The 72,089-nt window shown below is 36.5% G+C and overlaps 4 protein-coding genes across 4 annotated transcripts; all 4 read left to right on the top strand.

Moving 5' to 3' along the window:
• The first annotated feature begins 30,998 nt into the window (after positions 1-30,998).
• On the top strand, positions 30,999-52,237 carry LOC124938703 (2'-deoxymugineic-acid 2'-dioxygenase-like). Its single transcript, XM_047479198.1, has 4 exons — positions 30,999-31,272; positions 50,012-50,259; positions 50,374-50,692; positions 51,836-52,237. Exons 1-4 carry the CDS (start codon positions 31,054-31,056, stop codon positions 52,076-52,078), a joined length of 1,029 nt encoding a protein of 342 aa, XP_047335154.1. The 5' UTR covers positions 30,999-31,053; the 3' UTR covers positions 52,079-52,237.
• A 2,137-nt stretch (positions 52,238-54,374) lies between these two features.
• LOC124939242 (protein root UVB sensitive 2, chloroplastic-like) lies at positions 54,375-56,138 on the top strand. Its single transcript, XM_047479734.1, has 7 exons — positions 54,375-54,425; positions 54,504-54,638; positions 54,721-54,809; positions 54,915-54,999; positions 55,156-55,215; positions 55,308-55,401; positions 55,984-56,138. Exons 1-7 carry the CDS (start codon positions 54,414-54,416, stop codon positions 56,136-56,138), a joined length of 630 nt encoding a protein of 209 aa, XP_047335690.1. The 5' UTR covers positions 54,375-54,413.
• A 2,380-nt stretch (positions 56,139-58,518) lies between these two features.
• Positions 58,519-63,023, top strand: LOC124938196 (protein root UVB sensitive 2, chloroplastic-like). Its single transcript, XM_047478592.1, has 10 exons — positions 58,519-58,609; positions 58,688-58,822; positions 58,905-58,993; positions 59,096-59,180; positions 59,335-59,394; positions 59,487-59,580; positions 60,164-60,261; positions 61,169-61,348; positions 62,134-62,256; positions 62,336-63,023. The coding sequence occupies exons 1-10, from the start codon at positions 58,598-58,600 to the stop codon at positions 62,762-62,764; spliced, it is 1,305 nt and encodes a 434-aa protein (XP_047334548.1). The 5' UTR covers positions 58,519-58,597; the 3' UTR covers positions 62,765-63,023.
• Positions 63,024-67,814: 4,791 nt separating this feature from the next.
• Positions 67,815-69,455, top strand: LOC124939240. The gene is made up of 2 exons (XM_047479733.1): positions 67,815-68,564; positions 68,784-69,455. Exons 1-2 carry the CDS (start codon positions 67,815-67,817, stop codon positions 69,453-69,455), a joined length of 1,422 nt encoding a protein of 473 aa, XP_047335689.1.
• The last annotated feature ends 2,634 nt before the right edge of the window (positions 69,456-72,089 follow it).

Here is a 72,089-nt window from a genome sequence, read left to right as displayed (position 1 = left end):
TCCAAAAGTTACTGCAGTAACTTTCGGCGGTAAATGCGGAGAAAACAATGGGCGGTAAATTTTGTGCGGTAAAACCGTGGGCGGTAAATTTTTCAAACTTTTTATTTTGCTTGAGATTCCGGTTTACTGGAAGCGTTGTTAACCGGAAGTTTCGTTTAACATGAAGTCTTATGTTTATTAAACTTGAAACCGGATAGAAAGATATTTGAATAACCGGAGACTTTAAAAATTAGAGAATTTTATAAATAAGTTCGAAAGAATACGTGAGGCGGTTTTTCGGTCGTACAACAAAATGACGAAAAACCGGAAAGAAAAACAACAAACTTAGACTAGATCGACCCAATCCCTTTCCACCATTCTGTCAAACCACTTGTCCACGGTGTTGTCGGGTGTCCGTTCCTTAATCCTCGATATCCATCCATGTAGCATGGATATTGTTATAGTGTTGGCTGGTCCGACGGGAACACCGGGTTCAAGGTTGCGGCGTTAAGCCTCCAGAAACCGAGAGATTTGTGGAGCGAAACTGACCCTTCCTCTTGAAGCGGTCATGAGCTGCTTCAGGTTTTTGAAGAGATAGGAGGACCAGTTGATTGCCGAGTTGCAGATGATGGCTATCATGATGTCGAATGCCTCCCGGCAGTAGTTTTAATTTGGCATTTTGCCCATGATGGACCGCTGAACCAAGTCATGAAAGACTTGGTAGTGAGGAGCGAGTTTTTCCTTCTTCCCGTGGTCTTCGACCGGTTCGATGGAAGAGGAGAAGATAAAGCCGAAGTCTTCCTTAGCCGGAAAGAATGGCGTTGGGAAGTTAGAAAATCCTTCGGTTGGAAGGTTGAATAAAGTAGCAAAGTGCTCTTCGGTAATCCAAACGAATCTTCCGTCAATGATGGTCCTTATACTACCATCATCGAGGATGTGCCCATTGTTGAAGAACTCGCACACTTCCTCTACGAGGATGGTGTCTGAGCCTTCAAGGAATTTTTGGAGTCCCGAATCTATGATCGGTTTGAAGGTGGTATCGTAAAACTGGCTATTTTGTACTTCTTCGAATTTGAGATGAGTGTGTTTCTTAGTTCAGCAAACATTTTTAAGGAAGAATGAGAATGAGAAGTCGAAAGGAGTTCTTTTGATCTTTCAAGCTTTAGAGAGAAGAGTGAAGAAGACGTGTTTTGAAGATGGAGGATTGAATCCTTTTTTATAGCTTGAATGGTTGGATGCATTAAATGAGGATATTTTTGAAAAATCTGACCGTTTATGTCTGGTCATTAATGTTTTGTAAGTTATCAAGAGAATAAAGGCATGTCTGGTCAAATCGGATCAGGCGTGCTTCTTGAAAAATGGAGATTTTTGTTTCCAAGAGTGATTTGATTTGGTTTGATACGGCGCATTGAATGTTGGTCATTTATGATTTTAGACTAAGATGGAAAGAAATGATCTTCATTAATTCATGGTACCAAACCGGTAGTACAACAAAATTACCGGTTTGGGAAAGAAAGAGAAAGATAGATAAGTTAAACATTTGATGACTCGGCCGCTTGATTCCTTTTTGCCTTAGCTGCTTCCCATCGATCGATCAGCTCTTGTACTCTCTCCTTAGTGAGCACATGCTTTGGATGGAGAGTTACGAAGGGTCCAGAGTGGATGTCCAGACTGGCACAAAAACCGCTTAGTTGAGGAGCGTAGCCGGTTTGTTTGAAAGGAGCATCTTCTTCAGGTTGCTGAAGATGATCCAGGGCCAATTAACCGGTGTCCCATCCGTAACGGCGATCATCATCTCGAAAAGCCTTTGGGTGTAGTAATAGCTTTTCTCTCTGCCGAAGATGGACTTTCCTAGAATCTCACAAAGAAGCTGGTACTTGTGAGAGAGTTGGCTTTTAGCACCCCAGGGTCTAACCGGGATGTCAGAGTTGGAGAACCGATGACACATTTCTTCCATGGTCACCGGAGAGTAGGTTAAATCGGTTACCTCTTTAGTGGGCAAATTGCAGTATTCAGTGAAATCCGTCTCGCTGAATAGAAATGACTGACCGTAAACTTGTGCAACGATTATGTCTCGATACACCTCCTTAGCGGTCTGGAAGAGTTCTTCGACTACTAGGTAGTCGAGAATGAATCTGTTTTCGAGGAATCCTCTTAGCCCGCTTTTTTCAACGGCTAAGAACATTTCTCTAACCTCATGATCTTCGTATTGGTAGATTGAGTTGAAATCAGCCAATATAATTTTCTTTGCTAGAGAGTTGGAGTTCATGTTCTTGAGAGAATTTTGAACTTTAAGACAGTTTTTGTGAATAGTGATTTTTGTGAAGAGTTGTGAGGACTTAAGGGTGGTTTATATAGCCAGAGGTTCGGCTAGATTAGTAGGTTAAGCATGCTCGATGATGTCATCAATTAGTTAATAGGCTTTAACTTGTTGAAGTGTATAATGTTTATTTCCAAAGCAAAACTAATTATTACTAAGATATTCATGATGACAAAAATCTATTGACAAGATGTGAGTCTCCCTCTCTTGATGATGGACACATGTCGTCATCTCGATTGCGGTAGACTGTTTTTATTTATTACAGGCTTCATTTTTCAAGATATGCATGAAAACTCAGTTAGTTATCCCAGATTAACCGGAAAAGTTCATTCCATCAAAACCAGAGTGCATTTGTACTGAGCGGTTTTCCATGACCAGTTTTAGTTGGATATTTTGTTCCGATTGTGAAGAAATGTTGAGTCACGTCAACATTTGTTCGACTTTGGATTGAGTATATCCACTTCTACCAGGTCATTTCAACCGTATAGTAAGTATACACGTGATTTGACATTATGAAGTGATTAGGCATAACCGGAGACTTCCTCCCGGTTAGCATTCTTGAATTGTCAATGGCCTATTTGAATATGGTTTGAGAAGCGAGAGCTTCTCCCTGAACACATATCCAGGTTTATCAGTGTTACGTATGTAAGCAATATGCATACATGATCATGATATAAGTTGCTTAACATCAGTAATTCCCAGAATATTCCTGAAATGAGAAAACTTAGCTTCCTGTAGCAGTTTTGTGAAAATGTCCGCTACTTGTTGCTCAGTCGAGACGTATTCCAACCGGATGTGTTTCTCCTGAACATGCTCTCGGATGAAATGGTGTCTTATATCAATGTGCTTTGTTCTTGAGTGCAACACCGGATTGTATGTAATCGCTATAGCGCTGGTGTTGTCACAGAATATTGGAGATTCCTTGGCTTCTACACCGAAGTCCCTTAGTTGTTGTTGGATCCAAAGGAGTTGTGCACAGCAGCTTCTGGCTTCTATATACTCTGCCTCTGCGGTTGATGTTGCAACTGAGGTCTGTTTTTGCTGCTCCAGGTAACTAACCGGTCACCTAGGAACTGGCAGGTTCCACTTGTACTCTTTCTATCGATCTTGCACCCTGCGTAATCAGCGTCTGAGTAGCTTATGAGGTTAAAACTTGAATCTTTTGGATACCAAAGTCCCACTTCTTGAGTTCCCTTCAAATATTTTAAAATTCTTTTGGCAACAGTATAATGTGATTGCTTTGGATTGGCTTGGAATCTTCCGCATACCCCGACCGCAAACAAAATGTCAGGTCGGCTGACTGTTAGATAAAGTAATGATCCAATTATTCCTCGATATGCTGTGATGTCAACGGCTTGACCATCCTCATCTTTGTCTAGTTTTACGGAAGGACTCATTGGCGTAGTCGCTTCAGCGCATGTATCCATTCCAAATTTCTTCAATAGTTCGACTGTATACTTCGGTTGGCTTATGAAGGTTCCGTCTTCAATCTGCTTAACCTGAAGTCCTAGGAAGAAACTCAGTTCTCCCATCATACTCATTTGAAATCTGTCAGTCATCATCTTTGAAAAACTTATCACATAACTTTGGATCGGTTGATCCGAAAATAATATCATCGACATAAATTTGAACGAGTAATATTTGTTCCTTTCTTTCAAATTTGAAAAGTGTTTTGTCAACTAAACCTATTGTGAATTTGTGATCAAATAAGAATTCTGTTAATGTATCGTACCAAGCTCTTGGAGCTTGTTTCAAACCGTAAAGGGCTTTGTTCAGCCGGTAAACATGATTTTCGTGTTCTGGATTTTTGAAACCTGGAGGTTGATTAACATATACCTCTTCATTTACTTTACCGTTTAGAAAAGCGCTTTTAACATCCATTTGAAAGACTTTGAAGTTTTTGAAAGCTGCACATGCTAAAAATATTCTAATGGCCTCAAGTCTAGCTACAGGGGCAAATGATTCTTCAAAATCAACGCCTTCTTCCTGTTTATAGCCTTGAGCCACTAACCGGGCTTTGTTCCTCGTAACTAAACCGTCTTCATTGAGTTTATTTTTTAATACCCATCGTGTTCCTATAATCGGTTTATTTTTCGGTTTAGGGACTAGGTACCAGACTTTATTTCTCTCAAACTCGTTTAATTCCTCTTGCATTGCTAGTATCCAATCGGGATCTGACAATGCTTCATCCACCTTTTTCGGCTCAATTTGTGATATGAAAGCTGAGTTTTCATAGTGTTCCAAATTTTGTTACCTAGTTCGGACGGGTGAGGATATGTTACCTATTACTAGTTCAAGAGGATGATTTTTGTTCCTTGTGAGGTTTATCCGAGACGTGTCTATCAAGCTTTCGGTTGGCTGATCAAGGTTAGACTGATCGGTAGGTTGAACAGAGTCAGACCGACCGATTTCTTCAGTAGAAACTGAAGAGTCAACTTTTTGCGGTAAAGCAGCTTGAGCAAGCTGAGGTTCAGCATCAACCGCTTGTTCATTGACAAATCGTCTAAAAACCGGAACCTCGTCTTCATCATCAGAATAGATATTGAAGTTTTTCATTCTGTTGTGAAGGTCGAAGGGTAATGCAGTGTTTCGTTCAACCGATTCATCGAAAACAACGTGGGCGGTTTCTTCAACTGTTAAAGTCCTAGTATTGTACACCATATATGCTTTACTTACAGCTGAATATCCCAACATTATTCCCTCAGCGGATTTAGTATCAAAAGCGGTCAAGTAATTCTTGCCGTTGTTGTGAACAAAACATTTGCTACCAAAAATTCGAAAATACCGTATGCTTGGAATTTGATCATAGTATATTTCAAAAGGAGTTTTGGAAAAGCGTTTAGTTACTAAAGATCGGTTTTGTGTGTAGCATTCGGTGTTGATAGCTTCAGCCCAAAACTTTTGAGCAATACCCGAATCAGCTATCATTGACCTTGCGGCTTCCTTGAGAGTTCAGTTTCTTCTCTCAGCCAGGCCATTTTGTTGAGGAGTTCTGGCACTAGACAACTCGTGTCTAATACCGGAATCATCAAGAAAAGTTGTTAAATTGCTATTTATGAACTCAGTTCCTCTATCACTTCTGATTTTGTTTACTCTAATAGATTTTTCATTTTGTATTCTTAAAATCAATTTGATCAGGTTTGGAGTTGCTTGATTTTTAGAAGCTATAAATGTTACCCAAGTAAATTTAGAATAGTCATCAATAACTACCATAGTATAATGCATGCCTCCTAAACTGGTTACTTTAACCGAACCAAACAAATCCATATGCAAAAGTTCTAAACATCGTTCGGATTGATAGTTTCCTTTACTTTTAAAAGATGACTTTATTTGTTTGCCCATTTGACATGCAGCACATACTTTGTCTTTGAAAACTTAACATTTGGAAAACCGTGAACTAGTTCTTTGGAACATATGAAGTTAATTGTTTTGAAATTCAGATGGTTTAGCCGTTTATGCCAAAGCCAGTTTGGATCATTTCCGGCTATCATGCACACGGGTTTTTCAAAATCAGTTTTCCAATTAACTTTGAAAATATTTCCCATTCGGTTACCGGTTAAAAGGATATCATTTTGCTGATTCTTAACTAAACGTGCGTTTTTATGAAATTCAACTTTATAGCCCACATCACACATTTGACTTAAACTCAATAGATTAAAACGCAGTTCTTCTACCAGCAATACATTATTTATGAATAGGTTACCATGGACAATCTTACCCTTGCCTACCGTTTTACCTTTCGAGTTGTCATCGAAAGTTATGATTGCTCCGGTTTCATACTTGATGTCGGTTAGTAGCTCATTGTTGCCGGTCATATGTCTTGAACATCCGCTGTCCAGATACCATTCCGAGTTCTTTAGCCGGTTGCTTCTCCTAACCTGCAAAAGAAAATTATTTACACCTTTTTGGTGCCCACATTCAGTTGGGTCCATAGTTGATTAGTCCCTTTGGGATCCAGATTTGAATAAGTCAGATCACTTTCCCGGTATCTGTTCTTATAATGTTTGGCTTAACTTCTTGACTGTTGCTTAAGAATGCCTTATGTTGTGATGAGTTTCTTTGAGACCGAGATCTGTTTGTTTTGTTTTGTTTCCGGTTGGCTTTCCTTCTCTCAGGATGAAGCCAGTTTTCCGATTCAGTCGGACTTACATATTTAAGTTCTTCTTCCGGTTTTAAGTCATTTTCGGTTGTTGAACTCTTGACAAATCTTATGAATGGAAGATTGTCTTTCGTGAGTTTCATCCCGTTAGGTTGTTTTGAATCGTTTTGTTTATTTGGTTCGTAACCGATACCAAATCTACACTTAGGATGTCTTTTATAATTACACATCTGTTTTACGGCTTGACGAGATCTCTCCCATGCAGCCGTAACATATAGTGCTCGTTCATCGGTTTCAGTTTCCGCCTGAACTGTCTTCTCATTATTTGAGAATAGTTCATCCGGTTCATACATTGCGGTTTCACATGTTTTAACAGTGGTACTATTTGACTCTACGGTTTTAGATTCCACCGGAGTCGGTATGTATGCCGATATGTTTCTGAACTCAGCAACCATTTCGTTGAGTGCAGAAATCAAATCTTCTTTAGTAAACTCATCAAAAGAGAAATCAAATACCTCTTCGTCGTTTGCCATGAAACAGGTTACCCTTTCTTCATTGTCTTCGTTGTCGGAGTACGCCCACTCGCTTCCACCGTCAGATGCGATGAGTGCTTTCTGAATCTCCTTCCCTTCGTCGGCATGCTGGTCATCGTTTCTCCGGTAGTCGTTCCGTTGGTTATCATTTCTCCGATAGTTGTTCCCTTAGTAGTTGTTACCCTGGTACCGGTTGCCTTGATAGTTGTTGCTTTGATAGTTTCCTTCCGGTTTTCTGTCGTCTCTCCTTGGTTTTCTGCATTCTGACCTGAAATGTCCAAAACCGTCACAGTTATAGCATCTTTTATTTGATTTATCTACATAATTATAATTATAATCGTTGTTAGATGGTGGCTGTCTCTTCTTCATGAATCTCCCAAATTTCTGAGCTAACATCGCCATCACATCTTCACTGATCTGATCAGCGCTTTTGACTGGAGCCGGAGCGGTTGATACTTGGACCGCCGGTTCCACCGATGTAACCAAATCTCTGGTTGCAGTTGATGTGGATGCTTCATCTTCGATCCGAGACTTAATCTCGAACTCGTAGGCTTTTAGATCCTCAAACACATCATGCAACTTCATCTGCCCGAGGGTGCTTGATTCCCTCATCACCATGGTCTTGATATCCCAAGTGCTCGGCAGTGATCTAAAGGCTTTGATGATTACTTCTCGGTTGTCATACTTTTTTCCGAGTGTTTGAAGCTCGTTGACCACACTAGTGAACCGGTTACTGAATTCTTTCATGTTTTCTCCCGGTTTCATCCTGATGTTTTCATATTTCTGTGTAGCCACCAAGATTTTGTTCTCCTTTGTTCTTTCGTTTCCCTCATGGATCTGAATGATCGTTTCCCAGGCTTCCTTTGCATTATCGCAGTCTGAGATCTTGTTCAAGGTGTTATCATCTATAGCCTTATAGATGTGCCTCATGCAACGGTTATCCAGGTTACTCCGTCTACGATCTTCATTTGTCCATTGGTCTGACTCCTTGTTGATCTTGATCGGTCCCTCTTTCAGGACTCGACTCATCTCATCATCTAACGTGATTAGATGTAAATACATCTGTTTCTCCAACTACTAAACGCTTCACTGTTTAGCATTGGCGGCTTGTCGATGTGGGTCATGCTTCCCATCTTCTTTGGTTGCTTGAGTGCTAAAAACCTCGCTCTGATACCACTTGTTAGGATCGGGGACGCCCTTGGAGGACCGGGGTGTTTCCGGTTTCAGGAAGGGTGTCCTCTTACAACACACACAACACTTTGGTGATAGTCAAGTTAGAGACTATAACCGTTCTCAGCACTTCGCAAACTATCACAGACTTTTGAACCGGGTTCAAGGGCGGAAATGTCTGTTTCAGTCTGAAGCAACGTATGCGACTTAGATTATGTTTTAGAAGGAGTAGGTTTTAGAGATATGAGTGGACCGGTTTACGGAGTAAGATTGATTTTGGTTAGGTTAAGTGAGTAAGCAGTAAAATGAAGGAAATGACACGAGACAAGATTTTTTATGGATGTTCGGAGCAAACTCTCCTACGTCACCCCTTCTTCTCAGGTTATGAGAATGATCTCCACTAACTTTCAAAGTTACAACAATTACAATGCCGGTCGAGCCCAACTCGCTACTCGCCGGTTACACCAACTCACTCTTGATGTAATACACAACACAGTACAAACACACACAGACAAAGCTTCCGGTTAATAACACACCGGTTTTGGATCGTAAGATTTTATCTCTCTAAGATTTTTGTAACTTATCGCTTGCTTTCGTATATGTTCGTTGTTGTTAATGAGGTCGCTTGATCTTCCTTTTATAGCAAGGATTTTCCCAACGGTCACATTCTTCTCTCACCGTGGGATTGGTTGATCCAGCATCACGCCGGTGCAGGAAGGTTACTTTCACATTTCACCTTCCTCAACACTTGGCAAGCATGCAGGGATTCCTTAAGTAAATATGACGTTGCCGGTTTGCAGATTCGGACACGTGTCAGGCATGCACCTTCCGGTTGTCAACATCGGATCAGTAAATCATCATTGCTTTCCTCGCATGCTTCCGATCGGATCTTATCTTCTTTTATCTCTTCGAGGCACGTCTATTTCGTCACACTACGTCACTTCTGCAGATTGAAATGGCCGGTTTGTTTCGTACATAGTATAGTCCGGCTGGAATGTGAACTTTGTCTTTGTTGGCCGGTCTCTTGAGAGAGTAAAACCTGGTTCCTCTGATCTTGACTTGATCACTTGGAACTGATTTTCTTTGAAGTGTTTCAACACCCGGTTCATGAGGCTCTAGCCGGTTTATACGATTTGATCTGTTCCTGCACATAGAAGTTAACAATTGTTTAGTTTTTCTATCCGGTTCCAAAAATTAACTTTACTTAATTTTTCTTATCAATTTCTCCCTTTTTGATTATTTAGAATAAATATTCAAAACTTGTAATATATGGCCGGTTTGAAAATTAACTTACTTAATTTTTCTTATCACTCTTGTTTTCAGCTGAAATAGTTTGAATCTGTTCTTTGAGCATCTCATTCTCAGATGAGATCTCTACAACTTTCTTTTCAAAAACATTTGAATCAAGAGTTTTAAGTAAAACTGGTTGAAATGCTTCAGGTGAAGATTTAGTTTCATTTAGGGATTCTGCTAGCTTTCTGTACTCAATGACCATGTCATTTAGTGCAGCTACCAGTTGTTCCCTTGAAAATCTTTCAAAAGAGAAGTCAAATACCTTAGTTTTCTAAGTATGTTCTTCATCTTATCTTTCCATGAAGCAAGCCACTTCTTCGTCATCACTATCACTAGATGAGAAGTAAGACTCTCGGATGCTTCTTCGATTCTTCTTGTCACCTGCAATAAGAGCCTTCAGCTCTTTTCCATCATCCTTCGTATCTTCACGTTTTGGCTTCCGGCATTCCGATTGATAATGACCTAGAATACCATAATTAAAACACTTAACGTTAGCTTTGGATTTCATATTATAATTGAAATTTGAAGAGCTTGAGTTAGGGTTACTCTTCTTCATGAAGTCACCAAACTTCTTCACGAAGAGTGACATGGCGTCGATGCTCAGTTGTTGTGTCGCCATCTTTACATCAGTAGCTACAGGTGGCTCTTCAGCAGTCACCAGATATTTGGCAATGATAATGGATGTGGATTGATCTTCCAATCCTACAGTTCAGCTCGAACACATAGGCCTTAAGATCATCAAACTGGTCGAAGAGAGAGATCTTGTTGAGATCTTTGGATTCCCTCATAGCCATCGTCTTTATATCTCATTCCCTTGGAAGAGCACGCATGACCTTGATAGCCAGCTCTCTGTTGCTATAGGTCTTGCCAAGGATAGATAGGGAGGAAACAATCTTGCTGAATCTGGTGTCGAACTCGTTCATTGTTTCAACAGGATACATCTTGAAACTGTCAAACTGTTGAGTGGCAACCATGATCTTGTTTTCTTTGGTTTTCTCTTTGCCCTCACACAGTTGGGTGAGTCTATCCTAGACCTCTTTAGCAGTATCGCACTCGATAATGTAGTTGAACATGCTGTCGTCGAGAGATCTGTATAAAACATCAAGAGCCATGTTGTTGAGGTTGTTCTGCCTCTTTTCTTCACTGGTCCAGTCGGCTTTCTCCTTATCGATCTTGACAGGACCCTCTGTGATAACACTCCACATATTGTCGTGAAAAGAAGAGAGATGAGCATGAACTTTTTTCTTCCATACGATATAGTTTTCTCGAGAGAAGGTTGGAATGGCAGTTGCACTGGCATCTTTGGTTATGGTCGACATTTTTTAGAAAAAGATTGAGAATAGAAACAGAGCTCTGATACCAATTGATAGGATCGGCTTTATCAATAGAGATGGGGTCTGGCGATTGATGAAGGCTTATGAAAAACGATTTGAAAAAAATCCTGTTAGGGATTTGATTCACTTTCTATTCTACGCAAACTCTTGTAAACACTTGAAACAGAATCAAGTGCGAAATTGTTTACTTAGGTTTGAAGCTTATGATCAAGATTGAGAAGATGACAGAAATGAACAACACAGCAGTTTGTTTATGGATGTTCGGAGCAAACTCTCCTACGTCACCCCTTCTTCCAACCACCGGAAGGATTCACTATAATATACTTTGAATCAAATACAGTTTGCACGAATAGCTCACTGTTGAACAGAACAGACTCTGTTCAACTTACAAGATGAAGAATATCACTCAGTTAAAGGATGCTTTTGATTCTAACTCTCTCTTGATTAACACACAGTACAATCAGGAAAGTAGCTAACAGCTTAAATATTCAAAGGCTTGATTACACAGTAATTTTTCTCAAAATGCGAATGATAGATTGAATGCTCGAAAGATTGTCCGTTGTCCTTCAGATTCTTTAAATAAGACACAGATACCAACGGTCGAATCTTCATAATGATACGTGGCACTCTTTTATTGGAATGCCTCCATAGTACATAGTAGACTCTGAATACAAGGATCGTGGCCGTACACAACAGGTAGTGCGCCGAATATTCTTTAGAGATTTACCTGCAAAATAAGTAGTGGGAAGGATATTCGCTTACTTGTCATTGGTTGATTGGTTGCATCTGGCTGTCATACTGATCTTCACTAGAAAGTGGAGCAGGAGTAGCGTACAGCTATAGCACGTGGGTAGGCGGGTGCTAGCTTCAAGCAACTGCTTAAGCAAGTCATTAGACGTATTTCAATTAGACGACATCGTCTAATGAAATCAAACGTCCCCGTCTAATAACAGAATCCATTAGACCACCTGGTCTAATGGGATAGACTTAAGTCTAATTACAATCACTTCAGACTAATCTGAAGGAGTTAGACTACACGTCTAACTTTCTCTTTCCATTAGACTCCACGTCTAACTCCACGAGTTAGACTGCACATCTAATTACGGTTCTACTTCAGACTTGTCTGAAGGAGTTAGACTGCACGTATAACTTTCTCTTTCCATTAGACTACACGTCTAACTCTACGAGTTAGATTGCACGTCTAATTACGGTTCTATTAGACTGCACGTCTAACTCCACAAGTTAGATTGCACGTCTAATTACGAGTCTATTAGACTGCACGTCTAACTCAACAAGTTAGACTGCATGTCTAATTACGAGTCTATTAGATTGCACGTCTAACTCCACGAGTTAGACTGCACGTCTAATTACTCTAGTTAGACTTCACGTCTAACATAGCTTAGTTAGACTACACGTCTAACTTCGCTAGTAAGACTGCACGTCTAACACCATGCATCTAATACCAAATCGGTCTAATAAACCTCATTAGAACTAAGTCTAAGGAAATCTGATTTCGATACACCTGCATCAAAAACAATTAGACGCATATATAATCCATTCATCATTTCATCATCAAAATTTCAATAGTCAAACTATTTCAACACATGGTCAGAATAATTTGACCCAACAAGTTTCCTCCCTCCTCTCCTGAAATCCGGTCGGAGATGATGAATGTCTTCTTAGATGCGACCCTTCTAGTGAAGAATCACAGGAAGAGTAGCTTCTTGAAAGTTGAGTTTGCATTACTCAGCGACATCATCTCCAAATCCCTCCCTTCAAAGGATTCCTCCTACACATACTGCTCAAAAGTCTTTGAGATAATGGTGGCCATCACAAGGGGTGTTTCCATCAACTGGAAGAGGGTCCTCTTCGGGAACTTGGTCAGAATGCTCTGTGCCAAGAAGACGATCTTCGGTTTTGATGGTCCTCTTGGCGCATTTCTTTGTTGTCTTCTCGATGAATCAAGTCATGGATATTATTAATCCTCCAAAAACTTGAACATCCAGAAGGTTGTTAATTATGTCCTTAGGGTGAAAAGGCTTAAATCAAAGAAAAGGGACAGAGGTGTCTACAACTCCGCTCTAACCGCAGTCTTAGACTTCTTAGGTTGTAGATTCGTCTTTCCTGATGATGTTAAAAAGGGGGAAGGGAGAAAGAGAGAAAGGAGGAGGATATGAATTATTTTTTGTTTTTGTTTTTGAAAAGATGTTTTGTATTCCTCTTGAAAAACATTCCATGTTTTTATCTGACATGTTTATCTGTTAATGGTATTACTTATGAACTTGTCTCTGAATATTGGTGGATTTAAAAAGTTTTTATATGATGAATGTATAATTTGTTATCTATTCAAAGGTTTTAACATCATCCTCAAAAAGGGGGAAATTGTTGGGTTAAATTATTTTGACTAAGTGTCAAAGTTGTTTGACTATTGGAATTTTGATGATGAATGTATATAAAACTCAATCTATGCCAACTAATTGTTTTTGGTGCAGGTGTATCGAAAACAAGTTACATTAGACATATTCTTAATGAGGTTCATTAGACTGATTTGGCATTAGATGCATTGAGTTAGACGTGTAGTTTAACTAGCGGAGTTAGCCGTGTAGTCTAACTAGCGGAGTTAGACGTGCGGTTTAGATAGCGGAGTTAGACATGCGGTCTAACTAGCGGAGTTAGACGTGCAGTATAACTAGCGGAGTTAGACGTGCTGTCTAACTAGCGGAGTTAAACGTGTAGTCTAACACACGGAGTTAGACGTGCATTCTAACAGACGTAGTTAGACGTGTAGTCTAACACACGGAGTTAGACGTGCAGTCTAACAGACGTAGTTAGACGTGCAATCTAATAGATGAGAGTTAGACGTGCATACTAACTCCTTCAGATTAGTCTGAAGGAATGTATAGTTAGACGTGCATTCTAACTAATGGAAGTTAGACGTGCGGTCTAACTCTTTCAGATTAGTCTGAAGGGATGTGGTATTAGATGTATTGTCTAATCCCATTAGACTAGGTGGTCTAATGGATCCTGATATTAGACAGGGGCGTCTAATTTCATTAGACGAGGTCGTCTAAGTGAAATACGTCTAATGCTAGGCTTAAGCAGTTTCTTGAAGCTAGCACTTGTCTACCCACGATCAACTAACTATACGCTACTCCTGCTCCACTTTTCTGTGAAGATTAGTACGACAGCCAGTTACAACCAATTGATTAATGCCACGTAAGCAAATATTCTTCCCACTACTTGTTTTTGTAGGAATATCCTTGAAGAATATTTGGCGCACTACTAGATTGGTACGGCCACGATCTTAGTGCTCAAAGTCTGTTGTGTACTATGGAGGCGTTCCAATGGAAGTCAGCCACGTGTCATTATGAAGATTTCAACTGTTGGTACCTGCTCCTTATTTAAAGAATCTCAAGGATAACGGACGAGCTTCCAGACAATTTGCTGAACATTGTGAAATACGAAAACTTACTGTTAGTTGCTTTCTTGCTTTTACCGTGTGCTAATCAAGAGAGAGTTAGAATCAAAGCATTGTCTTAGCTGAGTGATATTCTTCATATTTTAACTTGAACAGAGTCTGTTCTGTTCAACAGTGAGCTAGTCGTGCAATTGTATTTGATTCGTTGAAAGTTTAATTAATCCTTCTGGTGGTTGGAAGAAGGGGTGACGTAAGAGAGTTAACTTCGAACATCAATAAACAAACTGCTGTGTTGTTTCTTTTTGTCATCTTTTCATTCTTGGTTCTTAGCTTCAAACCTAAGCAAACATTTCCGCACTTGAATCGATCAAGAGTTTGGAAGAGTTTGTGCAGAATAAAAAGTGATCTAAATCCTTAACAGGATTTCTATCAAATCGTTTTTCCTAAGTTGTTATCAATCGCCAGACCCCCGTCTCTATTGATTACACCGATCCTATCAAAAACATCTTACGTATCGGTCGCCATGACAAGACCAAAGTTGGTCGAAGCGAACGCCAAGTTGAGGGTGCTATCCTCGGCCATTGACAACATACATCGAAGATACCTTGTTATAGGCAATGTAACCGGCGTGGATAAGGTCGTGCTGGACACTTTGAAAATGGTTGAAGTAGAACTTTAAGCCGAAATCTCAAAGTATGAAGATGCAACTGCAAGGAATGCTGAACTGTTTACTCCCTCTTCGGCTGAAAAAGAAGATGTTGACCGGAATGTAAAACAGCCTGAAAAGTCTAACGTTGAGCTCGGTCAATCATCCAAAACGACAGGAGTTCAATCTGAAATTAGTCAATCGGAACCTCCCTCTACAGAAGATAAAGAAAAAAGAGATGAAATTCCGGCTTCTCCTTCAACCGATTCATCAATCAAAACTCCATCAGCTAAGGATTCCGACCGAAGCAAATCCAAAGAGAACAGTTCTCTGAAACCGGTCGGAACAAAAGTATCATTTTTGGTTCACTCTCAGCCTCCGGTGCAACATCAGTTAGTTGAACTGGTGGTTCCACTTTCGGATGAAATGAATATTTTCATTAAGGAAAAGATTCAAGAGTTCATGACCTCATGGTAGGCATCCATGGAGGTCAAGGTAGATGATTTAAGAGATCGGGCTACTTCCACTGACCTCAAGTTGGCACATGTTGATGAGGTAACCTCCCAGACCCTTGAATCGGTGCAGGCTATCTCTGTACAATTATATGAGTTGGCAAAGATCAAAGAGGTTGCCGACGAAGAAAGATTAAGAAAATATGAAGAGGTTGCTCGGCAGCTTCAAGCCAATGAAGACGAAAGGATTCTTCAAGACAAAGCGGCTGAGCATAATGATGAAGAGCTCGCCCTTAAGATTCAATCTGATGATCTTGCAAAAGCCAAAGAAATTGAACGTGCTGACGCGGATGCGGCTCGGAAACTTTAGCAAGAGCTAATCTAAGAGGAGATCGATGAAAGAAGAGAGAAACCTTTTTCTCCAATCGTTAAGAAGACAAGGGCGCAAATTAATAAAAGAAAATGGGCTCAAGAAGTTGCAGCAATAGCTCGCACCGAACCGGAAACTGTTCCACCGATTGTTAATCCTATCGGCGCCTCAGAAAACTTAAACCTTGAAGAAGAAGAAGAAGAAGAAGAAGAAGATGGTGAACGGTTGAACCCAAGAAAACGCCGATCCAGAATGTCTCCTCGACCGATCCGAGCAGAACCTCTTCAATATTCGTTTGAGTGCCAGATCAGACCGAGGAACTCATGAGGACTCGGTTGAAAATTGCGTTCAAAGTCAAAGAACTCCTTCTTTTCATGTTCCTGTCAAACCAAAAAGACCCCCACGGTAGAGCGGATTCTCCAGTCAACCGGCAAGCGGCTCTCGAACAAATATTGATCTTACTGCACCGGGAAATGGCTTCGCAATACGCTACTTCACCAAGCCGAATGAAATAGGCCACTAAACCTCTATCTTTATGCTTTCACTTATATTTATTATGACTTATGAATATTTTTGAACTTATGAAATATTTTGGAAATTCAAATTATTCGTTCTCAGTTTCAAATTACTAGTTTTGATACTTTTAATTAGAATATCAAAAAGGGAGAAATTGATAAAAATACAAAAAATTCCGTACAAAAATTTTCTCAAAATCTTATCTTCAAATCAAACAGTTTTCTGTTAACCGGCCAATTAATATAAGTATTTTAAAACAGACCAACGATTACATGGTTTTGAATATTTAACTTAAATAATCAAAAAGAGATAAATTGTTAGATAAATTAGATAGTTAATTAATAAGTAATTAACTATCTAAAGAACATAATCAAATTCAAACCTTTTGTGCAGGAAAAACAAGGAGCGGTCATACTTTCAATTGGCTGGTCAAACCGTTGACTGATCTCCTCAGAAGACCGGTTTGTCTCAACTTTAGGATCGGTGAATCTTTTCCTTTGATCGGTCGCTACTCTTCGATAGAACCGGTCAACTGATGATGTTCGGTTGGTTCAACTTCTTGAAAATCCTAAGCCAACGTACATTTTCAACGGATAGATTATTCAAAGACAAAATCAAAGATATGGAAATGTTGTCAGTTGACATTTTGGTGCAAACAGATCTCTTTGGGAATGTGCAGAAAGAAGATCTCAAAGGTTCAGACTATGTCATTGCCATTTTGATACAAGTCTGTTGAACAGACTCTAGGCAGCAGAAGACTGTCAAGTGTGTAGTTACCCATTTTGGTATAAGTCCAAAAGCAACTTCCTAGGAGCAGGTAACTGTCAAAACCTCTAGAATGATAAAGTCAAGTAAAGACAAAACTGGTCGGCTGTCTCATGCATTAGGAAGCATCAACCGCATTTAATGCAATGCTTTACCTTTTGACCAACAAATCAGAGAGAGAAATATGACTGTTGTCATATTTACACTATAAAAGGAGAAGCTGAAGAAAGCAGCAACATCGATTTTTCAAATCCAGTTACAGAGATATCAAGTGAGAAACCAATTGATTCATTCTTTCAGAAGTGTTAAGTGTGCTTTGTATTTACATATTGTTCAGTATATTGCAATTCTTATTATGGATGAAGAGTTGTAAGTCAATATCAAGCAGTAAATAAGCATTGATCATTTGACAGATTGTATTGTGTGTTTGAATATTCCTAGTGAATATCCTTCTCGTTGTTTGAGAAGAAGGGGTGACGTAGGATTTTTATCTCCGAACATCCATAAAATCCTTGTCCAGTGTTCATTCGTCTTCTGTTCATTTTACTATCCGAACCGACCTTTCACTATTCCAATCGATCCTTCTCCATTCTTACTTCTATCCGACTTGTGTGTGTTTCTTTAGGCTGAAACAAACATTTCCGCACTTGAACCCGTTTCAAGAGTTTGTGACAGTCTATGTAGTGTTGAAACCTGTGTTATTCTTAACCGGAATAGTATCAACTGTTGTGTGTGTAAGCATCTCCTTTAGCCGGACTCCGGTCCCCTATAGGCGATCCCGATCCTAACACGAACTAAAATAAACTAAGGAAATAAGTTTATTCAATGATAACATTATTTTGATGATTTATATTAAACTTAGTTATGATCAAGATAAGATGTCTATTTGTTTTCTGCAGGCACAAATCTAAAAGACTTTGCTACTTCAGACACGGTTAGAAGCAGGTTGTCTTAGACGTCAAACGTAGTTAGATGAGGTAGTCTAACTCCTTTAGACGCGGTCTAAAGGGAAACGTAGTTAGACGAGGTAGTCTAACTCCTTTAGACGTGGTCTAAAGGGAAACGTAGTTAGACGAGGTAGTCTAACTCCTTTAGACGCGGTCTAAAGGGAAACCTAGTTAGACGAGGTTGTCTAACTCCTTTAGACGCTGTCTAAGGGGAAGCATAGTTAGACGAGGTCGTCTAACTCCTTTAGACAAAGTCATCTAACTCCTTTAGACGATGTCTAAAGGGAAGCATAGTTAAACGAGGTCGTCTAAATCCTTTAGACACTTTTAAGGAAAGCGTAGTTAGACGAGGTAGTCTAACTCCTTTAGACGCAGTCTAAAGGGAAGCGAAGTTAGACAAGGATGTCTAACTCCTTTAGACGATGTCTAAAGGGAAGCGTTGTTATACGATATCGGCTAACTCCTTTAGACGCGGTCTAAAGGGAAGTGTAGTTAGACGAGGTCGTCTAACTCCTTTAGACGCGGTTTAAAGGGAAACGTAGTTAGACGAAGTCTAAAGGGAAGCATAGTTAGACGAGTTCATCTAACTCCTTTAGACGTTGTCTAAAGGAAAGCGCAGTTAGACAAGGACGTCTAACTCCTTTAGATGCAGTCTAAAGAAGAACGTAGGTTGCCTCGCTTTAGAAAATATCTTAAGGACGCATCCGTCTAACCACGATCTCTCATCTGTCTGCTCCACTTTTTTCAGTAGTCTGATAAGCCAACTAATTCCATCAAATGAATGAATGCCACGTATGTTGAGATCTCTCAAATATATATTTTTTTAGTACAAGACAAGATCAAAGGATATTTGGCGCACTACCTGTTCGGTACGGCCACGATCCAAATACTTAGAGTCAGTTGTACTCTCGTACTATAGGAGGCCGTCCAACAAACACATGTCGCGTGTCCACAAAGAACATTCGACTGTTGGTGTACTTCAACCATAAATAGAAGCTAAAGGAAAATGGTCGAAACTCTAGAACTGATCAAAATTCACATCAACAAACAAACGAACAACTTCTTAACACTCACGAAAATCTCTTACTGTCTAGTTGTGATTATATTATAATTGTATATTTTATTCTCTGTGAGAAATCTCAGTTTTGTAAGTTGAACAGAGGTTGTTCTGTTCAACAGAGAGTTAGCTAGCTCAGTGAGTTGTATCTAATTCAAAGTCTTTAGTGGATATTCTTCTGAATGTATAAGAAGGGGTGACGTAGGAGTTTTATCTCCAAAGATCCATAAAACTCCTTGTGTTCTTTACTTTCTACCATTTGCATTCGGTTGTCTAAATATTCAAATCCAACAAACAGTTCCGCACTTGAATTCGTTTCAAGAGTTTGTGAAGATTTGAGAAGAATAGAAATAGATATTAATCCATCACAAGATTACTATTGAATTGTAAGTTGTTCAAATAGAAAGACCCTAGTCTCTATTATTAACACTGATCCCAACAAGTGGTATCAGATCCTCATTTTCATTCTCAAGCACCAACAAGAATCTGAATCATATCTATGGCTTCCACAACCAAGGTTCCCATGTTCTCAAAGGAAAACTATGTCGTGTGGAAGGCGAGAGTCCACGCTCATCTAGCTTCCATAGATGATGACATGTGGTTTGTCATCACCGAAGGCCCGATAAAGATTAAGAAGGATAGATCTGAATGGTCCAGTGAAGACAAGAGGAAGAACAACCTCGACAACTTGCCAAAGATATTCTCTACAAAACCTTGGATGATTACATGTTTAACTACATCATATCATGCAACTCTACAAAAGAAACTTGAGAGAGGTTGACTCAACTCTGTGAAGGCAACGAGCAAACCAAAGAGAACAAACTCATGGTTGCCAAAGAACAGTTTGATAAAATTAAGATGCGTCCTAAAGAGACAATGTCTGAATTTGATGGGAGATTCAGCAAGATTATCACCACTCTTTCCACCTTGGGAAAGACTTACAGCAATAGAGAGGTTGCAATAAAATTTATGTGTGCTCTGCCCAGGGAATGAGATATCAAGACGATGGTGATGAGGGAGTCTAAAGATCTCAACAAGATGGAGCTCTTTTACTTGCTAGCCGATCTGAAGGCATATGAGTTTGAGATAAACTCTAGGAATAAAGAGGAGCTTTCCACATCAGTTATTGCAACCAAGGCGTTGGTGACTGCTGAGGAGCCACCAGCTTCCACTAGTGTGAAGACGGTTGCAGAGCAGATCAGCAAGGACGCCATGGCTCTCTTCGTGAAGAAATTCGGAAAATTCATGAAGAAGAGCAATTCTAACTCAAGCTCTTCAAATAATAATAATAATGATAAGAATTACTAAAAAGCTAACTTGAAATGTTTTAACTGTGATAAACTAGGACACTTTAAATCGGAGTGTAGGAAGCCAAAGCGAGATGATAAAAATAAAGACAACAAGAAAGAGTCGAAGGCTCTAATGACGGTTGATAGCAAAGCCAAGAGGGACCAAAGCGACTCAGATGATTCATCATTCAGCGATAGTAATGATGAAGAGGTCACATGCTTCATGGAAGAAGAAGAAAAAGAATCTGAGGTATTTGACTTCTCTTCTGAAGAATTTACAAGAGATGAATTAATTTTTGCACTTAATGACATGGTCATTGAGTATAAAAAGTTGTCAGACTCTTCTAATGAAATAAGATTGAAAATGAAACTGATAACTCTCCTTCATCTTAAAATTCTTAACCAAAAGTTTTTGAAAACAAAATGGTTGAGCTCTCATCTAAGAATGAGAAGCTCAAAGAAAAGGTTTAAACACTATTTTCTGAAAACCAACGGTTGACATATGTGGTCAGTTTCTGGACAAAGTCTGAAGATGTAGTCAGACATCAAATAAGTGTGTTGTGGCCTGTCGGATGCAAATCCAGTTTAGGATTTTACAATGATATCCCAGACCAGTCATCTAAGAAGTTAAACCCAGTGGGAGACAAGCTTAAGACTATAAGCTTTGTTAGGGATAGTCTAGCTAATAAAGGAATTGATCTAAGCTATGAGGACTTAACCTTAAAGGATGAGATTATTATGTCAAGCCAATTACAAGTTGGATGAAACCTAGGAAGGAAGCAGACAGTGAGTATGGAAAAACAAAACCTGACAAGAAGTCAAGAAGTTTTAACCAAAAACCATCCTTTAAGGTTAACAGTTCAGCTGCTAACAGAAAAAAGTTTGTTAAGCCTAAGTCATATGTATTAATCACAACACAAAATGGGAAATCCATATAGATAACTCAAATATGGATTCCTAAGGGACTGATTGACGAGGACCCAGGTGAATGTGGGTACCCAAAAGTTGTAAATATGTATTTATGTAGGTACAACAGATAAGCTTCTTGGAGGAATCAGTATGGTATCTGGACAGTGGATGTTTTAGACACATGACTGGAGACAGGCGACTTTTAACCGAAGTTACAAATTATTCAGGGCCTAAGATCGCGTTTGGTGACAACAACAAGGGTAAGACCATGGGTAAGGGTAAGATTATCCATGGTAATCTAATCATAAACAACGTGCTACTTCTTGAAAACATGTGTTACAACCTGATTAGTATAAACAAATTATGTGATAATGGATTTACTGTTAATTTTCAAACACATGCATGTCTGGTTAAGGATCAGCAGGGTAACACTCTGCTGACTGGAAATAGAGAAGGAAATTCTTACAAAATGAGCTAGAAAAATAAGATATTTAATCCCGTATGTATGATAGCCCAAAATGATCAGAACTGGCTATGACATAAGAGATTAAATTATTTTAATTTTAAAACCAGTTTAACATCTGTTCGCATGATTTAGTTTTTGGCTTACTTAATTTGAAGTTTTCAAAGGACAAGGTCTGTCCTGCTTTCCAGTTAGGCAAGCAAAGCAAATCAACGTTCAAAAGTAAAGGGAAATCTCAGTCCAACCGATGCTTGGAACTTCTACACATGGACCTTTTCGGTCCAATTTCTATAAAATGCCTAGGAGGAATGAGATTTACCCTAGTCATTATTGATGATTTTTCACGATTTACATGAGTTATTTTCTTACAATCTAAGGATCATACAGATGAGAATTTGATTAAGATCCTTAGAAGACTTGAAAACGAAAAATATTTAAACATTATCAAGATTAAAAGTGATCGGGGAACCGAATTCACCAACAGACACCTAACTTCTTATCTTGAAGAGTTTGGTATTAGACACGAATTGTCTAATGCCAGAACTCCGCGACAAAATAGTATTGCTGAGAGAAGAGTTAGAACACTAAAGGAAGCAGCGAGATCTATGCTTGTCGACTCAGGTGTTCCTTAGATGTTTTGGGCAGAAGCCATAAACACAGCATGATATACACAAAACCGGTCAATAATTAATAAACACTTTGATAAAACACCCTATGAAATCTTTTATGGAAGAATTCCTACAGTTTCATACTTTCAAATTTTCGGGTGTAAGTGTTTTATTCGTAACAATGGGAAAAATTATTTGACCGCTTTTGATGCTAAAGCAGATACTAAAATCATGTTAGGATACTCTTCAATTAGTAAAGCCCTTAGAGTATATAATAATCGAACACGAACTATTAAGGAATCCTATCATGTTGTTTGTGATGAATCTGTTGAAATAGTTCTAACAAAATCATTGAAATTGCTAACAGATTAGAAGCGACAAGTCTTGAATCTGATAGTGATGATGAAGCTTCGGTCAATAGGATTCACTCGTCTGATCAGATGGTTGATCCGGTTGAGAGTCAACCAGACGTCCTAACTTCAAGTTAGTAGTGTTGACAGTTCGGACGTCGCGGGGCCATCTAATCAGACGTCTAATCCTTTAGGATCAAACATCAGATAGAACATAAATCATCCACCTGAATTGATGATTGGCAACCTTAATGCTCCTCTTAGGACCAAACACCAATTATTGGATGAAATGGCAAACTTTGTTTTTATTTTTATAATTGAGCCAAAGAAGATTAATGAAGCATTGCTTGATCCAACAATATAAGAGGAGTTGAATCAATTTGAAAGAAATAAAGTGTGGAATATAAATCTAAGGCCGATTGATCAATCGGTCATCGGAACAAGATGGGTTTTTCGAAACAAACTTAGTGAAGATGGCTTAGTTGTGAGAAACAAAGTCAGATTGGTTGCTCAAGGATATAGACAGGAGGAAGGAATTGACTTTGAGGAGTCATTCGCACATGTGGCTAGATTTGAAGCAATCGGAATCTTCCTAGCTTGTGCATCTTTTAAAAAAAATAAAGTTTTTCAAATGGATGTGAAAAGTGTATTTTTAAATGGAACCCTAAATGAGAATGTATATGTTGAACAGCCACCTAGATTTATAGATCATTCATTGCCAAATCATGTTTTCAAACTTGACAAAGCCTTATATGATCTTAAACAAGCTCCCAAAGTTTGGTATGACACTTTAACTAAGTTCTTATTTGATCATGATTTTGTTATTGCCACCGTAGACAAAACTTTGTTCAAATTTGTTAAAGACACCCATATTTTTCTTGTTCAAGTCTATGTGGATGATATCATATTTGGGTCAACTAACCATAAACTATGTAAGAAATTGTCTAAGTTGATGTAGGACAAATTCGAGATGAGTATGATGGGAAAATTAACTTTCTTCCTTGGTCTTCAAGTTCGTCAAATTGAAGAAGGTACTTTCATCAACCAGGCCAAATATATCAGGGAGTTGCTAAAGAAGTTTTGAATGGAAATCTGCTCGGCTGCAGCCACTCCAATGAGCTCCACCAGTAAGCTCGACAAGGATGAAGATGGCCAAAATGTGGACATCACTTCCTATAGAGGGATTATCGGTTCTCTGCACTACCTTACTGCCAGTCGGCCATATATCATGTTTGTTGTCGGCGTCTGTGGAAGATTTTAGGCTAATCCTAAACAATCTCATTATATTACTGTTAAACGAATTTTGAAATATCTAAAGAGGACTCAAAATGTGGGACTGTGGTATCCGAATGATTCCAGTTTCAATCTAACTAGTTATTTAGACGCAGAATATGCAGGGTGCAAAATTGATAAGAAAAGCACCAGTGGAACTTTCCAATTCCTTGGTGACCGCCTGATCTCTTAGTTCAGAAAGAAGAAGACGTTTGTCACCACGTTTACAACTAAAGTCGTGTACCTTGCTATAGGAAGCAACTACTTTCAACTCTTGTGGGTTCAACAACAACTTAGGGACTACGGCATTGAGGCAGAAGAATCTCCGATTTTCTGCGACAACACTAGTGTTATTGCAATAACATACAACACGGTGATGCACAATCGGACCAAGCATATCGAAATCAGACATCATTTCATCCGGGAGAATGTTAGTCAGAAGCATATTCGTCTTGAATATGTCCCAACAGATCAACAAGTGATAGACGTGTTCACGAAGCCACTCCCCGAGACTAAGTTTTCTTACTTTATAAATATCTTAGGACTTGTTGATTTAAATTAAAATTGATATTCTTTTTAATATGCATGAATTGAGGTGGAATTCGTTGTCTTAGTGACTGGACAGACATGTATAGACGGAAGTCTTAATTTGTCTGATTAATCGTCTAAAGGAGTTATATACTTAGACAAATATTTTCTTAAGCAACTTGCAAATTAAGTCTGGTTAGACGTCTACTTATTAAATAGACGTCTAAAGTGCCATTAGACAAGCGTAGTTAGACATTGTCTGAACAGACGCATGTTTAGACGCCTATAGACGCGCGTAGTTAGACTCCATCTAAACTAGACGTTTACCCAACCTAGACGCAAGGTATGCGGATGGCATGTTAGACGTCTAACTACGGGTGCCTTTAGACGCTTTATCTTCAACCAAATAGGATAGTTGTCCATCATTTCATAGGCTGTCCATGTACGCTTCCCGCCTAGAAAGTGAAAAGTCATATCTTAAATAACTTGAAGACACGTGTCTTTCAATGTTAAAGATATGACTAATATATCTAAAGTCTCTTTTCACCTTCCAAAATTATGATAGATTTTATGATGGCTTTTATTTGATGTCTGTTAATCATGACTTTTATTGGGAACATGTTTATACATTAAATGACGGTTCACTTTTAATGATGAATTTATTAGTTCTATGTGAGTCATACTCTATAAAGAGTAATTAATTCATCCGAACAGACATACCATCTTCTTTGTGATTCTGAATACGTGCTTTCTCTTACTAAGAAAACACTTGTGACTCTTGGGTATCTAAATCCTTTAGCACTCCTTCTGACTCATTGTTTAGTCAAGAAATGGGCTCTCTTGCACCATCTACTCTTCAAGTGAACTTCGATTCCATGTCCACTTTGGTTATTCCAGAAATGGTCACGATGTTTGATACTCTTAAAGCTTTGGGCTTAGAGAAATACCTTGGGGCACCTGTCATCATTCATAAACTAGAAGATTGTGAATTGTTTAAGTTTGTGAGGATAGTCGATAATAGGCTTATCGTGGCAAAAACTATTGAAGAACATGCTTGCTTTGATGAAGAAACTTTTGCTCAATTCTTTAGGCTTCCATCGGAGGGGTTGTCTGAGTTTCCCACCTTTTCTAATGAGGTTTTATCTGAGATGAGGCTTGTCTTCTCAGATACATCTTTTGGAGGGCATCTTTTCCCTGTCGATACTCACGGACTGAAGTCTACTCTAAAAGTTGAGTTTTCCATCCTCAACGATATCATCTCCAAGTCCCTCCTAGCTAAGGCCGTCTCTAATTTCTACTCGAAAAAGGTATTTGAGATAATGGTTGCTATCACCAGGGGAACAACAATCAACTGGTCGAAAATTCTTTTAAAAAACTTGAGGGGAATGATCTCTTATCCTAGGAAGCCCTATGGATATGATGCTCCGCTCAATATACTTCTCTCTTCTTTCCTTCCAAATGTTGGACATGGGGTCCTCATTAAGTCCTCTAGAGTCTTGGACTATAAAAGAGTCCTTGACTATGTTCTTAGGGTAGGAAGACTGAAGCTAAAGAGAAGAAATTTGGCGCTTCAAAGAGCTATTTAGGACTCCGTCCTTTTTTATGATGTCAAAAAGGGGGAAAGAAGTGGCATGATGTTTAGGGGAGATCATGAAAAAAGATCATTCATCAAGGGTAGAGTTGGATAGAAAAGACCTAGCCTAGGAAAGATCCAAACTTTTGTTGCTCTTGGGAAATCTTTAATGTTAAATGGACTATTTCTGGATTTTTTCAAATATATATATTTCTGATTGTTTATGGATACGTTCTTTTTCATGATCTTTCAACTAAGTTTTAACATCATCAAAAAGGGGGGAAATTGTTGAGTCAAATCAAACTGAATAAAATAAACTAAGGAAATAAGTTTATTCAATACTGACATTAATTTGATGATTTATGTTAAGCTTAGTTATGATGAAGCTAAGTTGTCTATTTGTTTTGTGTAGGCACAAATCTAAAAGACTTTGCTACTTCAGATGCGGTTAGAAACATATTGTCTTAAACATCAAACGTAGTTAGATGAGGTAGTCTAACTCCTTTATACGCGGTCTAAAGGGAAATGTAGTTAGACGAGGTAGTCTAACTCCTTTAGACGCGGTCTAAAGGGAAACGTAGTTAGACGAGGTAGTCTAACTCCTTTATATGAGGTCTAAAGGGAAACGTAGTTAGAAGAGGTCGTTTAATTCCTTTAGATGCTGTCTAAAGGGAAGCGTAGTTAGACAAGGGCGTCTAACTCCTTTAGACGTTATCTAACAGGAAGCATAGTTAGACGAGGTCGACTAACTCTTTTGGACGTTGTCTAAAGGGAAGCGTAGTTGGATGAGGTAGTCTAACTCCTTTAGACACGGTTTAAAGGGAAGCGTAGTTAGATGAGGACGTCTAACTCCTTTATACGCGGTTTAAAGGGAAGCACAGTTAGACGAGGTCGTCTAACTCTTTTAGACGCAGTTTAAAGGGAAGTGTAGTTAGACAAGATCATTTAACTTCTTTAGACGCGATCTAAAGGGAAACGTAGTTAGACGAGGTAGTCTAACTCCTTTAGACGCGGTCTAAAGGGAAACGTAGTTAGACGAGGTAGTCTAACTCCTTTAGATGCGGTCTAAAGGGAAACATAGTTAGACGAGATCGTCTAACTCCTTTAGACGTTGTCTAAAGGGAATCGTGGTTAGACGAGGGCGTCTAACTCCTTTAGACTCTATCTAACGAGAAGCGTAATTAGACGATGTCGTCTAACTCTTTTAGACGTTGTCTAAAAGGAAGCATAGTTAGACGAGGTAGTTTAACTCCTTTAGACACGGTCTAAAGGGAAGCGTAGTTAGACGAGGACGTCTAACTCCTTTAAATGCGGTCTAAAGGGAAGCATAGTTAGACGAGGTCGTCTAACTCCGTTAGACGCAATTTAAAGGGAAGCGTAGTTAAACGAGGTCATCTAACTCCTTTAGACGCAGTCTAAAGGGAAACGTAGTTAGATGAGGTCGTCTAACTCTTTTAGACGCGGTCTAAAGGGAAGCGTAGTTAAACGAGGACGTCTAACTCCTTTAGACACGGTCTAAAGGGAAAATAGTTAGACGAGGTCGTCTAACTCCTTTAGACGTTGTCTAAAGGAAAGCGCGGTAGACAAGGACGTCTAACTCCTTTAGACGCGGTCTAAAGAAGAATCTACGTTGCCTCGCTTTAGTAAATTTCTGAAGGAAGCATCCATCTAACCACGATCTCTTAGTTGTCTACACCACTTCCTTCAGCAGTCTGACAAGCCAGCTAATTTCATCAAATGAATGAATTCCACGTACGCTGATATCTCTCAAATATATATTCCCAATACAAGACAAGATCAGAGGATATTCGGCGCACCACCTGTTTGGTACGGCCACAATCCAAATACTCAGAGTTTGTTTTACTCTCGTACTATAGGAGGTCGTCCAACGGACACATGCCATGTGTCCACAAAGAATAAACGACCGTTGGTGTACTTTAACCATAAATAGAAGCTAAAGAAAAATTGTTGAAACTCTAGAACTGATCAAAATTCACATCAACGAACAAACGAACAATTGCTTAGCACTCACGAAAATCTCTTATGGTCTAGTTGTGATTATGTTGTAATTGCATAATGTCTTCTCTGTGAGAAATCTTAGTGTTGTAAGTTGAACATAGACTATTCTGTTCAATAGAGAGTTAGCTAGCTCAGTGAGTTGTATCTGATTCAAAGTATTTAGTGGATATCCTTCCGGTTGTGGAAGAAGGGGTGACATAGAAGTTTTATCTCCGAACATCCATAAAACTCCTTGTGTTCTTACTTTTTGTCATTTGCATTCGGATGTCTAAAGTTTCAAATCCAACAAACAGTTCTGCACTTGAATTCGTTTCAAGAGTTTTTGAAGATTTAAAAAGAATAGAAATAGATAATAATCCCTCATAGGATTACTATCGAATCATTTATCGTAAACTATTCAACATAGCAAAACCTTAGTCTCTATTATTAACACTGATCCCAACAACATATTTTAAATGAGAAAATAATATAAGTAAGAAATCATTTTAAATAATTAAATACTTAAAATGTAGCTTATTTTATCCCTTAATTAATTATTTCTTAAATTTTTGAACAACTCTTATGAAATAAAAAATTATATAAATATTAGTTAATTTGTAACTAATTTAATTATATAAGATCATGGTTTAATATAAGGGCACAAAAATCAAATAATTAAATGTTATTCATTTAAAAAGTTACATAATAATTTCAAGATTATTCTAATTTTGAATGAATTTTGTTGATGTAGGTGGGTGTTTTACGCTACAAACACAAAACTTTTTATCTCCGCAAAATCCTGGTTGACCACAATATTGGTAACCATAGGAGTAGCATGTTATAATTATCATAATTATATCCTAATTTACTGTGTGAGAAATTAAAATTTGAATGTTGCGGAAGCGTACTTTAATTCTTGTTCTGAATCTTCTCTTTCCTTGTAATATAAAAAGTCTTTAATCCTCTATTTCTTTAAAATTTCTTTAATAATTCTTCCAATTTGATGAGTACGTCAATAAGTTTCTCTCTTTGTTGATGGGGACGCAAAGAGAATTGTTCGTACTTCAAATGGGGACCATTACTGTTACATATAACCAACATTAAGTTAGTTATTATAGTTAGGTCATTTCTAATTTAATCCCTTCATAAATTTAGAAATACCACTTAGGTATCCTCAATTTATATTCATGACAAATACACACATAAGCCATAAACTTAATTTTCACATTAGATCACATTATTTTGGTTTATATTAAATATGACATTTGTACAATTATTTATTATACTAGTGACCCTATAAATTCCAACAATCTCCCACTGGGTCACATATGTACAAAAATAAATGTATCAATCATAATGCTCCTGAAATTGTATGTCATCTCAATCATATGTTGTATAAACAATTTTATCAATTAAATATATCAATATATGAGCAAAGAGCTCGTCGTTGTATTTAAGCACAACTAGACCCAACAATGATCACATAAATCAATACAATTAATTGACAAAACATATCATGAATGTGAGGAATGAAAATCCATGCAAGGTGATTTCTTCATGTCAATTTTCAACTGGTCGTACTTAATTTTAGTGAGATCATACTTTAAACATAATTATACAAAGTATAAGGAACTGAATAATACTTAATTTCTGGTCAGAATAATAAATTTCATAAATATCTATAAAATAACTAAACTAAAAGACAACCAAACTACAAACTCCCACTGAAGTTAGAGTTCGTCGATCTCTATGATATTCATACGAGCAATATTATCTTGAAAGACATTAGGCAATAAACTCGTTATCAAGGAGTTTATAACCACAGAGTTTGTACATAAATATTTTATAGAAATCTATCCACTTTGTATCATTTCTTTCCTAACAAGAAACTTGATATCAATATTACTTAATTTGACGCCTAATAACATGTCACAAATTCCGCTACAATATTGGATGATGCCTTAAGTGTTTGTTTGACACTTCTTCAAGAAACAATAAAACCAGCTGACGAAAAATATAACCCGAAGTAGATTTCATACTATTTTGGCATCCCGTAAGATCGGAGTCAGAATACTCAATGATCTCAAGCCTTCTGACTTTCTATATGTGAGCATTTAATTCTTTGTTCTTTTCAAATATCTCATAACTATTGGCTACTTAATATCAAACAAAATTTGTGACAAACAAAATATCACATATATAAAACCATAAATAGACGTTTACTTTTACTGAACTTGTGATACACAAATAATCAATTAAATTCACCTCAAAACTAAAAGAGAGAATTGTTATTTTGTGAAATTTATGGTATCACTAACGAGATGCTTCTTTAAGTCTTTAATTTGTAAACCATATTAATTTGGTTTCTCGATACAAATTTTCCGTTGCACCAAACTGTTTTTCAATGTCTTCATTGAGAAACTCCTTAACATCTATTTTGGTGAAGCTCCATATCAAATATGCAACGAGTGCCATAAAATTGTCCATAAAGTGTAATTCGATTAAATTGGATTGTCGCAAAGACACTTGATTTTTAGGTTGTTGAGTTTGTACTTAATGAATTTGATCAACACTTTTTTATTACTCTTGATTTTTTAAACTTTATCATTAATAGGAATAAAATTATTATCAATGTCAAAAAAAAAAAATAATAGAGATATAAATCAAATCTACATTAACATCAAGTCTCTCAAAATATTTTCTTATTCTTTCTTATCACTATATAAATAATTCATCGGATCACTCTCATTAAAATAAAATATTCAGAAAGTTAGTGATGGGTCACTCAACTTCTCCATCAAACTCAATGTTCTTTTCAAACCTATTATATCCTAATCTTCCAAATTATTTATAATCTTACATTTATCCTCAACATTACATTGAATGAAGTGAAACATTTTTTTCAAAATATTATTATTTTCCTCTTCTACATCTACCTCTTCAACCTGAAGGTTACCGTGCACTAATAGATTAAATTTCATCATCTTATATTAAATAATCATATTTTAATTCAAGATAAATATTAAATCTCAATAACAAATAATAAACATTGTTAAATGATATTTTAATTGTTTGGATTTCAATCTTTTATTTTGTCATTCGTCTTTTAGAGTAATATTGTTCTTCCTGCTTACAAGAGAATCAGAAGTTGAAACCGACCGACCATGGCGAAACTCATTTCAAGCTGGGCCGGCGGCCATAACCAAGACTTGCCTGAGCATTACATCTTGCCTCCACATGAAAGGCCTGGAGACCTGATTAATGTTCTTCCTTGCGATTCCATTCCGGTGATAGATCTAGGGAAGGTTCTTTCTGACGGTGGTGATCGAACCAATATAATTCAACAGATACTCAATGCTAGCCGAGAATTCGGTTTCTTCCAGGTCTGTACTTACTTATCTAGATCTCAATTCTAAAAATTGTTAATTAAAACTTGGGTTTGTGAAATGCAAAAGAATGGCATTGACATCTACAGGTGATAAATCATGGTGTTTCTGAGAGTTTAATGGACGATGCCATGAGATTGTTTAATGAATTCTTCGAATTGTCTGGCGAGACACCTTAAGACACCCTTGCTTTCCATTAGAGGATTCTATTCAATCTTGGCCCGTCAAACCAGACAGATATCCTCAGATTCAGTTTCAATGTGTATAGTCGATTACGTGTTCGCTGAACCCGAACGAGTATTTTGTGTGAGTGACTTGAGATGCAAAATATATCATTTACGATGACGACGATCTTAGAGCTGTTTTCGTCATGTTGACCAAGTGAGAGGAGATTACTCTTTAGGCTTGGGATATAGAACACATCAGATAGAATCCGATGATCGCCAGTGACACATTCAATCATCACCATGCCCTTTCCGCATATATTTATCATAGATCTGTCGTCGAACCGTACTTTACCCTTTACAATTTCGTCAAGCGTTGTGAACACCATATTATCACACGTTATGTGACTACTAGCTCCGTTGTCCTGGTACCACACGTTGTTAGTGGTAATAATGGGTACATTTTTTTCTTCATTTAAAAATACCTCTTATACGCAGTTATCGGCTGATGTTTTGGTACAAATTTGTTCCATCGGTAGCGTCGGACCTTCATCTTCATCAGAATTTGCTTTTGTGAGATTTGCTTGCTCTTGTTGCTCCCAGTCTAACTTCGCCTTGTGACACTCCTTGGCCCAATGACCAGGGATACCACAATACTTACAACTTCCCTTTTTTGTTCACCGTTTTCACCTTACTTATTGTCGCTATTGAATGAGTATTTGCCTTGCTCATGTTGACTTTGCCGAGACCGTCATTCATCTACTATGAGTAGTAGTTGCTCACTAAAAGATATAACATCATCGAGTTTGTCGCGCTCCTCTACGACTAGGAGCCGACTAGTGAGTTTCTCGATGAATAACGTTTTCAGATCGACGAGTGACTCAATCGCCATCCCCATATGCTTGTATACACACGACACACTACGAAGGAATTTGAGCACTACATTGTGCTAGGACACTAGATCGCCCAACACCTCGAGCTCATTGACGATCGCCGCAAGTCGAATGTCGAAAGCCTCCACCCCCTCGTCGTCTTTAAACGTGAGGTTTTTAAACTTTGTATGTTGTGTTTGCGCTTTGACTTCTCGGACATGTTCAACTCCAACCGGCATGATTTTTAGTGTGTTCCATGCTTCCTTAGTCGTCTTTTTGCTTCCAAGGTTTGGATCAACTCGAGCGGCACTGCCCAGAGAAATAACGACATAGTCCGTCGATCTTCACGAAGGTCGATCTTCACGAAGACCTCCCGGACTATTTTTAACGACATCCCAATAAGGGAATGTTATATTCCCAAAATATGCTTTCTAAAATAAAATCCTTAGGTTGATATTATTTAAGGCCTGATTTATTGGAATTATCGAAATTATCCCACAAGTGTTAGACAAAAACTTGAGAAAAGTCATATAAGAATTATTCAAGATTAACAATGAAAATTGATAAAAGAAAAAAAGAAAAAAAAAAAAAAAAAAAACTTGATATTGCATCCATAACCATTAAAGATTGCTTCTAACAAACTTACCTGAATTCACTATTCTTGATCCCCTAATAACACTAAGACGGTCGAGAGCAGACAAAAATGGTTTAGAGACAAAAGAAAACAAAGTTAGATGAGAACATTTCATATTGGAGTGAAAATATCTACTATGATTGTTATTTTAACTTCAATGCGAGATTCCACTAAACCAATAATTGAGAATATCTTATAAACAACTCTTCCAAAGTCAGACCCAAACAAGAAATTAATTAAAAAACTGAAATTGGCTGTAGAAATTCACTAATCAATAATCATACATGAAAACTCCAAGTTTAGTCAACCCTTCCTGATTACAAGAGAATCGAAGTTGAAACCGACCGACCATGGCGAAACTCATTTCAAGCTGGGCCGGCGGCCATAACCAAGACTTGCCTGAGCATTACATCTTACCTCCACATGAAAGGCCTGGAGACCTGATTAATGTTCTTCCTTGCGATTCCATTCCGGTGATAGATCTAGGGAAGGTTCTTTCTGACGGTGGTGATCGAACCAATATAATTCAACAGATACTCAATGCCAGCCAAGAATTTGGTTTCTTCCAGGTCTGTAATTACTAATCCAAATCCCGCTTCTAAATTTTTTTTAAAATTAAGGTTTGTGAAATGCAAAAGTATTGCATTGACTTCTACAGGTGATAAATCATGGTGTTTCTGAGAGTTTAATGGACGATGCCATGATATTGTTTATTGAATTCTTCGCATTGCCTGGTGAAGACAAAGAATATCTCTACTCTGAGGATTACAGAACATCGTGCAGGGTTTTCACCGGTAGTGATTTCCATAATAGTCGGTCTCTGTTTTGGCGAGACACTTTACGACATCCTTGCTTTCCATTAGACGATTCTATTCAATCTTGGCCCATCAAACCAGACAGATATAGGTAAATAAATACTTGTCATCTTTCAAGATTCTTATCAAATTCTATTATCATGTATTTTCTGCATGAGTTGATCAAATTACTGGTGTTTCTTTTGAGGATCTTTGTTTGTAATTGTAGAGATATTGTTAGCAAATACTTAGTGGAAGTGAGGAAATTGTCATTGAAAATATTGGAACTCATTAGCATAGGATTGGGACTGGATGCAGGATATTTTGGAGAAGAATTGATCAATCTCGAAAGTCTATCTGTTAACCATTACCCACCATGTCCAAATCCAAGTCTCACTTTGGGAATTCACAGCCACTGCGATCCTAACCTCATTACAATTCTACAGCAAGGGGATGTGCAAGGGCTTCAAATATTAAAAGATGGTAACTGGATTGGTGTCCCACCTGTTCCATATTCTTTTGTCGTCAATCTGGGATACCAGATGCAGGTATTTATATGTTCTAAGTTAGTATATCATTGATTAGATGGAATAACTCAATAGGATAAAATTAAGAATCCTTAAACCTTTTCAACTTAAGAGGTTGATTATTCAAGTTAAATTCCAACCTAAAACATATTGATTGAAGTGTAGGTCATAATGCAAGATCTTCTTATCCTTGGTAACTACCTAATTATTAAATATGAAATTATTATTAAATATAATGTTATTACTACATTAATTAGTTCATCCTAATTGATTTATGATATTGTATCTAATAATATAATTGAAAAAAAATTAAATACCTCAAATTCATATATTTTTTTCATTAATTAATTAGTTTCTATTTTTATACATAAAAATTATCAAATCAAATATATATTCATTAGTTAATTTGTACATGTTATAAAGGACAGAGATTTAACATGGTTCACCAAGATAGAACTTGGCTACGTCCACCCAAAAGAGAGATTATTATTGAGAAGATTGTTTTATAGAGATGATATATGACAAACTAGGGTTATAACACGAGTTTATATAACACTCGGTCCCCTGAAACCCTAACAAATAGAGAATTGGGCTGGCCCATTAAGAAGACCCAACTATTCAAGTCTATTCAACAAATCTCCACCTTGACTTGAATTCTCTCAGATGTCCCAAGTGCATTAGCCAATGCCCAAATCTCCCAAATACATTCGTCAATGTTAGATGGCTCAGATGCACTCGCCGGTGCCGGATGGCCCAGATGCACTCGTCGGTGTCGGATGGCCCAGATGCACTCGCCGGTGCCAGATGGCCCAGATGCACTCACCGGTGCCAAATGGCCCAGATGCACTCGTCGGTGCCAGATGACCCAGATGTATTAGTCAATACTAGATGGTCCAGATGCATTCGTCAATACCAGATGGCCTAGATGCATTAGTCAATGCCCAGATGCATTAGTCAATGTCCAAATGACCCAGATGCATTAGTCAATGCCCAGATGGCCCAGATGCATTAGTCAATGTCCAAATGACCTAGATGCATTAGTCAATGCCCATATGGCCCAGATGCATTAGTCAATACTCTGATGTTCAATCTTCTCTATCTCTCTTCTAAAGTTGCCCTTAGGGCAACTAACAGTTTTTGAGTTAAGCAAGTCCAAACAATGTTGGAACTTGCTATGAGGAACTGGCTTGGTGAACATATCAGCAGGATTGTCAGCAGTTCCTACCTTTTTCACCTTTATCCTCTTCTCAGTCCTTAGGAAATGATATCGCACGTCAATATGCTTAGTTCGTTCATGATGAACTTGATCTTTGGCTAAGCATATAGCACTTAGACTATCACAGAAGACAGATGCTTGATCCTAATGTAGGCCCAAATCACTAATTAGTCCTTTCAGCCATATTCCCTCTTTAGTAGCTTTGTTAATTCCATGTACTCTGCTTCTGTTGTAAACAGAGTCACAGTAGGTTGCAAAGTCGCTTTCCAACTAACAACTGAGCCCCCAAGAGTAAATACATAACCAGTCATAGATCTCTTACTATCAATGTCTCCAGCATAATTAGAATCTAAATACCCAGTAATCAGACATTGTGTATCACCTCCATATATGAGACCAACATCAAAAGTTCCTCGTAGATACCTGAATATCCTCTTCACAGCTTTCCAATGCTCCTTCCCTGGTTGTAACATAAATCTGCTCACAACACTCATTGCCTGTGCCAGATTTGGTCTTGTACAAACCATAGCATACATCAAACTCCCTACTGCACTAGAATAAGGAACTCGAGTCATATACCTTTTTTCTTCATCTGTCTGAGGAGCAAACAAAGTAGTAAGATGAATATTAGCAACACAAGGTGTATCTATAGGTTTAGCTGATGACATCCCAAACCTTGACAGCACCTTCTCAATGTAACCTTTTTGTGATAAGAAAAGTTTTTTCTGGCCTCTATCTCTAAGAATCTCCATTCCTAGAATTTTCTGAGCTGCTCCTAGATCTTTCATCTTAAACTCAGCATTTAGAAGATCATTTAGTTTCTGAACATCTATTTTGCTCTTTGTTGCTATCAACATGTCATCTACATACTGGACTAGGTAGATGAATGAGTCATCCTTCAACTTGTTGTAATACACACAACAGTCATATGCACTCCTCTTGTAGTTAAGAGACATCATAAAGTTGTCAAACCTCTTATACCACTACCTTGGAGACTATTTAAGTCTGTATAAAGACTTCTTCAACTTGCAAACATATTTTTCCTTTCTTAGAACTTGGAAACCTTCTAGCTGAGTCATGTATATTTCTTCCTCTAACTCTCCATTTAGAAAGACTGTTTTCACATCAAGTTGTTCGAGCTCCAAATCCTGATGTGTCACTATTGCTAGTAACACCCTGATAGAAGTATGTTTGACTACTGGTGAGAAAATTTCGTTATAGTCTACTCCCTCCTTCTGATTGAACCTCCTTGCAACAACTCGAGCTTAAACTTGACTCCTTCAATAACTGTTATATCTTCCTTTTTCTTGAAAACCCATTTGCAGGTAATAACCTTTCTCCCTTTAGGCAAAGATACTAACTCCCAAGTATGATTTTTGTGAAGTGATTCCATCTCATCTCCCATTGCTATGAACCACTGCGCAGCTTCAAACTCGGATACAGCTTCTTTGTAAGTTGATGGTACAAACGTATTCCCTTCCTCCTCAGTAACCTATAGTGCATAACCAACCATATCTTCGTAACTTTATCTCTGAGGTGGTCTAAATCCAATCCTCCTTAACCGACCTTCAGCTACACTCTCATGAATAACTTCAGACGGTTGAGAATCTAATTTTTCAAACTCTGGGTGCTGACCCTCAACGTGGGGTTCTTTTTCCTTTTGTAAAGTAGTTTCTAACTCCACCTGTTTGTTAGCACTACTTCTTTCTTCTACAGATTTCTCAATAGAGTTAAGTATAGAGTTCTCATCAACGATGACGTTTCTACTTAGAATAACTCTTTTTTCAGATAGAGACCATATTTTGTATTATTTTACACCATCTCCATGACCCACAAATACTCCAAGAAGATCCTCCTTTTCTAGAATCTGCATCCCTCTTTCACTCATATGACCAAGCCTCATATGCCAAAGTTTAGTCATATCATCCTTGTGAATCTTTGAGGATGCAACAGAAACAGAACCTGAGACAGTAGAACTTTGCAAAAAATATAATGTACCATTCTTGACACCTTTCAGAATAACATCAGAACCCTTGCATACATTCAGAACTCCACTTTCACCGTTGAACCAAAATCCTTTACTATCTAACATACTTAGTGATATCAAGTTCTTAGTGATAAGTGAAACATGTCTAACCTCATTTAGTGTACAGAATCTGCCATCGTGTGTCCTGATCTTGATTGAGCCAATCCCAACTGCCTTACAAATAAAACTATTTACCATAGAAACACTACCACCATCTACCTGTTTGTAAGATTCAAACCACTCTCTTCGAGAGCAAATATGATACAAAACTCTAGAATCAAGAACCCATGCATCAGTTTGATGGGTATGACCATCTACCACTAGAGCAATGTCATCGTCGGATAATATGTTATCTTCTGCAACAGCTGTAGAACCAGAATCAAATTTCTGTGGATTTTTCTTCAAAGGGTATTCATTCTTCCAATGTCCTTTCTCTTTGAAGTAATTGCAAATATCAGTCAACTTAGGACCCTTTGAAGTAACGACTTGTCGCGTTTCTTCTCTTTCCCTCGCCCATTAATTCCGCTAGTAAACAACCCTGAAGCTTGACTATCTGTAATTGTACCAGACGCCATATGACGTAGATCCCTTGAATGAAGGGCAGACCCGACATCTTCCAAACTGTATCTTTCCCAGCAATGAAAGACTGAACAAAATTTTCATATGATAGAGGCAAAAATACTAACAAGATTAATGCAGCATCTTCATCATCAATCTTAACATCAATATTTCTTAATTCTAACATAATAGAATTCAATTGATCTAGGTGTTCGCTAATTTGCATACCTTCCTGCATTCGTAGAGTGAACAAACGTTGCTTCAGAAGCAACTTGTTGGTGAGTGACTTTGTCATATAGAGACTCTCCAACTTCAACCATAACCCAGTGGTCTTCTCCTCCTCTAAGACCTCAATGATACCATCGTCTGCAAGACATAACATTATTGTTGAATGCGCCTTCTCCTCTAGGATGGACATCTCAGCGGTTATATCTACTCATGATGACACTTTTAGTGCCCCCAATGGCCCTATTGTTTCAGCAAAGCCCGCATCTTGATCTGCCATATGCTAAAACTATTTCTCCCCGTGAACTTGTCGATTTTAATGTTCACTGCTGCCATCTCAGTTGAAGAACAAATAATTGAATAGCTTGAAGCTCTGATACCAGTTTGTTATAACGGAACGCGTGAGAATGACGTAAACAATAAGAAAGACAGAGATTTAACGTGGTTCACCAAGATAGAATTTGGCTACGTCCACCCAGAAGAGAGAAATTATTATTGAGAAGATTGTTTTACAAAGATGATATGACAAACTATTGTTATAACACGAGTTATTATAACACTCGGTCCTTGAAACCCTAATACAAAAACCCTAACAAATAGAGAATTGGGTCGGCCCATTAAGAAGGCCAATTATTCAAGTCTATTCAACCGTACATATTTTCATTAATCGATACTTTATTCCATTAATACTTATTTTCATTGCAAAAATGAAATATATTATTAAAAATAAAATATATTTATATAATTAAATACCTAAAATTCATATTATTTTTTCCATTTATTAATGTTATTCCATCTTTATGAAAAACCAATTAAATATTATATATTTATTTATTAATTTGTTTTTAATTTAAAAAATAAAATAAAAAGAAGAAAAGACATATAGAGAGAGTAAAAAAAAGTGATATAACCAATAAAAAGAAGACAGAAAAAGAGAGATAAAATGAAAATATATATATATATAAAGAGTAAAATAAGAAAGTATGAAACTAAATTGACTAATTTCCTGCAATCTAGATCTTCTGCTACCGATTTTCCTGTTCCCCTGTTGCGGACCAATCAAAATGCAGAATTATTATTATATTAATAAATCAAAGTTGGGTTGAAAGGAAGAGAGAGAACCCGGAACCCGGATTCAATTTTGGGTTCAGCACAAACGTCGTTAAACGGAATGTAGAGATACAGTATTGAGTGAAACATACTTCTCTCCAAGTAACATGTAAAACAAAATGTAGAGATACAATATTGAGTGAAGCATACTTCTCTCCAGGCGCCATATAAAAAGTGAAGCATACTTCACTTCAATTAGTTTATATGCCTAGAGGTTCATGTAAAACCTCCAACACATCAATGTAAAGACATTTTAGCGTTCATGTAAAAACATTTATTCATTCATGTATGTAAACCCATTGGAGAATGTGGAGAGACTGTTTTTAGTGAAGCATACTTCACTCCAAGCGTCATGTAAAACGGAAGTGAAGCATACTTCACTTTAAGCCATGTAAAACGGAAGTGAAGCATACTTCACTTAAAGCGACATATAAAACAGAAGTGAGGCATACTTCGCTCCAAGCGCCATGTAAAACGGAAGTGAAGCATACTTCACTTTAAACGCACTGTAAAACAGAAGTGAAGCATACTTCTCTCTAGGTGCCATGTAAAACATAATGTAGAGATACAGTATTGAGTGAAACATACTTCTCTCCAGGCGCCATGTAAAAAATGAAGCATATTTTACTTCAATTAGTTTATATGCCTAGAGGTTCATGTAAAACCTCCAACACATCAATGTAAAGACATTTTAGCGTTCATGTAAGAACATTTATTCATTCATATATGTAACCCATTAGAGAATGTGGAGAGACTGTTTTCAGTGAAGCATACTTCACTCCAAGCGCCATGTAAAACGGAAGTGAATCATACTTCATTTTAAACGCCATGTAAAACGGAAGTGAAGCATACTTCACTTTAAACGACATATAAAACAGAAGGGAAGCATACTTCGCTCCAAACGTCATGTAAAATGGAAGTGAAGCATACTTCACTTCAAGCGCACATATTAAGTATAAAAACAATTTTTCCCGCTGCAAATTCTTTTATAATAATATATATATAAACACTAATATCATTTTATATTATAAAAACTTCCTTCCGATTCATTTCTCTCTCTTCAAGCTTCTGCCTCCTTTCATGGCGATTCGAATCCAGCTCTCCGTCTACCAGAATTTTTTTATCAAGAAGATCGAAAATCAATCTAAAAAATGGTACGTACACCAAAATCGTTAAGATTTCTTTGTATTTATGAAACCCTAGGATTACGTACGCACAATGAAGTCGTTATTTCGTTCATATTTAGGAAACTCTACTTCGAAAATGTCACGTTCAATGAAAATCCTTCGTATTTAGGAAAACCTACTTAGGGTTAGTTTAATTACGGTTTTGTATATTATTTCCACGAAACCCTAGTTATTGATGTAGGAAAAAAACTTATTTTTGTTATTAACGACACATATTTTTTGAATGTGCAGGCAACAAACAACGAAATCGTCCCAAACACTATAGTCAAAGAATGAATTTTCAAATAAGCTCAATTTTTCTTAGATTTTTAAATATTATTATCTTCAACATATGCTTGTAGAGATAGATGGTCTCAATGACTCATCCTAGGTACTTCATTCAATATCTGCAATTTCTCTTTCTGACTTGCTCCTGAAGAACAACACCCATTAGCTTATTTTTCTCGTTAAAAAAACAGGATTTGTTTATAATTGGATCTAGCAACAGGACAGATTTGATTGACCCTACGCTCCTACGACCTGGGAGGTTTGACATGCTTCTTTATGTTGGAGTTAATACTGATACATCATATAGGGAACAATATGCTCTACCTTCTTAGCCAACATTATGTGTTTATATTAATTATGATTCTTTATTCTTTCCAACTAACTAATGTCATGTTTGAACACTGTTGCTTGTCTTTGAAGTGTCCTTAAGGCACTGACCAGGAAGTTTACGTTGCATGAAGATGTGTCCCTTTATGATATAGCAAAGAAATGTCCCCCAAACTTTAATAGTGCAGACACTTATGCCTTATGTGCAGATGCATGGTTTCAGGCTGCAAAACGCAAGATATCTTTTTGTTCATCATGTTTGTCTGTCTAAGGTATTCTAGGTTTTGGTAGCGTTTCTAACACAAATTCTCTCCTTCATTTCCTCCATTTTCTGCGGTTTTATTTGACTGTTTTTTACTTTGATTGTTGTTATTATATACAGGTTCTAGATCCAGATTCTGTGAATATTGAAGACAACACAGTCATTGTTGAATATGATGACTTTATAAAGGTAACAAACAATGCTATGTTTTGACTAGAGCTAATAACAATAATTTTGATTTCGTGACTTTGTGAATTGCGGCATGCAGGTTTTGGGAGAGCTAACTCCATCATTATCTCTATCTAAGCTCAAGAATTATGAGATGTTACGGGATCAGTTTGAAGGAGGTGGTCCATCTAGTTGAAAAGATTAAACGCATAAAACAATACCACAAGGCAAAAATAGATGTTTCATGAGAAAGCAACATAACTTATTCAGGAAATGGGGAAGACCATTATTGTTGGCGTAATGTTTGTTGGTTGTTTCATAAATAAGCAGTACCACCAGCAATTTTCTTTATTATCAGGAAATAATGAGGGAACCTTAGGACATAAAATCTTTTAAGATTCCAATCCCTTTTAAACAAATAAATTCTGTTCTATAATAAATCTTACAATGTATGGAATTTTTCATTTTGAATATTGATCTGAAGAAAATTACATTTATTATAGATAGGAAGTCAACGAAAATTTCATAAAGATGACAATTGACACATAAGAAATGAAGCTAAGAAAACAAAACCTGAAGACTATCGGATATTACACCATTGAGGCTATAATCGATGATAAGTGCCCCACCTCCATCAGAACCTATTCTCTCTGCAATTGTCTGAGTTAACTCCATTGCGTTTGGACAAATTTCTATTTGATTGAGCTTTACAATTTCTTCAGGTGTGGTCTAGTTAAAGCGCTTCATGAGAAAGAGAGTAGCAGGAGTATGTTGCCGAGATAGAACAAACTGTAGCCTTAACAGAAAAGGCATATACAAACTTGTCATATATATAACACTCTTCATAAGGGAATGCCCCCAATAAATGGTCTTAACTCTTAACATTGACAGATTTCATTAGCAACTTACGGTGAATCTTCAGCCACATCAACCATTTTCTCATTCCAGCCACGAGCTGCCCTCTATGAATGCGGTACATAAATCATATTTAATTTGTCAGAGAAAGGGAGAGAGAAATGCATGTTTCCTAGCATCTTTAACCCACAATATGATCAGAAATTGTGTACAAATAGAAGGGTATATTGAACAAAACTGAACGAACATGAAATTGATGAACTGGTAGAGCATCATAAAATTCATGGGCAATAATGATGGTTAGCACTGTGATAATCAATGAAGGATAAGAGAAAGAAAACAATTGACCGGATACAAACTTTAAACAATTATTCCTTAGACTAATATTTAAATCAGAATTTGCAGAATCAAAAGTCTTAAGTAGTCAAACAAAGAGCATAGAAAAGTTATGTTGGCAAGCCATATTACCTATCATGAATTTCTTGCACAAGTCCAATAAGAAAGAACTTATGACACAAAAGAGACAAATTATAATGCAGAAATCTATTAAAAGGTCAGGTTATACTATACCTGTAGGAACCTGTTCCAATGTAGTATGCCATGATATAGGGCTTCCTGATAATGTGAAGATGATTCTTTTACTTGCATCTTCAGTAGAATTCGCCCCTTCTTGGCACTTCAAGTTGTCAAATTGAAGTTTCTGTAGAGTTGGACTGCACTCCACCATGTGTATATGCAAAGATTCTATGAAGGCTTTACACTTTGTTGTACCTTGTGAAAAAGAGTAGATAGAATGCTTATACATGTGCACAACCAATATAACAACACTAGATACTGGAATTAAAATTCTTACACGTATAAGATCCACCATCAAAGTTCCTCTCCCTGGACCAAGTTCGATTAGGTTTACTCTGTTTGGTCGGCCCATTTTCTCCCACAAACACATTGTCCAAACACCAATCATCTGGGATATTATGGGTAAATCAAATGTAAAAATATTATATCCATCAATAAAAAAATTTAAAAAAAGTTGACCAGTGTAATGCTTTATTTTCATTTTCTCTAAAATGACTGGAAGAGTAATGAAACTTCCATGTGGTTCTGACAAGGTTATATATCAAAGTCAATAATCAAGATAGATGTTCCTAAAATATTAGAGAAATGTAAACTCTCAAGAAACTAATAGGTTAATAGAAATCAATTTACCTCCCCAAACATCTGGCTTACTTCAGGGGAAGTTATAAAATCACCTTCCTTCCCAAACACATCCCTATTAATATAAAACCCATGTATAGGATTTGTTAGGATTTCTTCCATGTATTCTTCCATAGAGATTGGCCCACCACGAAACTGAAAAAGTAACATGAAGAAAACCAACTATTATGATCCACCAACAAAAACACTAATATGATTTAATAATCTATTATAATGTTCTATTATTATTAAGAGATGAAGTAGAAAATTTTGCATCTTTGTAAAGAGATTTGATATACCTAAAGTAGATTATTAATGATAACAGATATCTAATAAAAATGATAGATAGACGGGCATAATGATCTTACCTTACATATGTTGCTGAGAATAGCAGTAAAACAAATAATAAACATTCATTATACCCTACATTCCCACATATCTCACAACATATATACTCATTCTCCTGTCCATGATATTTAACTGAGGCAAAAAAATCATTCTTTGCCTATAGTGTTTGGGACGATTTCGTTGTTTGTTGCCTACACATTCAAAAATATGTTTCGTTAATACCAAAAATAAGTTTTTCCTACATCAGTAACTAGAGTTTCGTGGAAATAATATACAAAACCGTAATTAAACCTAACCCTAAGTATGTTTTCCTAAATACGAAGGATTTTCATTGAACGTGACATTTTCGGAGTATGCTTTCCTAAATATGAACAAAATAACGACCTCATTGTGCGTACGTAATCATAGGGTTTCATAAATATAAAGAAAACTTAACAATTTTGGTGTACGTACCATTTTTTAGACTGATTTTCGATCTTATTAAAAAAAAATCTGGTAGACGGGGAGCCGGATTCGAATCGCCATGAAAGGAGGCAGAAGCTTGAAGAGAGAGATGAATCAGAAGGAAGTTTTTATAATATAAAATGATATTAGAGTTTATATATATATATATTATTATAAAAGAATTTGCAGCAGAAAAAAATGTTCTATACCTTAATATGTGCGCTTGAAGTGAAGTATGCTTCACTTCCGTTTTATATGGCGCTTGGAGCGAAGTATGCTTCACTTCCGTTTTACATGGCGCTTGGAGCGAAGTATGCTTCACTTCTGTTTTACATGGCGCTTGAAGTGAAGTATGTTTCACTTCTGTTTTACATGGCACCTGGAGAGAAGTATGCTTCACTTCTGTTTTACATGGCGCTTGAAGTGAAGTATGCTTCACTTCCGTTTTAAATGGCGTTTGGAGAGAAGTATGCTTCACTTTTGTTTTATATGTCCCTTAAAGTGAAGTATGCTTCACTTCTGTTTACATGGCGCTTGAAGTGAAGTATGCTTCACTTTCGTTTTACATAGCGCTTGGAGTGAAATATGCTTCACTTCTGTTTTACACGGCGCTTAAAGTGAAGTATGCTTCACTTTCGTTTTACATGGCGATTAAAGTGAAGTATGCTTCACTCCGTTTTACATGACGCTTGGAGTGAAGTATGCTTCACTGAAAATAGTCTCTCCACATTCTCCAATGGGTTTACATACATGAATGAATAAATGTTTTTACATGAACGCAAAAATGTCTTTACATTGATGTGTTGGAGGTTTTACATGAACCTCTAGGCATATAAACTAATTGAAGTGAAGTATACTTCACTTTTTACATGGCGCCTGAAGAAAAGTATGCTTCACTCAATATTGTATCTCTACATTTTTTTTTACATGGCACCTGGAGAGAAATATGTTTCACTTCTGTTCTACATGGCGCTTAAAGTGAAGTATGCTTCATTTCCGTTTTACATAGCACTTGGAGCGAAGTATGTTTCACTTATGTTTTATATGTCGCTTAAAGTGAAGTATGTTTCACTTCCGTTTTACATGCCGCTTAAAATGAAGTATGCTTCACTTCCGTTTTACATGGCGCTTGGAGTGAAGTATGCTTCACTGAAAACAATCTCTCCACATTCTTTAATGGGTTTACATACATGAATGAATAAATGTTTTTACATGAACGCTAAAATGTCTTTACATTGATGTGTTGGAGGTTTTACATGAACCTCTAAGCATATAAACTAATTGAAGTGAAGTATGCTTCACTTCTGTTTTACATGGCGCCTGGAGAGAAGTATGTTTCACTCAATATTGTACCTCTACATTCTGTTTTACATGACACCTGAAGAGAAGTATGCTTCACTCTATACTGTATCTTTACATTCCGTTTAACAGCGTTTGTGCTGAACTCAGAATTGAATCCGGGTTCCGGGTTCTCTCTCTTTCTTTCAACCCAACTTTGATTTATTAATATAATAATAATCCTGTATTTTGATTGGTCCGCAACAGGGGAACAGGAAAATCGGTAGCAGAAGATCTGGATTGAATTTCCTGGACTATCAATCATATGTGACCTGCAGTAGTTGAGAGAAAAAAATAAAAATAAATGCAAATAGCCGCCGATATCCTTAAATAATCTAATCGCTCACTCTGGTCATCTTCCCCAAACCTTCAAATATATAGCGAACATTTCTTCAAGTCCTTGTCTGCAATCCGTAATGTCGTCGACCATGATATAACATTGAACCACCCAATATTTATCGGCATTCGTGTCTCGCAAATATGGATCGAGAAGAGAATTCAACCAAATCCACACCCAACTCCATGTCTCCGGTCTCTTTCGACATTTACTCGTTTCGGCCCAAGTGGTGAAGAAGTTATGTTCTTCTCCGTCCACTCTTCCTCATGCCGCACTCTAATCCAATCTTTTAAGTTTGCAGATACATTCTTATGTAATCATATTTGTATAGAAGCTTTCTCAATTTGAATGAACCACTCATGTTATATTCCAATCAAACGATGAATAAATATGTTTAGCAGGCCATATTATAAAAAAATAGAGAAAAACTCTAAAGATTTAAGGAGATTTTACTGCGAAAATTTCGGCAGCAAATTCTCTCATCACGAAAACACGATCGGCACGAACGGAATGATCGACACAATCGGCACGAACGGAATGATCGGCACAATCGGCAAGATATCAAGGGCGCGATTCTCTTGTTGTGATCGAGGTTGCTAGTCGTTTAGGATCTCTTTCGGCACGATCAACACAATTGACACAGTATCTCTATTAGATAGGCCGTTCATTCATCTACAAAACTTGGTTGGAAGATTATAGTTTCTAGTTTACTCGATTCTATAATAGCTAAGGTTTCTAATGTACCATGTTCTATAATTATTCTTTTTTTGTTGTTTTATATATATTTTTCATTAAATTGTAAGAAAGAAAAAGCAATAAGGATAAGGAAATCAAAGAATTTGTGTTGGTAGGTTGAGAGGTAGTTGAAAAAATAAATTGATAGGATTGTTGAAGAAATTATCAAGGAAAATAGGAATGCAACAAAGGTAAAAAACCAATTGCTGATAAAAATTATGAAGAAAATATAGTAGGAAAAATTATGAAGAAAGAAGGAATTTGAAAGTTTTGTTACAATGAAAGAGAAAATATTTTTGGACTGAAAATTCAAATAAAAAAGCTCTTGATGCAATCAAAGAAATGAGAGATTGTGCTCAACAAAGAAAAAAATGCAGTAAACAACCGTCCAATTGAACGTACATTATCTTAAGGACTTGAATTTACTAATGAAGAAAGAGTATGAAAAGATAATAAACTGGTTAGTTGAAACAATGAGGGAGTGGATGAAGTCTCCTAAATCTATGACCTATACTATCAGGAGCAATTCTAGTTGAAGAGTAAATGAAGTCTGGAAAAATAATGTAGGAAATAAAGTAGAGAATCATGCTTATAAGGAAAAATCTACTTGGGCGATGTTATAACAAAAGTGGATGTACTCAATTCTCCTTTTGAATTTAAACTGTCAACTGAAGTGTAGGAAAAATGTGTTAAAGAATGGGAAATGTAGTGGTTGGAAACTACATAGGGAAGAAAATAGTATCATTCTTAGTCACCAAGGAAGCCTTAATGAAACAATGAGGGTAGAATGGACTATAGAAGTTTTCTGCAAATATACATTATCTCTATTTTCTGCAGTTCAAGAAGGGATCAAACTTGGATAATATTTTGAAACATGGGCATACTTATATTAGATCCAACTGTATGAAGTTGGAGAGATGGTCTGAAGAATTGAACTTGCTAAGCAAACCAAAAGAAATAACCCCGATATGGTTTAAGCTTTGGAACATCCCAGCACACATGTACAATGTACATAGAATCTCTAAGTCACTTTGCAAGTTTATTGGGAAAATCATTATACATGGACTCAATTACAGAAGGAGGAGAGCAACTTACCTTTGCTAGAATAAGCATTAAAGTACATCCTCGAAGTATATTGTCAAAGAACATGACAGTAGTTGACAAAAAAGAAAAGTCTATAGTCATGGAAATCTCATATGAATGGAGGTTAGACATGTGTGTTTCTGATACAAGGGGAAAGAATATTAGGGTTATTGATAGAGTAGTATAAATAGAGTATTGGTTGTTTAGAAATGTTAAGAAATGATTTAGTTAGAAATTCTATCTCTTCCTTATTGTATTCTCCCTATCAGTTAGGGTTCTTTCTCCCTTCATCAATTCTTTCTAACTAAATCATTTCTTAACATTTCTAAACAACCAATACTCTATTTATACTACTCTATCAATAACCCTAATATTCTTTCCCCTTGTATCATTTTCCTGCAATACTTTTCAACATGCTAGCACTAAATGTGCAAAAGCAATTGAGGAAGAGCATAAAATTCTGAAATCCCAAGAAGAAGAAAAGCAGAAAAATGAAACAGAATAATCAAAGATCAAAGAGTATATTGGGGAAGTTAAAGACAATCAGCAAGGAAAAAATACAAGAAAGAAATCAAGAAATAAACAGAGAAGGAAGAAAGTAATAATGTAGAAGAAGAAAGCAAGGTAGAATCAGATAATGAAGAAAGCAAGAAAAATAATGAATTAAGGAACGCCCCGCGAATGCCAAAACACACCCGAAACGACGTTGTTTCGACCGCCACCGTCGTCTTCATCGCGACGCTGAGAAGATAAGGATGATGTATCATCCTTTGATTCTTCAAAAGTGGAATACAGCCGATAGTCAACCTAATCGGCTTATTCAAAAGCTGAAACAATCACCCTACTTTGGTGATCCTTTTTTCTTACATCAATCGGGATGATTCATCCCTATTTCGTCAAGTTGGCTCAAGAACAACCAAAACGCCATTAATGACTTTTGGCTGATTCGATCCACTTGAAGCCTCCATCGACTTAGGGTTCAGCGCTTTCGAAGGCAAGAGATAACATCTTAAGCCCTAAATCAAAATAATGAATATTACTGAACGAAGTGAAACATATTTTTCAAATTAGTATTATTTCCTCTTCTACATCGACCCTCTTCAACCTTACATCGACCCTCTTCAACCTGAAGGTTACTCCTGCACTAATAGATTAAATAATCATATTTTAATTCAAGATGAATATCAATCTCAATAACAAATAATTAACATTGTTAAACATTTTAAGGTTGATTTGGTGGAAGATACAAAACTGAAATTATTTTGTTCATTATTATAATGAAAATTTTCAACAAATCTGAAAAAATATATATAAAATGTTAAAATATTAATTAAAATGATTTTTAATGTTATAAATGCATTATCATTTTGAATTTGTTCTTAGAATGGCTTCATTTAGAGTTCTCTCTCTAAAGTTGTCATTCTCTCTCTTATTCTCAGTCGAAATTGCGAGAAATTTGAACGAAATGGGAGTAGGGTTTGAAGATCGAGTCATCGATCCTTGCGAAAGGACAAAATATTGAATGAATTGTGTTAGATAGAAGTATCACATGACACAATTGAAAGTTGGTAGTGATTCATACATGACGATGGACACGATGCAAAGTTTTCTGTCTGTCTCCTTACGAAAAGGTACACGTTTACTCAATCCTTGCTCATGCTGTTTGGATTTCAATCTTTTATTTTGTCATTCGTCTTTTAGAGTAATATTAATGTTCTTCCTGCTTACAAGAGAATCAGAAGTTGAAACCGACCGACCATGGCGAAACTCATTTCAAGCTGGACCGGCGGCAATAACCAAGACTTGCCTGAGCATTACATCTTGCCTCCACATGAAAGGCCTGGAGACCTGATTAATGTTCTTCCTTGCGATTCCATTCCGGTGATAGATCTAGGGAACCCTCTTTCTGACGGTGGTGATCGAACCAATATAATTCAACAGATACTCAATGCCAGCCAAGAATTTGGTTTCTTCTAGGTCTGTAATTACTAATCCAAATCTGGCTTCTAAAAATTGTTCAAATTAAGTTTTGTGAAATGCAAAAGTATTGCATTGACGTCTACAGGTGATAAATCATGGTGTTTCTGAGAGTTTAATGGACGATGCCATGAGATTGTTTAATGAATTCTTTGAATTGCCTGGTGAGGACAAAGAATACATCTACTCTGAGGATTCCAGGAAATCGTGCAGGGTGTTCACCGGTAGTGACTATCAAATTGGTCCTACTCAGTTTTGGCGAGACACCTTAAGACACCCTTGCTTTCCATTAGAGGATTCTATTCAATCTTGGCCCATCAAACCAGACAGATATAGGTAAATAAATACTTATCATCTTTCAAGATTCTTATCAAATTCCATTATCTTGTATTTTCTGCATGAGTTGATCAAATTACTGCTTCTTTTATGTATCTTTGTTTGTAATTGTAGAGATATTGTTAGCAAATACTCAGTGGAAGTGAGGAAACTATCACTGAAGATCTTGGAGCTCATCAGCATAGGATTGGGAATGGATGAAGGATATTTTGGAGAAGAATTCATCCAGATTCAAAATATATCTGTTAATCATTACCCACCGTGTCCAAATCCACGTCTCACTTTGGGAATTCGTAACCACTGTGATCCTAACCTCATAACAATTCTACAGCAAGGGGATGTGCAAGGGCTTCAAGTGTTTAAAGATGGTAACTGGATTGGTGTCCGACCTGTTCCATATTCTTTTGTCGTCAACATGGGAAACCTGTTGCAGGTATAAATGTACTCTAACTTAGTATATAATTGATGAGATGAAATAACTTATAGGGTAAAATCATTGGTCTACAAGAAGAAAAGAAGAAATGGGGTTTTCACAAATAGCCCATCAAAATGAGAATATTTTATGTTACATCATGAGGAGGTAGGCACATGTAACTGGTGTTATTACATGTAATCAATGATGGGATTTGGGGTATGCTAGTAGATATAGTAATAGGCATGATTTTAAATAGTTTCAGTTAATATATATAAATAGGGTAATGTAGATATGGTTAAATGTGATGGAACACCTACCCTAATATTTATAATTGTTTGATTGAATCAAGTAATTGCATTAAAAAAAGCATGTATGAAAAACAGGGTGGAAACTTAGAACAAAAACAAAGAATGAGCACAGAACAAAAATCAAAACAAAAAATTCAGGAATCCCAAGAATTCCTAAATGACTCTGATGTCCTGCAAGGAACCCAAACCAAATTACAATTGTATTTTGGGGGTGAACAACCGAACTACCCACCCTATCCTACCCTACCCGAACCTAACAAATCTGATCCATCAGATATATGGTTTTGATAGAGTATAAATTTATCAATTATGGCCGGATTGATAACCAAATAACTGAACCAACATGATCTGTGATCACCTCTAGTTTATACTAAAAATTGTTTGCGTCGAAATTTATTAATTTTAAGATGGATGGCCTAAGAAAATTTTATTGATATAAACCAACTTGAATAATTGAAGCATGTAATTTGTTCATTTAGAATTTTAGTTAATATTTAACTTGTTTAATATTTTTTTTTATTTGTTACTAGTATGAAAATAAGCATGGTCACAAAATATGAAAAAACAAAGTTTTGTTCAATTTGACAACTTATTTGCTTATCTGGAGTATGTGATATATGGATTCATTGATGTATAGGATCAACCATTTTGACAAGCTGACTCTATATTTGTCTGATGTATGGGTCTTGAATCTTGATAGAATATAAACCTATCTATTGATATTGAGTCAAATAACAAAACTAACCCGATCCACGATAACCCCTCCATGTCTCTTATGAAGAGGTATGAAGAGGAATGCATCTCTAATTAAGTCTAGTTGAAATTATTATTGTTGTTGATGGAATGTAATTAGGTAATAAGTAATGGGAAGTTAAGGAGTGTGGAGCATCGAGCAGTTACAAATTCAGAATGTGCAAGGACAAGTATAGCCACATTTCTCATGCCTAGCTTCGATTATTGCGTGGAACCTGCAAAGTCTCTTGTGAGTGAAAGCTATCCTCCCATCTTTAAACCTTTCAAATACATGGAGTTTATTCGAGAATACTTATCAAATACTGATAATCCCCAAGCTGTCTTGGATCATTTTAAGCTGTAAGTGCACATACCATGGTGTAAAATAAGTGTTGTTAGTTATGCACAATGATTGTGGAGAATAAATGAACAATGCTTACACAATCTTCAATTATCAACATATTTGCTTGTCTTTTTACATGTAACATAATAATATTTTTTGTTATGCAACTTTGGATCCATTTAGAAACACTTTTATTTATGTTCTAGATATGAAATTCAATCTCACGACCTTGTAGACGTAAGCTTTTGCGCACTATTACTGATTTTTTTAAACATGTTTAGTTTGTAAAGCTGTGTATTTTGTTATTTAACAAGGTCACAATCTTGTTTCTTATGCAAACTTCTTTGATTCATCACTATCATCCCTTTTATTTTGTTTTAAGGTGCAAGTTCGAGAGTTTCATACATCCTTTATGCCCAAGTTCTTTTATTATTATTATTTTTTTAAACAAAGAGAACAAGCATTACACTCCATTACTTTTCATAGTAATGACTTTCCGTTTCCATTTAAAAGGCTTCTATTGAAAAAAAGTATTTTACGCCCAAGTTCTTGTTTTTCATTTTTAAAGATTAAGATCTTGATTACGCTAGGAATTCTCAACGAAAGAAAATAATTTTTTTATTTCGACCTTAAAAAGTATTTTTGTGTACTTTGCAGATATTCTATTCTAGACAAATTTGATATCTGGAATTTTCTTAATTTGTTATTAGACTTTATAATTTGTAATTTTGACATGAGTTTGGTACTTTGGCTCGCCCTTGCCCCTAGTCAACCATCAATAAACAACATGGCCCTAATTACCTGATCACATTATTCTTTTTGTTTTATTATTCTCAAATGTTTCCCAAATCACAATCACCAGAAGAATAAATTTTATCAATCAAACACAAGTTCTTACATTTTACATATTATAATTCACACCATTTAGAATTTGAACATTTTTTTTATGATATCGTGACATCGTGACTTCTACATTTTTCTTTATCGCACAATTCCGACAATTTTTGTGACATCTTCAAAACTTTGGCTATCTTTCAACAATTTTTTTTTTAAAATTTTGACTTTCTCACAACATGTCTCATAATACTCTAATTTTTTTTATCATACTAATTTTTAAGAAGTAAGAATAAACAAGAAAATAAGACATCAACAAATAAATTAGACTTTTGTCAAGAATTGTAAATATAGTGAATATTTGTAGATTTAAATTGTAATTTTATTTAAACTAAATGAGCAATATTTGTTTTTTCTTTAAATTTAAATTTATTTTTTCTATGAGAAAATATTTCTAAGACCAAATTGCAACCCTTATAGGATTATCCTCCCTTTGATTCAACACACTTCACTTCTGCAGAGTCAAACAAAATAAATCCAAAATGACATGAGTTTAAATGTCATTTGTTTGAGATGCTGTTAGCTTTTTAAATAAACAAATTAAACTTTAATAATTATGTTTTTCAAAACAAAATTTATTAAATTAATTTAATAAAATCTATATAGATAAAAACTTATTTAGTTAAATTAATTAAACTTACATAATGATTCATTATTTAATTGAAAAATTCAATGGTAAAAAAACAAGAATATTCAAAGACTTCAAAGTGGAATAAATTTCAACAAATATGTGTCAAGAAGACTTGAATGCATCTTATGACTCAATGGAGTGAAGTCACACAATTTTTTTAACCTTTAATTATAACATTTTGCATCATTTATTTCCTTCTAAGTTCATTTTCTAAAAGTTCAAATAAAACTTTATATTTAATTTATTATTATTATTATTATTTTATAAAACCAAGACTTATGGCAATTCAAAGGCTGGAATTTTCATTACAATTTAAAAAAAATAAAAAAGCATAAAGATAATTTTGATTGGGATATTTGAGGAGATGACACTAAAAAAGGGGGCAATTGCGGAAAGTGCAAAAATAAAAAAAAAGCGCTGGTGATCCCATTTACTGTTTTTGGACGATTTTGTCTATGTCGGAGGATTCCGGCGAGATTTTTTTTTTCCGTCTCGCAACTGGGGTTGCGTGACGCAACTGGGGTTGCGTGACGTAACTGGGGTTGCGTGACGCAACTGAGGCATTTTCTTCCAAAAAAAATTAATAATTAAAATTTTTTAAAAAATAAAAAAATAAAAAAATTGCGTCTAGTTGCATGACGCAATATGGACATTTTAGTCCGAAATAAAGATGACTAACGCTATTTAATTTATGCTTCATTTTCTCAAATTTCCCTTTTGATTAAGGTAAAAATTGAAATACTGTTTAAAAAACGACACCGTAATAGTTTTATAGCAATAGTTGGTCTAGATTCGGCGAATTTCTCGGTGCCGGCGACACCCGACATCCCCATGAACTTACTGGTACTATATTTCTAGTTAGCTCTGTCTTCTCTCGATTTTGGGTTTTTTTTGATTCAGTGTTCATCTTCACCTCGGCAGGAAAAGTTAAAGATGCAGAAGAATCAGGCTACGCCTACCCCGTCGCCGCCGATGTCTAGTGACCCGGTTAACTGGTTGGAAATCTCTGGGTCTGTCAGTCGCCGTTATCAGTTTGAACCTGATGGTGACCTTTCTGTATGACTCCTTATCTACCCTCTAAAATTGAGAGCACTCGTTGAAATCCCAATTTGAGGATTTTCACATTTACTTTTTTCAGGTGAAAGTGGTTAATGACTCAAGACCCGTGTTTAACAGAGTAGCCGAATCCTTTGTGACTAAATTTTTCCCTGCAGGTTATCCATATAGGTGATTTCACTTTATTAATTCATAGCTATTTGGATTTTGCACCTCATCTTCAATGTATTGTAGCAGTGTATGATTATAATGTAGTTGATGATCTTGTTTGTTTAGTGTAAATGAGGGGTATCTTAGGTACACCCAGTTCCGGGCAATGCAACATTTCACTAGTGCGGCATTATCTGTTCTATCAACACAGGTAATTTACATCTGAATTGAAATCAGAATATGTAGTCATTTATAGGATTTTTTTTATGTTATTAAAGAAACTTTTGTAGGCTGACTGCATTGTGAACCTAAATTGTTCTTTCAGATAGATTATGTTTAAATGGGCTGTGAATTTTCTTATTTGTAGTCATTGCTATTTGCTGCGGGATTGCGACCTACTCCTGCACAAGCGACTGTTGTTAGTTGGGTAAGGTGTATGTTTGTTTATCTGTATCTTCATTTCAACTTTGTTAGGCTATTGCTTTTCATAATGATATATTTGGATGATAATTAGAGCAGATTATAAAAGATGGCATGCAACACATGGGGAAGCTTATATGTAGCAATTTGGGTACAAGGATGGATTCAGAGCCTAAAAGCTGGAGAATTCTTGGTTTGTTCTCAACTATTAGCTTTTTTTTTCACTATACTATTGTCATTCTTTCTCCTTTAGGTCTTGTTTGATCCAAGATTATTTGAATAAAAATGTGGTTATTAACGCACTAGGGTAGCTCAAGTGACAAAAGTCTTTCCCAAGAGACCAAAGGTCTCGTGTTCAATTCCCACTCAGAACATCTTAAATTGAAGTGGGGCATGACTGCGTGGGGGCATGACTTGTGTGGGGTCGTGCTAGTTCTTAAATTCAAAAACAAAATGTGATTATTTTTAAATAACCTTGTTTCATGTAGGCTATTAAAAATCAGGTTATTTGAGTAAAAAGACAATAGGGTACAAGTATATATTGAAAAAAGTAATATTTTTTTTCGTAAAAAGAGGTATTTTGGTTGTTTATTTGAATGATGTGATTGATGGATATATTGTTGATTGGATTGATAGGTTATTTGAGATTTATCTCAAATAACCCAAAAGGGATTTTGTAACTTTACCTTTGAATTTGAATGTATTTAGATCTTGCAACTTGCAAAATTCTACACTTATGCAACTTTTGTAACGGAATAAGCTTTCCACCTTGCAGCTGATGTGCTTTACGACTTGGGTACTGGTTTCGAAGTTCTATCTCCATTATGCCCACAGTTATTCCTTGAAATGGCAAGCATAGGAAATTTCGAGCAGTTACAAATTCAGAATGTGCAAGGACAAGTAGCGCCACATTTCTCATGCCTAGCTTAGATTACTGTGTGGAACCTGCAAAGTCTCTTGTGAGTGAAAGCTATCCTCCCATCTTTAAACCTTTCAAATACATGGAGTTTATTCGAGAATACTTATCAAATACTGATAATCCCCAAGCTGTCTTGGATCATTTTAAGCTGTAAGTGCACATAACATGGTGTAAAATAAGTGTTGTTAGTTATGCACAATGATTGTGGAGAATAAATGAACAATGCTTACACAATCTTCAATTATCAACATATTTGCTTGTCTTTTTACATGTAACATAATAATATTGTTTGTTATGCAACTTTGGATCTATTTAGAAACACTTTTATTTATGTTCTAGATATGAAATTCCATCTCACGACCTTGTAGACATAAGTTTTTGCGCTCTATTACTGATTTTTTTACCATGTTTAGTTTGTAAAGCTGTGTATTTTGTTATTAAACAAGGTCACAATCTTGTTTCTTATGCAAACTTCTTTGATTCATCACTATCATCCTTTTTATTTTGTTTTAAGGTGCAAGTTCGAGAGTATCCTACGTCCTCTATTACTTTCCATAGTAACGACTTTCCGTTTCCATTTTAAAATGCTTCTATTGAAAAAAGTATTTTATGCCCAAGTTCTTGTTTTTCATTTTTAAAGATTAATATCTTGATTACGCGAGGAATTCTCAACGAAAGAAAATAAGTTTTTTACGTACTTAAAAAGTATTTTTGTCTACTTTGCAGATATTCTATTCTAGACAAATTTAAATCTGGAATTTTCTTAATTTGTTATTAGACTTTATAATTTGTAATTTTGACATGAGTTTGGTACTTTGGCTTGCCCTTGCCGCCTAGTAAACCATCAATAAACAACATGGCCCTAATTACCTGATCACATTATTTTTTTTTTATTGTTCTCAAATGTTTCCCAAATCACAATCACATGAAGAATAAATTTTATCAATGAAACACAAGTTCTTACATAGTTTGTCAAAAATTACATCGTGTACTCACATTTTATTTTAAACACATTCACGATTTGACCTAGTTTCATATTATAATTCATACCATTTAGAGTTTGAATATTTTTTTTGTATGATATTGTGACTTCTAAATTTATCTTTATCGCATAATTATGACAATTTTTGTGACATCTTCAAAACTTTGGCTATCTTTCAAGATTTTTTTTTAAAAAATTTTGACTTTCTCACAACATGTCTCATAATACTCTATTTTTTTTTATCATACTAATTTTTAAGAAGTAAGAATAAACAAGAAAATAAGACATTAAAAAATAAATTAGAAAAAAATAGACTTTTGTCAAGAATAGTGAATATTTGTAGATTTAAATTGTAATTTTATTTAAACTAAATGAGTAATATTTGTTTTTTCTTTAAATTTAAATTTATTTTTTCTATGAGAAAATATTTTTAAGACCAAATTGCAACCCTTTATAGGATTATCCTCCCTTTAATTCAACACACTTCACTTCTGCATAGTCAAACAAAATAAATCCAAAATGACATGAGTTTATTAAATGTCATTTGTTTGAGATGTTGTTAGCTTTTTAAATAAACAAATTAAACTTTAATAATTATGTTTTTCAAAACAAAATTTATTAAATTAATTTAATAAAATCTATATAGATAAAAACTTATTTAGTTAAATTAATTAAACTTAAATAATGATTCATTATTTAATTGAAAAATTCAATGGTAAAAAAACAAGAATATTCAAAGACTTCAAAGTGGAATAAATTTCAACAAATATGTGTCAAGAAGACTTGAATGCATCTTATGACTCAATGGAGTGAAGTCACACAATTTTTTGAACCTTTAATTGTAACTATCACGTCATTTATTTCTTTCTAAACTCATTTTCTAAAAATTCAAATAAAACTTTATATTTAATTTATTATTATTATTATTATTATTTTTTATAAAACCAAGACTTATGGCAATTCAAAGGCTGGAATTTTCATTACAATTTAAAAAAAATATAAAAAATCATAAAGATAATTTTGATTGGGAAATTTGAGGAGATGATCCTTTTTCAAAAAGGGGGCAATTGCGAAAAGGGCAGAAATAAAAAAAAAAAAAACGTTGGTGACCCATTTTACTGTTTTTGGACAATTTTGCCATGTCGGAAGTTGCGTGACGCAACCGGAATCGCGAGATTTTTTTTTTTCGCTTGACACAACTTAGCCATTTTCTTCCAAAAAAAATTCATAATTAAAATTTTTTGAAAAATAAGAAATTATGTTTGCGTAACGTAATAAGAACATTTTCGTTAGAAAAACGAAAGAGTTGAAAACGAAAGTCACCAACGCTATCAGTACGAGTCATTTCCTCAAATTTCTCTTTTAATTAAGGTAAAAGTTGTAATACTGTTTAAAAAACGACACCGTAATAGTTTTATAGCAATAGTTGGTATCTCGCCCCGCCTAGATTCGGCGAATTTCTCGGTGCCGGCGACACCCGACATCCCCATGAACTTACTGGTACTATATTTCTAGTTAGCTCTGTCTTCTCTCTCGATTTTGGGTTTTTTGATTCAGTGTTCATCTTCACCTCGGCAGGAAAAGTTAAAGATGCAGAAGAATCAGGCTACGCCTACCCCGTCGCCGTCGATGTCTAGTGACCCGGTTAACTGGTTGGAAATCTCTGGGTCTGTCAGTCGCCGTTATCAGTTTGAACCTGATGGTGACCTTTCTGTATGACTCCTTATCTACCCTCTAAAATTGAGAGCACTCGTTGAAATCCCAATTTGAGGATTTTCACATTTACTTTTTTCAGGTGAAAGTGGTTAATGACTCAAGACCCGTGTTTAACAGAGTAGCCGAATCCTTTGTTACTAAATTTTTCCCTGCAGGTTATCCATATAGGTGATTTCACTTTAATTCATAGCTATTTGGATTTTGGACCTCATCTTCAATGTATTGCAGCAGTGTATGATTATAATGTAGTTGATGATCTTGTTTGTTTAGTGTAAATGAGGGGTATCTTAGGTACACCCAGTTCCGGGCAATGCAACATTTCACTAGTGCGGCATTATCTGTTCTATCAACACAGGTAATTTACATCTGAATTGAAATCAGAATATGTAGTCATTTATAGGATTTTTTATGTTATTAAAGAAACTTTTGTAGGCTGACAGCATTGTGAACCTAAATTGTTCTTTCAGATAGATTATGTTTAAATGGGCTGTGAATTTTCTTATTTGTAGTCATTGCTATTTGCTGCGGGATTGCGACCTACTCCTGCACAAGCGACTGTTGTCAGTTGGGTAAGGTGTATGTTTGTTTATCTGTATCTTCATTTCAACTTTGTTAGGCTATTGCTTTTCATAATGATATATTTGGATGATAATTAGAGCAGATTATAAAAGATGGCATGCAACACATGGGGAAGCTTATATGTAGCAATCTGGGTACAAGGATGGATTCAGAGCCTAAAAGCTGGAGAATTCTTGGTTTGTTATCAACTATTAGCTTTTTTTTTTCACTATACTATTGTCATTCTTTCTCCTTTAGGTCTTGTTTGATCCAAGATTATTTGAATAAAAATGTGATTATTAACACACTAGGGTAGCTCAAGTGACAAAAGTCTTGCCCAAGAGACCAAAGGTCTCGTGTTCAATTCCCACTCAGAACATCTTAAATTGAAGTGGGGCATGACTGTGTGGGGCATGACTTGTGTGGGGTCGTGCTAGTTCTTAAATTCAAAAACAAAATGTGATTATTTTTAAATAACCTTGTTTCATGTAGGCTATTAAAAATCAGGTTGTTTGAGTAAAAAGACAATAGGGTACAAGTATATATAATGAAAAAAGTAATATTTTTTTCGTAAAAAGAGGTATTTTGGTTGATGATTTGAATGCTGTGATTGATGGGTAGATTGTTGGTTGGATGATAGGTTATTTGAAATTTATCTCAAATAACCCACAAGGGATTTTTGTAACTTCACCTTTGATTTTGAATGTATTTAGATTTTGCAACTTGCAAAATTCTACACTTATGCAACTTTTGTAACGGAATGAGCTTTCCACCTTGCAGCTGATGTGCTTTACGACTTGGGTACTGGTTTCGAAGTTTTATCTCCATTATGCCCACAGTTATTCCTTGAAATGGCAAGCATAGGAAATTTCGCCAAGGTAAGATGTCATCTCTCAGCGCATAATTATTTAGATATTTCTTCATGTGGTTCTTGAAAAATATTTTTAGTGAATACTGATTTTTCTTCGCTAGAGTTTGCCTTGAATGATTGAACTCATTTATTTGTTCTTCAGTAACCATTCTAAGTCTATTATAAATTTCAGTAGTATTTATAATTCAAAGAGGTGAAGTAATTGGCCTCATTTGTAATTTAACATCTATACCATAAGCACTTAGTATATTTTGTTTCCTTATGGCATAAAACTCTAAGAAAAAACTAATGAGCTAACTAAAAATGGGATCAGTATTTATATGTCTTATCAGTCTATGTACAATTATCAATGTCTACAGGATACAATATGAGCCTATTTGGAAACTCGATTTTCTTGACAATTACGGTCCTATTGGAAAATTGCCAAAGTTAAATTGAAAGTGATAATATTTTTTTTTTCTTTGGATTTTGATAAAGTTATAGTGTAATGTTTTCTAGACTATGACTCAATTTACAGTGTAATTTTTTTTCTGGATCATGATTATTTTAAATGTGATTTTTTGTGAACATAAGATTTCTTTGGACCATGATCACATGAGGTGAGATGTTTCAGTATTTATATGCGACTTATATTATGTTTATCAAGAACTTCATTATCAAATCTCATATGTTAAAGACAACTGTGCATTATTCATGTGTTTACATCGCAATTCTACATTTATTTAGTACAATATGGATATACTTTTGTGATAGAAATATTAACAAGTATTTATTGAAAGTCAAAAAAGGTTATTTATATCATGAACAGGTGGTGCTCTTAAAAGAAGTGCGATGTTAGTGTTTATTTAGTTTTGACACAATCATTTGTCACAAGATCAACGTTTTGTTTTCGGTTATGTTGGCCTGTTGTGCAGGGAATGGCAGTTGTTGCAGCTAGGGCTACAAGACTTCCAATATATTCTTCATTTGTGAAGGAAGGCAATCTTAGTGACCTGTTTGCAAAAGGAGAGGCCATTTCAACTGTCTTCAATGTTATGGGATTAGGAGTAGGAATCCAGCTAGCATCTACTATTTGTTCATCAATGGAAGGGAAGGTACATCAGAAGTCATGCACGACACATTCTCTTTTGCTCATTTACTCAAAAGTGGTCTCGTTAAATCTGCTAATTTTACTTTGCACTAATGGTGCTAGGTTCAGAATTTTCCTAGCAAAAGATCGAAAATTTTCCTTTGTTTAAATGTGTAGATAATGATTAGTAAATAATTATCTATTAGGATAACTATCATGTTACAAGGATAAGCTTAATGTAAAGCAAATACTTATCCTTAACTACCTAACAAAGGTTCCTAGTTTCTAGGAAGTAAGATATATTCTAGAATGTTAGACTTGTATTTAAGGAACTCTTATATTAATAATTTTGAGCAAATAGGAGAATAATTGTGGACAAAAAGAGAGCACCCAAATATTCTTGAAGAAAGGTGGCTATTTCAAGTAGCTGGCTATTTGGATATCATCTCCCTTGAACAATTTAGCCATATGAGTTGTGAACATTAAAGCCTAGCCACCTTAAATGACGATTTTTTGGAGTTTTTGCATAGAACAAGACATTTTTTCATGTGGATTATTTGAATTTAATCTAAATAAACCCTCATCTCATCATGAATCACTTCTATCAAATCACAAATCATCAACTAAATTACCAAAATACTCTATACTTTATTCTTTCTAACAATCCCTAAGTATGTTTAGCATCAAACAATTCTAGTAGTCTTTATGAATCTCATGTTTTATTTGAATATGATAACTTGATATATGCACATCTCGTTCCTGTTTGGATAAAATATTCCAATTTGTTTTTCATCATCCAATATCTTGCAGATGATTGTTGGACCAATCATGTCCGTATTTCATATATATTGCGTTTATGAAGAAATGCGAGCTGCGCCTGTGAACACATTGAATCCACAGAGGACTGCACTGATCGCGGCTGATTATGTCAAGGTTAACCATATATTTATTATTTGTTCAACATTAATCAATTCATTAAAAATGTGTTCAAAACTGACCGAATAACAACCAGACAGGGAAAGTATCAACCCCAGCAGATCTAAGATATCGAGAAGATCTTCTATTTCCGGGAAAACTTATTGAGGAAGCTGGCAATGTTAAAGTGGGGAGGAGTCTTGAAAAAGTGTTGAAGCCTTCAAAACTTCAGAAACTAAGGACAGCCTTTCCTAAAGAGAAGTTCATTTTGAGTATAGGAAACAAATGGACAGATATGGTATTGGAACTCGATGCTAGCGGTGAAGATGCATTGAGGGGCTGGCTGGTTGCTGCCTATGCATCGGAAATGGGGAAATCTGTTGATGATCCGATTGTTGATTTATTTGGACGAGCTTATGAGAAGATGGATAGTACATTTGATTTGTTTGTATCTGAATTGCGGGGTAAAGGTTGGCATACTGATCGGTTTCTTGATGGAGGAAGAAGCAGACTTGCATGGAGCTAGCCGAATGCATTTTGGTATGTTATCGGTCCCATAATATACTATCAATATTGACGAGAAGTTTAATGTTGTTTTTTATGGTATCATCCTGTGTGAACAAGTTTCTCAATGTTTTTTTTGTTTCTCAATTCGTGGATTTTACATTCGGTATGAAAACCTTAGACAACAACAAACGTCGGAGTAGTATGGAATTCGGTATATCTCGTCCTTATCGAGCTCATTCAGAGTTTCAGACAGTACCTGAAACAGAAAAAAATTATTGGATGTTGTGATATTGTTGGTCTCTTTTTAGATTCATAATTTGTGATAAGATAGACTTTTTTTTTTTTCTTTCAGAACACATATCCTATTCTTTGGACTTGTTCGGATCAGGGTTTTAAAAAAACTTAGAAAGGGAAAAATGTAATGATAGAGAATAATTTTGAGAAGTTATAATTATTTTTAATAAAAACACTTAAAGGGTATTGATATATATGAATAAAATAAAAAATAATAATTTAAAATAAATGATATTTTAGTATTTTGGTTAATAAAATAAGTGATGTGATTGTTAAGAAGTGATTGATTAGAAAATTAATTTTGAAAAAGTTTTTAAAAAAATTAGAGAACAAGGCCTTTGTTATTATAATAATTTCATTATTTTATAATGAAAGCTAAAATTGAAAATAATTTATTTCTATCTTTTGGAATAAAAGATTTTATTTTTTTGGGATTAGTTTTAGAACCATTAATAGACTGTATTGTGGTTTTCTTAATTTGGTATAAAAATTATTTTTTAGTGTTTTGTTTTTTACTTCATTCTATTATAGATTTCTAATCTTAAGTGGGAAATTTGACGAAATGATCTTGCAAATTTGTTTATTTGACCTGGTGGAATTTTATAATTTTTTTTGCGCTCGTGGTGTTATATTTTTTTTTATACGATTTTGCCCTTGTCGCGAAACGCTAAGTCACTTAGCGTTTCGCGAAGTGGATCAGAGGTTTGTATAAATACCCAAATATTTTCATTTCACTAAATTTTTTTCTCTCTTTTCCTCCAATTCTCTCCTTCACTCACGGTGGCCGGCGGCGACGGCGGCCGGCGGCGACGACATCTCCGTTTCCTCCAATATCCATACAAATCAAACCCGATCCGAGCTCTTCTAACCTAACTAATTCATTTATGTTTATCTATTGCCGATTTCTAACCCTAGATCTATTTTGCATGCAGGTTTCTTATACTAGGGTTTATGTGAGTTCTCCGATTCTAACTATTTGAACGGCGTCGAGGTAGATCTTCATTCTAACAGTTATGTTCTTGTTTACATTTTCTTCATTTCAAAAACTTTTTCATATTTCCTTTATGTCCATCATTTTCTCCGTTTTGGTTGATTCTTATTTCTTATATGGTTCATATTTGTTCATGTTTGAGCATTTCGTTAGGTTATTATTTGTTATCTGTTCATATTTGCATATTTGCAGAAAATCTCTGTCTGATAACAGCGTATGTGTTTCCGTTTCAGATCTGCTTAACGTTTCGCTACGGACTTACCGTTTCGCTACGGACTTACCGTTTCGCTACGGACTTACCGTTTCGCTAAGTATACCTCGCGATTCGCTAAGTATACCTCGCGATTCGCTAAGTATCAAGATTTTTTGTTATTTATAGTTAATCATGAACTTCATTTGACAAGGTATTTACATCACTTCATGGTTATGAAGAGAACATGTGTTAACAAAACAAACCTTCTAATTTTACATTGGAAACATTTAGATTCTTCAGAAAATGCCTTTGAAGAATCTATCATTGACCTCCAGATAAGCAAAGATTGGCTGACTTTGATTTCGTTAGTCGTTAAGCTAAAGAAATAAATTTCAAACAATTTTCTCTTATCTGGAGTTCAACGATCGCTTCTTCAAAGACTTTTTCTGAAGAATCTAAATGTTTCCATGTAAAATTATAGGGTTTGTTTTGCTAACACATGTTCTTTTCAAAACCATGACTTTGTTGTTGATACCTTGTCAAACGAGATAGATTACCTATGAAACCAATAAAAAATTTTGTACTTGACGATTCGCTAAGTACTACGAGCTCCAGCTAGGAGAATGGTTTGAATTCGATTTCGTTATTAAAATATAGTAGCGAAAACGTATTCAAACCATCTTCTCTTAGCTGGAGCTCGTTGACCTCTCGATTCGCTAAGTCCCTCCCGATTCGCTAAGTCCCTCCCGATTCGCTAAGTCCCTCCCGATTCGCTAAGTCCCTCCCGATTCGCTAAGTCCCTTCCGTTTCGCTAAGTCCCTCCCGATTCGCTAAGTCCCTCCCGATTCGCTAAGTGCCTCCCGACTCGCTACGGAAGTTGAAGAGACGCGCGTACTCACACGCGCTAGACCTTATATATTCAAAAAATTCATTACATTTCATTTCAACCGCCCGACTCTCTCTCTCTAACCCATTTTCTCTTCACTGAATCTTGTCAAGCCCGATCATTTCTGCTTTCTTCTCGTTCGTCATTAAGGTTAGTTCATTATCATTTTCTGCTTTTTTGTTCATTGGTGGTTTTTGCATGTTAGTGTAATGTTCAGTATATATTTTTTTGCCAGTAGGGTTTCTGTTCAGTATATTTTTGTTGCCATTAGGGTTTCATCAGGGTTTCGCTAGGTACCTTCCGATTCGGTAAGTACCTTCCGATTCGGTAAGGACCTAGCGATTCGCTAAATACCTAGTTGTGGTCGATCATTTTCTGGTTTCTTGCTTATGGATTTTGGTCTTTGCATGTTAAGTTTAAGTGTTTGTTTCAGATTTTTTGTTTAGGGTTTTTGCATGTTAAGTTTATTGTTTGTTTCTGATTAGTTTCGTATTGTTTCCGATTCGGTAATGCTGTCTTATGTTCAGTTAACGGTTTCGCTCGGTACCTCTCGATTCGCTAAGTGCCTCCCGATTCGCTAAGTGCCTAGCGATTCGCTAAGTACTTAGCGAATCGGGAGGCACTTAGCGAATCGGGAGGTACCTCCCGATTCGCTAAGTTCCTACGTTGTATGTGTTTGTTCTAACATTTTTGATGATGTTGTTTCCTTTTGTAGATGGCAGAAACAACTGTTACTGAGTTTCCCGGTCGGATTTCGTGGAAAAGTGCCCTCACCCTGAAGAAGATTGTGAATAAGTTCGAGGAAATGGATCTTCTGGAGAGTGTGTACAATACCCAGTTCAGATCCTTATTCACAGCCCCCCTCCTGCAGTTCTCAGGAAGTATTGTACATCAAATGTTGTTGAGGAGGTTAAGCTCAAACTCCAAGGAGATAACTTTCACTGTGAATGGGCAAAAGCTTGTATTTGGTATGAAGGAGTATGCGTTGGTTACCGGCCTATGTTTCGGCGTTTATCCTGAGTTGGACCAAGAAAAATTGCGCTGTTGTCCACCTCTCTCGGTTAAATACTTTAAAGGGAGCATGAGTGTAAAAATGTGCGACTTCGAGAAGGCTTTTTTCAAATGCAAAGACAAGGAAGATGCATTTAAGATGGGGCTGGTAGTACTGATTTGCCAGTACCTATTCACATTTGACCCAAAAAGAGTTATATTTCCAAAAATACTCAACATGGTGGAAGACAAGGACACTTTCTTCCAATATCCATGGGGGAAGGTCACCTTTAGAGCCACCCTCAAGGGTTTAAACAAGAACATGAAACATCTCTGTACCTCATTTTTTGACAAGAAGGAGAAGGCTGAAGATCCTTATGCTCCTTTTGCATATAACATCTATGGGTTCGCATTGGCACTTCAAGTGTGGACGTATGAGGTCATCGAAAACTTTATCCCTAAATTCGCCAGAAGGAATCAGATTAATGACCCTCTACGCCCAAGGTTGTTACTCTATCATTCCAACAGGAAAAACACATCGATGGAGGTAAAGACTGCCCTAGAGACCACGGATGTGACTGAGATGGAAGAGTCCTCCATGGAGAAGAGGTTATACAGTGGTGATGTATTTGAGCAAATTGACGAGACAGCTGATGATTTTTTTGAGGGATTTACTGATGGGAAGGTAATAAAAGATGATTTTGCTGAAGATGATCAAAGTGAAGATGAAGAAGTTACTCCGATTCCCCCCAAACCTGCCACGAGGAAGAGAAAGGCTGATGTTACTCTTAAAGAAGCAGCCAACTTGAAGAAGAAGCTTGCTTATGAATCGATTCCGGCCCGCATTCTTACTCCCCCATCCGCGACCTCAAGTCCTCGGGCTGACACACCTTCTCCTCGGGCTCCAACACCTACTGTTGGATGTGATTTTAATGAGATGAAGGAGGAGCTGAAAATAGAGATGAAAGAGGAGATGAAAAAGATGAAAACAGAGCTCATCAAAGAGCTAAAAATCACAATCCAAGAAACTCAACAAACTCACGTTGAGTCGTTCAAGAAGATGGTTTTTAATATGTCCACACAGTTGTTAGAAAAATCCAACAAAAGGATGTCCATATTATTAACCAGATTAGATGATATGGAGGATAATATAAAGAAGAAGAAGAGTAAGAAGAAGGATTCTAAGAAGGCTGTGAAGGTCGAAGAGGAAAAGAATACTGAGGTATGGAGATATTTTACATTTCATTTCGCTAAGTACATATCTGATCTAACCAGTACATATTTTGCAGGTTAAGGATTCTAAGAAGGATGTCGAAGTTGAGAAGAGCAAGGTTGAACAGGAGGAGGAGAAGAAAGAGGTATTCTGCGAACTTTTCGTTTCGCAAAGTAGTTTCCGTTTCGCTAAGTTAGTATTTTTCGATTCGCAAAGTAGTTTCCGTTTCGCTAAGTTAGTATTTTTCGATTCGCAAAGTAGTTTCCGTTTCGCTAAGTTAGTATTTTTCGTTTCGCAAAGTAGTTTCCGTTTCGCTAAGTTAGTATTTTTCGTTTCGCAAAGTAGTTTCCGTTTCGCTAAGTTAGTATTTTTCGTTTCGCAAAGTAGTTTCCGTTTCGCTAAGTTAGTATTTTTCGTTTCGCAAAGTAGTTTCCGTTTCGCAAATTATTTGTTGTCGATTCGCTAAGTGTGAATTTTGTCTATTTTGTAGGAGATGATAGCGATGCAGGAGACTGTGGGGGATGATGAGAAGGTGAATGATGGGACTGATGGGAAAGACGATGTAATGGAGGACAATGAGAAGGTGGAGGATGAAAAAAAAGAGGACGTTGAGAAGGTGGAGGACGCACAGAAGGTGGAGACCATTGAGAAGGGGGATGATGATGAAAAGATGGATGAGGATAAGGTGGAGAACGATGAGAAGGTCGATGATGAAGAGAAGGTGGAGGATGAAAGAAAAGACAACGATGAGAAGGTAGATGATGATGAGAAGGTGGAGGATGCGAAGGTGGAGGACGTAAAGATAGAGGTTGAGGCTAAATTGGAGGACGGTGAGAAGCTGGATGGTGTGGCTAGGGTGGATGATGTGGAGGTTGATCTGAAACTGAAGGATTTGAAAGTGAAGGTGAAGGATGAGAAGACTGTGGGGGATGTGAAGGCAAATGATGACAATGATGACAATGACGATTTCCAGTTATACAATACTCCTCCTAAAGGAAATTATGGGAGGAGAGTGAGGAAGCCGAAAAAAGATGACTCGTACACCAACCCTTCCTTGTCAAAAATGCCCAAGACAAAGGATCCTATGAAAGTGAATCACCTTCAAAAATTTGATGATGAGCTACTTCATAAAGTAAAGGCGTGGTTGGATGATCGAAAAACCGATAATTCGACAACGGATTTACATACGGTTCAAGCAAAGAAGGAAGTGTTGGTTAGAGTTGTAACAAGGCTTACATGGATTGAAGACGAGGTAAGTCGTTCAAATCAATTCATTAATCTTCGTTTCGCAAAGTACTCTTCGTTTCGCAAAGTGCTTTTCGTTTCGCAAAGTACTCTTCGTTTCGCAAAGTACTCTTCGTTTCGCAAAGTACTCTTCGTTTCGCAAAGTACTCTTCGTTTCGCAAAGTACTTACTTAGTCAATGTTGTTTGATATGTACTCAATGTATGTTGTATGCTCCCATTGTGCAGGAAATCGATGCATTCTGCCATCTTCTGCGGAAAAGGATTTCCTGCTATCCCAAGACATATAAAAATACACATGCGGCAATTGGGGATTGCGTATTGTCGGATAGAATCAGGCGACTGCACAGGGATTTTATTAAGGATCCTGCCAAATTTCCAGTCGACGAATTCAAAGACTATTATATGGGCGCACCACATAGATATATGCCAGAGTGGTCAACAATTGACGACGTCTACATGCCAGTGAACATTAACCAGAAACACTGGATTTTATGTGTAGCACGTCTTCAAAAGTACCGCATTGACGTGTACGACTGTGACGCCTATCTTTATAAGAATCTGGATCCTTATTTGAAACCCTTCTGCGACATGATTCCATATATATTCGCCAAAACAATCACTCCCGGTGAGAGGGTAAGGTATCCTAATTTCAACTTCGAAGGCCCCCTCCAACCAATGACATACAAACGGTTTCCACACCCCAAAGTGAAAACCGCTGCTGCTAAGGTTGGAGAAGTCCCGCGGGCAACAGAGAGCGGGGACTGTGGGGTCTTCACGCTAATGTACATGGAACACTTGACCGCTAATCAACCCGTGCATAATGTGACCTCAGAAAATATGGGATTTTTTAGGCAGAAGATGGCGGTCCGGTTATTCCATCAGATTATGGAACCTTAAACATTATTATTTGTAAATTGGATAACTTATTTTGATGTATTGTAAACCTTGATGAATATGTTGGAAGTTGGATTATGTATTGTAAATTATTTTGTGTAAATTGATGTATTGTAAATTCGCAAAGTACTCTTCGTTTCGCAAAGTACTCTTCGTTTCGCTAAGTCCATCCCGTTTCGTTAAGTCCATCCCGTTTCGCCAAGTCCCTCCCGTTTCGCAAAGTACTCTACGTTTCGCTAAGTGCCCTCCCATCAGATTGATTATATTTTCCATCTGTTTCTTTAGCAACCTTAATTCATTTCTCAATTGAGATTGGTTTGGTCGGTGGATGGATATATTTGAAATCAAGATTGAACAATTTTGTAATTTGTTAAGGTTGAATTCAAAGATTTATAACGATGGGATTAAGTAGAACAAGGATTATATAATGCCAATTGACAATATTTTAAACAAGCATTAAACCTCAATTAACAACATACCAGTACCATAGTTCAATTAACAACATATATTACAACATAGTATCTATCAAGCTAAATGTTCATATTGTTGAGATGATGAGTCATGCTGCTTAGATGATGAGTCATGCTGCTTAGATGATGAAGCTCGTGCAGTAGATGGTGCAGGCATCACTGCTTTGCATGTTGCCCTATTATGTCCAAGCCCATCACATGAGCTGCATCGTCTCGGGATCTTACGGACCTCACCCTGGGATGACCTACGCTTTGTTTGTGGCCTGCCTTTCTTAACCTTCACATTTGGTTTAAGACATGAACGTTGCTTGATATTTTCGGGAACATCCCAATTTTCTTCATCACCGGGAGGATAACATGTCTCGGCATATGAATTTATCCAACACTCAGTTGTGTAATACCTGTGTGTAGGGAAAATATAACGAATTATTAATTGGTTAAACAGAATGAACACGTGAGCTAGATATTAATACCTTGAACAGAAGTCATAAGAAACCAAATTCCGACTACGGGCAGCAGCCATTGCATGCGTACAAGGAAGACCCGAAACTTCGAATACTCTACAAGTGTAGTTCATGTCTTTCAAATTGACTTTGAAATGGGACTGATTGTCATGCACATAAAACTCGAATCGGTTAAGCGATTGGACTGTATAGAATCTGGCCTTCTCGAATCCCTCACGTAACACCTTCTCATAATTTGGAGATAAAACTTCTTCATGATTAGACGCTCTTTCTCTTCTATCGTTAAACCATTGTTGTATTGTGAATATTAAATACTCAGCCATTTCTGAAATGGGATACTTTCTGGCTTCCCTGCTCTGACTATTGAAACTCTCAGCATAATTGCTTGTCAGTTGATTGTATCGCTTACCGGGAAAAAATGCTCTACTCCATCTTGGGAACCCAATTTCTTCCAAATAGGCAGCAATCCTGTGATCTTTAACCTTGATTTTCTCAAACCACCGATTAAATTCGTGGACAGTGTATGCCCTTGAAGCCGAATCAAACTCCGCATGACACTTATCACTTTTAAATTTGGCCACAATATTCATCTTTATGTGATATGTGCACGCGCCGTGGTCTGCTTCTGGGAAAACAGCGCACAAGGCATTAGCGATGCTTGGGTGTCTGTCGGATACGAAGACGAGATCATCAACTAATCCAATTGCGTCTCTCAGTTTTTGCATGAAATAAGTCCAGGAGTTATTATTCTCTGAATCAACAACGCCGAATGCGACAGGATATAGTTGCTCATTCGCATCCAATGCAATAGCCACCAATAATTGACCACCCACCTTGTGCTTAAGAAAACTAGCATCAACACATAATACAGGACGGCAAAAGGATTTGAAACCCCTAATTGAGAGGCCTAGGGACATGAACATATACTTGAAGTGACCGAGCTCGTCTGTCTGTATGTCGGTTATGGTACCAGGATTACACTTCTCCAACATGTAAAGGTATGATGGCAGTATTCCATAAGAATCCTCTACCGTTCCTCGCACCGCTATTAAAGCATTTTCCCTTGCCCTCCATGCCTTATTATAAGTCAAAAATATCCCATAAGTTGTCTGCATGTCTTCAATTATTTTCTTAGGCAAGTGGTTATGATGATGGTCCATGTACTTGCTCTTCACGCACTGCCCAATAACCCATGCTGGTGTTTGCATTTTTTTCTTGGGCCTCGACAAAGTTGAGCATGAGTGTTGATGCTCAAATGTCCGGATCTCAAACATCTCAGAAAACTTACCTTTCACAGCCCGCAAGCTCCACTTGCATGTCTCATCCAAACATTTGAGTTCCCAAAGATTTTTCCTTGACTTCTCCACTTTGAATTCAAAATGATTGGCCATCGCATATTTATATAGAGCAAGTTGAAGTTCTTTTTTATTTTCAAACAACGAACCGACTTCCAATACGGTTTCACTAGTTAATGCCATCGCAAATGTGGGGTCTGGCGGTGATGTGTCTGTCGGGTCTGTCGATGGTGTACCCATTGAAGATCGTCTTGCACTAGATGGTGTACCCATTGATGATCTTCTTGCACTTGTTGGTGTACCATTTGATGCCTTTCTTGCACTAGTTGGTGTACCCAATGATGATCTTCTTGCACTTGGTTGTATAGGTATTGATGCTTTCTCACCACTATTAACATGCAAGTCCTG

This window comes from Impatiens glandulifera, chromosome 5 (assembly GCF_907164915.1).
Source record: "Impatiens glandulifera chromosome 5, dImpGla2.1, whole genome shotgun sequence".
In the NCBI taxonomy this organism is placed as follows: domain Eukaryota; kingdom Viridiplantae; phylum Streptophyta; class Magnoliopsida; order Ericales; family Balsaminaceae; genus Impatiens; species Impatiens glandulifera.
The sequence above is the reverse complement of the archived record's forward strand: the minus strand, read 5'-3'. Positions and strand labels throughout refer to the sequence as shown.

Excerpts from the sequence above, each read along its gene's own strand:
- LOC124938196 (XM_047478592.1), top strand. Across the intron at positions 58,823-58,904 it reads AACCTGATGGTGACCTTTCT|GTGAAAGTGGTTAATGACTC; the intron begins GTATGACTCCTT and ends TACTTTTTTCAG. Across the intron at positions 59,581-60,163 it reads TAAAAGCTGGAGAATTCTTG|CTGATGTGCTTTACGACTTG; the intron begins GTTTGTTATCAA and ends TCCACCTTGCAG.
- LOC124939242 (XM_047479734.1), top strand. Across the intron at positions 55,000-55,155 it reads TATCTGTTCTATCAACACAG|TCATTGCTATTTGCTGCGGG; the intron begins GTAATTTACATC and ends TCTTATTTGTAG. Across the intron at positions 55,402-55,983 it reads TAAAAGCTGGAGAATTCTTG|CTGATGTGCTTTACGACTTG; the intron begins GTTTGTTCTCAA and ends TCCACCTTGCAG.
- LOC124939240 (XM_047479733.1), top strand. The coding sequence starts at position 67,815 with ATGCAGGAGACTGTGGGGGATGATGAGAAGGTGAATGATGGGACTGAT. Across the intron at positions 68,565-68,783 it reads TTACATGGATTGAAGACGAG|GAAATCGATGCATTCTGCCA; the intron begins GTAAGTCGTTCA and ends CCCATTGTGCAG.
- LOC124938703 (XM_047479198.1), top strand. The coding sequence starts at position 31,054 with ATGGCGAAACTCATTTCAAGCTGGGCCGGCGGCCATAACCAAGACTTG. Across the intron at positions 50,260-50,373 it reads ATCAAACCAGACAGATATAG|AGATATTGTTAGCAAATACT; the intron begins GTAAATAAATAC and ends TTGTAATTGTAG. Across the intron at positions 50,693-51,835 it reads ACATGGGAAACCTGTTGCAG|GTAATAAGTAATGGGAAGTT; the intron begins GTATAAATGTAC and ends GAATGTAATTAG.